General features: G+C 43.7%; 1 protein-coding gene across 1 annotated transcript; it reads left to right on the plus strand.

Moving 5' to 3' along the window:
• Positions 1-26,042: 26,042 nt before the first annotated feature.
• On the plus strand, positions 26,043-54,143 carry NLE1 (notchless homolog 1). Its single transcript, XM_077482143.1, has 13 exons — positions 26,043-26,164; positions 29,112-29,256; positions 32,551-32,768; positions 33,131-33,210; positions 35,847-35,923; positions 37,079-37,176; positions 39,401-39,593; positions 42,989-43,124; positions 46,732-46,778; positions 46,893-47,095; positions 47,248-47,407; positions 47,495-47,565; positions 51,741-54,143. Exons 2-13 carry the CDS (start codon positions 29,122-29,124, stop codon positions 51,751-51,753), a joined length of 1,431 nt encoding a protein of 476 aa, XP_077338269.1. The 5' UTR covers positions 26,043-26,164; positions 29,112-29,121; the 3' UTR covers positions 51,754-54,143.
• Positions 54,144-72,089: the final 17,946 nt, after the last annotated feature.

Below are 72,089 nucleotides of genomic sequence, written 5' to 3' on the forward strand. Positions count from 1 at the left end.
CGTCCATCCCTGTGTGTCCGTCCATCCCTGTGTGTCCGTCCATCCCTGTGTGTCCGTCCATCCATCCCTGTGTGTGTGTGTGTCCATCCATCCATCCATCCCTGTGTGTGTGTGTCTCCATCCATCCATCCATCCATCCCTGTGTGTGTGTGTCTCCATCCATCCATCCATCCATCCCTGTGTGTGTGTGTCTCCATCCATCCATCCATCCATCCCTGTGTGTGTCTCCATCCATGTGTGTGTGTGTGTGTGTGTGTGTGTGTGTGTGTGTGTGTGTGTGTGTGTGTGTGTGTGTGTGTGTGTCCAGCCTACCTTTGTCCCGAGCCTCCGTCCCGTGCCTTGCCTCCTTGCCTCCGTCCCGTGCCGTGCCTTGCCTCCTTGCATCCGTCCCGTGTCGTGCCTTGCCTTGCCCCCGTCCCGTCCCGTCCCGTGCCGTGCCGTCCCGTGCCCTCTTCGTCGGCGGCCATTGTAAAGTTCAAAAGCTGCGCCGCCGCCTTCGCCTGTGATAGGCGGAACACTGAATTTCCCAGCAGCCTGTGTTCCGCCTATCACAGACGTCGTATCATCCTCGTCCGTAGTACGAGGATGATACGATGTCCGTGATAGGCGGAACACAGGCTGCTGGGAAATTCAGTGTTCCGCCTATCACAGGCGAAGGCGGAGCCGGAGGCGCGGCTTTTGAATAGAATGGCCGCTGTCTGTCTGCTCGACACGCTGATCGAGCGGGCAGACAGCGATGACTCGAGTATAAGCCGAGGGGGGCACTTTCAGCCTCAAAAAAGAGGCTGAAAATCTCGGCTTATACTCGAGTATATACGGTACCTTAAAACTTTTGTTTAGATTACTCAATATTACACATTATTTTTGTAAATGTAAAAGGTGTGTTTTTAAAAACTAATGAAAATTAAGAGGGGTACTTAAAATATCAAAGTAAATTAATTAGCATTTACTTTTGTTGAAAAAGATAAAATCTTTATGTTAAAATTATAAGCCAACAGAATCCTTTTTATCAGTGAAGTATAGGCTGATACACACAGGCTTAATATTGGCTGGTTTTGGCTAGTTCAACAGAAACTGCCTGACATTTGGCCCATGTGTGCAGTCTCTCACACGGCTTATGTTGAACAAGCTTATTGGAAAACCAGTATCCAATCAGCACTTGCAGCCAATGGTTGCCAGCACTGATTAGTGTGTTCTGGTGGTGGGGCATAGGTGCTCGAAGTACCCGCGTGCAGCAAGCCTAATAAAATCAATGAATAGCTCTGTACTAGGGTTGCCACGTTTTCTTCAAGCCAAACCCAAACACTTTAGTGATGCTCTGAATTTTTTTTACTAAGTGCACTGCAGCGAACAGTGGGAGAGGCCAAATTGCCCCTGGGCAATACTTTCCCCCACATTATCCTTTCATCAAAAATCTCCACTCCCTCTCCTGCAAAAAAAAAAATCAGGACTAATCTTAATGCTCACCCTCTCCCCACCAGCAAAAATAATTTCTCCCCCTACCAGTGCAGCTCTCCCCTCAAAACAAATCTTCCCCCCCCCTTCCTCAGCACAAGACACCCTCCACCACCTCCAAAATCCCCAGTCCTAACACAATCCCCCCTTCCTCCCCATCAAAGCACTTATCCCCACCCCCTTTATTCCCCCTCCTATTACAAATTACCTTCCCCTACCAGCACAACCCCTCCTTCCACCCAATATCCCTCTCAAAATAAATTCTCTTCCACCTACCAAATCCTCCCTCCCAGCATAGCCCCCCATTCCAGTACAACCCCCCCCCAAATCTCTCTTGTAGTACAAATCTTAACCTGTACCCCTTCCCAGTCAATCTGTCCCCTCCCCTGTCCATCTACAGAGTATATTAAACTTTCTAAATATTCTACAGACCTCAGATCAGTGTGTGTCCCTCCTACCCCCTTCTCCTCCTGTTTGTGTGCATGTACACATAGCAGAGCAGGAGGCAGGTTTGGTCTGCTCTTCTGTGAGTGAGACAGGCTGCCGGCAGGGAGGGGAGATGCACATGATATGGCTGATTGGGACACTGTGAGATGCCGAGCAGACTTGTCACTGGTGCCAGAGTTAGCATGCATTTGTCGGAAGTCACTGCGCAGTCCATTCTGAATAACGTGTCCAGGTTTCAGGCAGACAGAAACCTGGACACATTATTATATTATTACAATAGTTTCTTTTTGGAGGTGTAAGCTTTTACATACTTTAATACACTTAAAGATGAACTACTGCACAGCATCTGAGCATCAAAACCAAAACCACTATTTAATTCATTTTTAACTACTCCCCACCCGCATGACGTCATATAACATTATGGACTCGAAGTGGCTGTATCTGGATGATGCCTGCCAATTCCCTCACATTTAAAAGCCATCCTAGTGGCTGATTAGCCATCGGATTGCTTTTACAGGGGCGTCTGCCCCCACCGCTGCGCATCGGTGCCTCTCTGGGCTCTCCGATCGGGAAGTTGGAGATCCAATCTGGAGATGACACCGGGTTACCACAGAGCTGGCTGAAGATCGGATGGTCCCCAGCCATCTCTACGACCCTGGGAGGCCGGACGTGACGTCATTTCCAGCTCTGGCAGATGTAAACACTGAAGCGGTTAAACATAATTTTTACAAAGCACGGATGAAAATTTAAGTAAATGAGCACATGGAATGCATAGGAATAATGGCATTGGAGATTAATAGCATATGTTTATGGCTTAAGATTGTGATAGATTGCATTTTATATTAATTGGCACTTTTTTGTCACGTTGCACTTTATACATTTAAAGAGCTAGGTTGGTATGTAATGCACAAACACCGTATTAGTAGTGTACTTGGTGTAACATCATCTTTTATATTTTACAAAAAAAATGGGTTATACATGTAGCACTGACCCCCGAAGGAGCTGCTGGTTTTGTTGGGCTTACCATTACCTTCTTGACCTCATCTGTGTCTAGGGGTTTCCTCTCTATCACTGTGCTGGTGTGCTGTCAGTGCTCTCTATCTCGGTGCTGGTGTCAGTGCTCTCTATCTCGGTGCTGGTGCCAGTGCTCTCTATCACGGTGCTGGTTTTCTTAATGGCGGGTAGAGGGTTATGAAGAAAGTTCAGGTACTCTTGGAACTGCAAAAATAGGAAGTCTCTCACAATAGAAATCTAGAGAATCCCTGTTTCACAACTATATTCTTACAACCTCCGGATAGACCTCCTCTCACTAGACCTAGCAGCCGGTAGGGTGTTAAGCAAAACAAAGTCTCTGCCACAGACTTGGATGTAGAACACTTGAAAAGCTAAAGTCTCTGCCACAGACTTGGATGTAACTGAGGGACATAGACCAATTTAGAGAACTATAATATGGTACCAGTATCTCTTAGCCGGTCCGGCGATACCGTAAGAGTGTATCCATATAGTGTCCTTCAACTGAGCCTCCAGGCTCCTTCTGAGAAGCCAGCCTTGCGCATGGCCTTCTCCTGAAGAGTCCTCCCCTGGATGCTTCTCCAGTTTCTGGGCCTCTCCTTAGATGAGATGGCTTCACCTCGGGCTATCCAGCCCCGAGACTCAGAATTGCATGGATCTGCTCCCCAGGCCAGGAGGGCCATGGGGGCTGGTCAGGAGGACCAGGACGAAACAGGCTGAAAACTCTTCTGGACCAGAACCCAGAAGCATGTGATGTCAGCACCTTAAATACCCTCTCCCAGAATGCACAGCAAGACGACGCTCCCACTGGGCAGGTTCCGAGAGAAAGAAGGGCATTCAATGCACCCAGCCAAACTGCGTTCTCATACCCACCGGCGGTGACAGCAACACCTACGGTCAAGGAGAACTCATTGCAATCCAGCTAGACTGGTACTGAAACCATAATTTGGCAAAATTAGCCCTAAAACCCAACTGTGGTTTTAGGAATATTAATTTTTAAAACAAATAGTGCGTGCTCTTCAGAAGCCGGCGCTACATACAGTATATTGTTTTGTTTTTTTTCATTAAAATTCATTAAAATTAATTTTTTCCCATCAAAAATTGCATTAAAAAAATCACTGTGAAAATATCATGTGACATAACAAATGGCAATGACCACCATTTTATTCTCTAGGGTCGCTGCTTACAAAAAAAAACAAGTATATTGTTTGGGGGTTCTGAATAATTTTCTAGCAAAATAAATTTGATTTTTACATGTAGGAGAGAAATGTCAGAATCGGCCTGAGTGGGAAGTAGTTAATAAAAAATATTTCAAGCAAACTCCCTCATCTATCCGTGTCTCCATGCTTTATTTTTCTGAGAAATCAGCCGCAGTAAGCTTACAGTCTGAAGCCGCCAAGCGGATATCTTTGCACAACCTTACGAAGTCTTGCATTTCACACTTATTTTTACCAGTAAACTGAGCTTATATCATGAAATACAGGATTTATAACTCTGAGACACAGTTTTAATGTTGAATTTTAAAAGCAGTGGCAAGCCTGTTGATCTCACAAGTTTGCTAATCTAATAGAACACAGCAGCTTTTAAAATTCAACATCAAAACAGTGTCACATACTTCTAAATCCTGTATTTCATGATATAAGCTCAGTTTAGTGGTAAAAATAAGTGTGAAATGGGAAAAACCGTGGGTGTAAAAAGATGTCCGCTTGGCGACTTCAGACTCTGCTTACTGTGGCTGAGTGTGGGGTGTACCAAGATGGCCATGACAGACCGTCACTTCTGTTACAAGTGTTGACAGGTCGCCTTATCTGACGGAACACAGGCAGGAGGGTGTGCTTAGCCGGCACTTCTCCCTCCTGAAGACTCCTGGGATGTAAGACATAATTTGCCTAGGACTGGAAACCAAAAAGTAATTGAAGAAATGTAGAAAAAAAAGTTTAAAACAAGTAAATATAATATACTTTCCTATCTATTTACTAATCGTTGTAGCATAAGGAGTAAAAATATGTTGATTGAGAAAGTGCTTGTTTTGAAAGTGCTGCTTTAATTATGCCCGTGTGAATGAGTGTCATAGGAAATTAGAAATCATTTACTTAAAATGTATGTAAGGCAACAAAAAAAATAAACAAAAAAAAATAAGATTTTTTTCTAGTTTGAGTATGGGGTTGATTTACTAAAGGCAAATCCACTTTGCCCTACAAGTGCACTGGAAGTGCAGTTGCTGTAGATCGCTGTAGATCTGAGGGGAAGCTATGAAATGAGGGGAAGCTCTGCTGATTTTATTATCCAATCATGTGCAAGCTAAAAGGCTGTTTTTTATTTCCCTTGCATGTCCCCCTCGGATCTACAGTGACTCTACTTCCAAGTGCACTTGTAGTGCAAAGTGGATTTGCCTTTAGTAAATAATCCCCATAGTGTCAACGTGTTAGAACCTCTGTAGGGTTTTTACTGATGCCTGGGGCTCTGTTGGAGAGATTTCCCCTCACTTCCTGTCCTGCTGGCAGATTTTACCAGACAGGAAGTGAACTTTTATTTCTGTCTGTTTGGCTGATAGAGAGTCCCTTTCACTTCCTGTCTCAAAATAAACAGCAGGATACGAAGTGATGGAAAATCTCTCTAGGGGGCAGTAAAAAGCCTGACAGGGGTTCTGACTCTTCCATGCTTTATTCAAATCTAGGAAAGAAATGTTTTTGATGGACATAAACCTTTACCTAAGCCAAGTGAAAAGTGAAAATAAATAAATAATTCATTAAAATGCAGGGTTAGAAGTGATTAAGTGACTTAAATCTTTTTATGAAGAATATAACTAAGCACACTATGCAAACAAGGGAGAGCCCTGTACTGTTAGCAGGCAAGTGCTGGATTTCTTTTTCCCCACAAAGCAGGGAATAAAATACGTGACTTCCCTTTGTAAAAGCACCACACACTGTGCACATAAACACAGTCTATGCACATATTTACCTCTTGATCGCCCTAGATGTTAACCTCTTCCCAGACAGTGTCATTAATACAGTGACAGTGCATATTTTTTAACCACTTCAGTCCCGGACCAATTAGCCTAAGGACCAGAGGTCTTTTTACAATTTCGCACTGCACTGCTTTAACTGGTAATTGCGCGGTCATGCAATGTTGTACCCAAACTAAATTTGCGTCCTTTTCTTCCCACAAATAGAGCTTTCTTTTGATGGTATTTGATTGCCTCTGCGATTTTTTTTTTTTGCGATATAAATGAAAAAAGAAAACTGAAAATTTTGAAAAAATATATATTTTCTTCTTTTTGGTATAAGAAAAATCAAATAAACTAAATTTTAGTCATACATTTAGGGCAAAATGTATTCAGCCACATGTCTTTAGTAAAAAAAATGTCAATAAGCGTATATTTATTGGTTTGCGCAAAAGTTATAGCGTCTACAAACTAGAGTACATTTTCTGGAATTTGCACAGCTTTTAATTTATGACTGCCTATCTCATTTCTTGAGGTGCTAAAATGGCAGGGCAGTACAAACCCCCCCCATGACCCCATTTTGGAAAGTAGACACCCCAAGGAAATTGCTGAGTGCTGAGGGGTATGTTGAGCCCATTGAATATTTATTTTTTTGTCCTAAGGGATTGAATAATGACCAAAAAAATATTTTTTACTAAAAGTTGTCACTAAATGATATATTACTCACACATGCCATGGTTATATGTGGAATTGCACCCCAAAATATATTCTGCTACTTCTCCCGAGTATGGGGATACCACATGTGTGGGACTTTTTGGGAGCCTAGTCGCGCACGGCACCCCAAAAACCAATAACCACCTTAAGGATTTCTAAAGCCCCATACACACTATCAGATTTTCTGCTGAGTTTTTCCTTCAGATTTACCAAAACCATATAATATGAGGTCAAACCTTAGGAGTTTTCACGTGTATGCAATCAGGCAGGCCCTTGCACTACATGGTTTTGGTAAACCCAAAGGAAAAAATCAACAGAAAATCTGATAGTGTGTATGGAGCTTAAGGGTGAAAATTTTTGATTTCACTCCTCACTACCTATCACAGTTTCGAAGGCCATAAAATGCTAAAATAGCAAAAAACAAAACAAAATGACCCAATTTTGGAAAGTAGACACCCCAAGCTATTTGCTGAGAGGCATGTTGAGTCCATGGAATATTTTATATTTTGCCACAAGTTGCGGGAATATTACAAACTTTTTTTTTTTGCTCAAAGTTGTCACTAAATGATATATTACTCACACATGCTATGAGCATATGTGAAATTACACCCCAAAATACATTCTGCTGCTTCTCCTGAGTACGGGGATACCACATGTGTGGGACTTTTTGGGAGTCTAGCCACATACGGGACCCCGAAATCCAAGCACCGCCTTCAGGATTTCTAAGGGCATTCATTTTTTATTTCACTCCTCACTACCTATCACTACCTATCACAGTTTTGAAGGCCATAAAATGCCAAGATGGCGCGAACCCCCCCCCCCAAATGACCCCATTTTGTAAAGTAGACACCCAAAGCTATTTGCTGAGGGGCATGTTGAGCCCATTGATTTTTTTTTTGTCGCAAGGGATTGAATAATGACAAAAAAAAAATTACAAAAAGTTGTCACTAAATTATATATTGCTCACACATGCCATGGTTATATGTGAAATTGCACCCCAAAATACATTTTGCTGCTTCTCCTGAGTACGGGGATACCACATGTGTGGGACTTTTTGGGAGCCTAGCTGCGTACGGGGCCCCGAAACCAATCACGGCCTTCAGGATTTCTAAGGGTGAACATTTTTGATTTCACTCCTCGCTACCTATCACAGTTTCGAAGGCCATAAAATGCCAAAATAGCACAAACCCCCCCCCCCCCCCAAATGACCCCATTTTGGAAAGTAGACACCCCAAGCTATTTACAGAGAGGCATGTTGAGTCCATGGAATATTTTATATTTTGACACAAGTTGCGGGAATATTACAAACTTTTTTTTTTGTTCAAAGTCGTCACTAAATGATAAATTGCTCACACATGCTATGGGCATATGTGAAATTACACCCCAAAATACATTCTGCTGCTTCTCCTGAGTACGGGGATACCACATGTGTGGGACTTTTTGGGAGCCTAGCCGCGTATGGGACCCCGAAATCCAAGCACCGCCTTCAGGATTTCTAAGGGCATTCATTTTTTTATTTTACTCCTCACTACCTATCACTACCTATCACAGTTTTGAAGGCCATAAAATGCCAAGATGGCACAAACCCCCCCCCCCAAATGACCCCATTTTGGAAAGTAGACACCCCAAGCTAATTGCTGAGGGGTATGTTGAGCCCATTGAATATTTTTTTTGTCCTAAGGGATTGAATAATGACAAAAAAATTTTTTTACAAAAAGTTGTCACTAAATTATATATTGCTCACACATGCCATGGTTATATGTAGAATTGCACCCCAAAATACATTTAGCTGCTTCTCCTGAGTACAGGGATACAAGACGTGTGGGACTTTTTGGGAGCCTAGCTGCGTACGGGGCCCCAAAAACCAATCGCCACCTTCTCTATTTCTAAGGGCGCAAATTTTTGATTTCACTCCTCACTACCTATTACAGTTTCGAAGGTCATAAAATGCCAAAATAGCACAAACCCCCCCAAATGACCCCATTTTGGAAAGTAGACACCCCAAGCTATTTGCTGAGAGTCATGTTGGCTGAACGAAAAAAAAAGAGATTGATCGGTGGGTATTCCCACCATTAGAATACCTCCCTTCATCCACCCACTTCCAATGATGGACATACATGTACCATTTATATATGCCGAAGCATGGGGGCATCCTCCCACAAAAAAGTTATGCCACATACACACGGTCGAACTTTTCCACGGGCAAGCCCTCCGTCGGAATTTTCGACTGTATGCAAAATCGCTCCTCTGCCCCTGCTGCCCCCATGCTTCGGGCATATATGCTCTTTTTTTTTAACTGTAGTGATGAAATCACCTCCTACAGCGCTGGAGTCGCGGCTTTATGTATCGTGGGAGCAAACGCTGTTGCTGTCAAGATAAATAAATCCACGCTGCAACTGAATGGCGTACCTGCTAAGCAAATTGTGGTTAACGTTAAAACAAAGTAACATTACAGTATAACAGTAAAACCTTACCATACCATACCTGCAAAGCAAATGCCAAAAAAAACTGTAAAAAATAAAACATTTTTTAACACAACCTGTGCCTAAAATATATATATGCCGAAGCATGGGGGCATTCTCCTGCAAAAAAAGTTATGCCGCATACACATGGTCGAACTTTTCCACGGGCAAGCCCTCCGTCGGAATTTTGACTGTATATATGCGGCATTAGGAGCAAAATCGCTCCTCCGCCCCTGCTGCCCCCATGCTTCGGCATATATGGTCTTTTTTTTAAACTGTAGCGGTGAAATCACCTCCTACAGCGTTGGAGTCACGGCTTTATGTATCGTGGAAGCAAACGCTGTTGCTGTCAAGATAAATAAATCCGCGCTGCAACTGAATGGCGTACCTGCTAAGCAAATTATGGTTAACATTAAAACAAAGTAACATTACAGTATAACAGTAAAACCTTACCATACCATACCTGCAAAGCAAATGGCAAAAAAAAACTGTAAAAAATAAAACATTTTTAACACAACCTGTGCCTAAAATATATATAAGCTGAAGCATGGGGGCATCCTCCCACAAAAAAAGTTATGCCACACACACATGGTCGAACTTTTCCACGGGCAAGCCCTCCGTCGGAATTTCGACTGTGTGTATGCAGCATTAGGAGCAAAATCACTCCTCCGCCCCTGCTGCCCCCATGCTTCAGGCATATATGCTCTTTTTTTTAACTGTAGTGATGAAATCACCTCCTACAGCGCTGGAGTCGCTGCTTTATGTATCGTGGGAGCAAACGCTGTTGCTGTCAAGATAAATAAATCCACGCTGCAACTGAATGGCGTACCTGCTAAGCAAATTATGGTTAACATTAAAGCAAAATAACATTACAGTATAACAGTAAAACCTTACCATACCATACCTGCAAAGCAAATGCCCCAAAAAAACTGTAAAAAATAAAACATTTTTTAACACAACCTGTGCCTAAAATATATATATGCCGAAGCATGGGGGCATCCTCCCGCAAAAAAGTTATGCCGCATACACACGGTCTAACTTTTCCATGGGCAAGCCCTCCGTCTGAATTTCGACCATATGTACGCGGCATTAGGAGCAAAATCGCTCCTCCTCCCCTGCTGCCCCCATGCTTCGGCATATATGCTCTTTTTTTTTTAACTGTAGTGTTGAAATCACCTCCTACAGCACTGGAGTCACGGCTTTATGTATCGTGGGAGCAAACGCTATTGCTGTCAAGATAAATAAATCCGCGCTGCAGCTGAATGACGTACCGGAAAACAAAAAAAATGGTTAACAATAAAACACAGTAAACAGTAAAGTATAAAAAAATTAGAGAGAGAGAGAACAATAAAACGACAACTATTTTTGGTTTTTATATTTTATATATATATTTTTTTTTTATTTTACTTTTTTTTTTTTTTAACTGTAAACTGTAACAACTGTAATGGTTCGGGTCTCTCAAAATGCGATGGCATCTTGGCAGACCCTGTGTTAGTGTGCCTAGCCTGTGAAATGCTGTACCCTACGCTAATACTTCACTAGTGAATGGTAGCGTTCAAAACACTCACCAAGGCAAAGACCAGGATTGCCAGGACAGCGTGGACAATAACAATGGGTGTCATGCCTATATCCGCGCTTGGTACAGACACGACATCTTCTTTGGGGGGCTCGTTGGGTAGGGGTACTCGGGAGGGCATAATTATAATGCCTCTCATGCAGCTGGCTTACTGCATTTGGTTGGGAATGGTGAGGTGCAGAATCGTCTGGATACAGAAGCTCTGTGACAACCTTTCTCTGGAAGAAAAGAAAGGTTAAAGTCCCGCCTGAAGCTTTGTATAGCACAAAAGCATTCAGCAAAGCCAATTGAAATAAGTAAACATACACTTTTTTGCACCAGCGTCTGGCCTTACGGGCAACTAGATACGGCGCCAACAACTGGTCATTGAGGTCCACCCCTCCCATATTTTTGTTATATTCGTGGACACAGAGGGGTTTCTCCACAATACCATTCGCCGTATGAATTTGGACCGTCGTGTCTGCATGAAGGGAGGTAAGAACGAAAACATTCTTATTATCCCTCCACTTCATAGCGAGCAAATTATTACACCGATAGCAGGCTCTCTCCCCCAGCCTAAGACGGGAATCTACAAGCCACTGGGGAAAGCCCCGGCGATTAGGTCGCACGGTGCCACATGCTCCAATCTGATGATCAAACAAGTGACTAAACAGTGGCACGCTCATGTAATAATTGGCCACGTACAAGTGGTACCCCTTTCCGAATAAGGGTGACACCAAGCTCCACACTATCTTGCCAGCGCTTCCTATGTAGTCAGGGCAGTTCTCCGGCTCTACGTGACTATCTTTACCCTCATAAACCATAAAGCTCCATGTATAGCCTGTGGCCCTGTCACAGAACTTATAGAGCTTGACCCCGTATCTGGTACGCTTGTTGGGAATGTATTGTTTGAATGACAAGCAACCAGTAAACTTAATCAGGGACTCATCAACGCAGACAACTTTATGGGGAGTAAACAAGTCTGCAAAACGTTGGTTGAAGTGGTTTATGAGGGGCCGAATTTTGTAGAGCTGATTGTATTCAGGGTCTCCACGATGACGACAAAGTTCATTGTCATTGAAGTGCATGAACCGCCAGATCTGCTCGTATCGTTTCCTGGACATGGAGTTAGAGAATACGGGCATGTGGTCAGTCGGATGCGTGGACCAATAAGCCCGCAACATCATGAATTTATGTGTGCCCATGTTGAGGGAAAGGCCCAGAAAGGTCTTAAATTCGGAAACCGTAACTGGTTTCCAATCTCTGGCAAGGGAAGGCAACTGGGGATTAGCGGCGTGTTGACCAGCATATAAATTAGTTTGGTCCACAATAGATCTATAGAGATCTTCCGTGAAATACAGCGAATAAAAATCAAGTGGCGTAAAATCAGTTGTATCCACCTGAATACCGGGTTGGCCAGTGAATGGGGGAAGTACTGGTGCTGCAGAAGTGGTGGGCACCCAATCAGGATTGGCGAATTCTGCAGGAAGGGCACTATGGGAACGACGGGCCTGCCTTTGTCTTCCTCTTGGTGGCAGCAGGACATTACTTGTGCTTGCCACCTCGCCAGCTTGAACTGCACTTATGGGACTCGCCACGTTACCACGTGATACTGCAGTGCTGGATGTAAGTCCAGGGTGTAATAGGCCGCTGGTGCTTGCCAGTTCACCAGAAGGATGAGCGGCTCTAGTACTTCTCTGCTCCATATGAGGGACCTGCGATTCTTGCACCTCAACAACATCAGAAGATCGGGGTCGGGTACACCTGACGTTAGCAGAGACCTCATCTTCGTCGTCAGAGCTATCTGTCAAGGAGCCACTGTCCTCTACAGGTTCGTATTCTGAGCCTGAATCTGACAGATCAGTGTCTTCCTCTTCACTATCTGTCATGCTCAGAAACGTGTAGGCCTCTTCACTAGTGTACCTTCGCTTTGCCATTTTTGGGCTCTAAATTTAGCGGTACACTAGTGAGACTCAAAGGTAAAAAAGCACCTAGGCTGTCAGCGACTGTATAAAATGCTACCAAAAAAAAATGTTAGCGATCGCAGGGATCAGGCCTGACTCTGCGAACGCATATGTGTGTTGTGTTTTGTAAGTGACAGTGATCGATCGATACTGCACTTGGGTGGGCTGGGCTGGGCTTGGCGGAGGGGCAAAACGCAGGTGCTAGCAGGTATCTGGATTGATCCCGCTAACAATGCAATCAGATCAGATATTGATCTGTTCAGATTCTATACCACTAAGGGAGGTGTATGCTTTGCGCGTGGGTGTTAGCGGTACTGGCACTAACCTAGCACTGCCTGGGGCGACGCAGACCCTATCTGACCCTAAAACATAATTGATATCACCCGCCGGGTGATCAGGGGGTTAAACCTTTATTGGGTAATAAATGGCGGGTGCCCTGATGCTATAAAAAGCGAACTACCTAACCAGCGTCACCCGTAACACTTATACGGTGATCACTGGTGAAAGGGTTAACTAGTGGCAATCAGGGGGTTAAAACCTTTATTGGGTATTTATATAGGGGTACCTGACGCTATATAAAAACCTGACGGGGGACCTAAATAACTAAATAACTAACTGGCTAACCAGCGTCACCAGTGACACTTATACAGTGATCGCTGGTGAAAGGGTTAACTCTAGGGGCAATCAAGGGGTTAAAACCTTTATTAGGTTATATATGGGGGTACCTAACACTATAAAAACCTGGCGGTGAACCTTAAAAAAAAACTAGCTTCCTAGTGGCACCAGTGACACTAATGCAGCGATCAGAAAAACGATTGCTTAGTGACACTGGTAAAAGGGGGTGAAAGGGTTAACGGGGGGGGGCAATCGAGGGGTTAAATCTTTATTAGGGGGTAGAGGGCTACCCTGGCCGATCGGACCCCCCACCCGCTGGAAGGCGAGCACGTACATGTACGTGCTTGTACCTGTCGGTGCCATTGTGCCGACGTACATTGCCATGCGGCGGTCCTTAAGTGGTTAAGCAACGATCACTGTATTCGTTTCACTGGTTCCCAAAAAGTGTCAAAATTGTCAGTTAGTGTCATGCACACGACCGGACTTTCCGTCAGAATAAACTCTGGCGGTCTTTCCGACGGAAGTTCCGAACAAATGGACTTGCCCACACACGATCACACCAAAGTCTGTTAGTTTCGAACGCTATGACGTACAGCGGGACTAGAAAAGGAAGTTCAATAGCCAGTAGCTAATAATTTCCCTTGCGTCGTATTTGGCCCGTCGGACCAGCATACAGATGAACGGTTTTCCTGATAGGAATTGATTCCGTTGAAAGATTTAAAACATGTTCTATTTCTAGGTCCAAAAAATACACCATGTAAGAAACTCAATCAAAAGTCCTTATATGAAAAAAGTTATGACATAAGTCCCCAAATTATAGAGAACAGGGAAATCAGTCCTTCTCAAAAGTTTGATGAGACCTTCCTGGTTTTGCCAGTATCACTTCCAGACCAGAAAAAAGTTGGACTCTTACCGCAATGGATGGACTCCAGACCCACGGAGTCGTTAACGCTGGCAGACAAACCCTCTGCAGGGATCACAAATGCATACTCCGCTCTCACACGCCGCTGAAGGCGTGAGCACGTACGGATCTTTCGAAGGTTACCGACGCGGGCCGAAAGATTCCGGAACCAGCCGATCGTCCTGCTTTCCTCTCAGTCGATGCGGAGCAGATGGGCAGGGTGGCCGTCCAATCACTGTAAGCCCTTGTACACACGATCGGAGATTCCGACGACCAAATCCGAGTTATTCCGACGGATTCATTCCGCACACGGTCGGACCAAGTTGTCTGAATTTGCGGTTGCCAAGAACTCGGTGACGTAAGCCGTGTACGGCGGGCCTAGAAAAGGGAAGTTCAGCACCACGTCCGGCACCCTTGGGGCTCCTTCTGCTGATCTCGTGTTAGTAGAAGTTTGGTGAGAGACGATTCGCGCTTTCCAGATTAGTGATTCAGATCGCTACTGCTCTTTGGTTTGTGCTTGTGTGTGCGTATCTGATAATCAGTGCGTGCAGTCAGTAAGTATTTGTTTCTCATTGTGGACTATATCTTGGTATAGTACGCTTTGAAAGGCATTTCTTATTGTCTGCTTGCTTCTGCTATTCAGGTCGTTCTTTCAGGCCTTGCTGTTTATCGGTGCTTTCTGTTGTCCGTTCTGACGAGCCGACCGTTTTGAAACCATGTTTCGTCTATGTACTCATCGTAGAGTTTGTGCTGTGCAGGGGCTTCGTGTATGGGTTCTTACTTTGACACAAGCCCGGTCCATGAACAGGGACCAAGAATTGGTTGCGCCAGCATGACCAGTTCTCGCACATGCCTTTGCTCCGTGAGATCCTGGAGAATAATCCTGATGATTTCAGGAATTATCTCCAGATTACCGACCCCGTTTTTCACCTTCTGCTGGCTTTGCTGACTCCTTATATCACCAGGCAGGATACCTGCATGCGGCAAGCCATCACTCCGGAGCAGAGGCTCATCGCCACGTTGCGCTACTTGGCGACAGGGAGAAGCCTTCAGGACCTCAAGCTCTCTACAGGCATCTCCCCCCAGGCTCTGGGGATCGTTATTCCAGAGACCTGTTCTGCCATCATTCAGGTCCTGCAGAAGGACTATATGAAGGTAAGTTTTATCCTTTAACATCCCATTTATGTATTTCATGATTGCTAATGTCTTGCGTTTCTTTCCTCATTCCCTAATTACCATCATTGCAATATGTTCTAATTCATATGCTCTGCCCCTTTGTCCTCAGGCATATTTGCCTCACTAACTCACTAACCACCATGCTCTTCTTGGCCCATAAAACTATAGTCTAGTCACTTACCAATGTCTTTTGTCAGCTCCATAGTATTGTTTTCCCCAAAACACCCCCTATAATGTCTACAAATGTGATGTGTGTGCTTCAATTCATGCAGAGTCACTTTTTAAAAATTTTGGGGTTGTGCCAAACTCATTAGGAACCCCCCACCCCCCAACTGCTAGCTCAGCTGATAGCAATCCTCTCTCTGATGACTTTACCAAACCCAATACACACTATATCTACCTTTTTGATGATCACATTTATGGATGAATTCACCTTAGCATGTAGTCCAAGGGCCTGCCTCAATACTTTCAAATGCTATTTTTATTTCGTTTTTTTCACCTATTAATTATCTTGATATGTAATAGCAGAATGTCAAAATGTGCTTCCATTTTGTTTTCTTTTTGGTATTATGACACTTCTTACCTGTCCGGTGGGCTGCCAATAGTGTAACTAAGGAGGGGCTTTCCAAAGTATCACACATTATTTAGGCATTTAGCTCTCAATCAAGTGGAGAGGGTTACCTGTCCAAAACATCCCCCGCCCTCATTTTTTAGCAAGGGCCCATCAGATGGGGGGGGGGGGGGGGGGGTGGTGATGACTCTCATAAGGGGACCTTATAGTTTAGGCTTTTAAATACTCAGTTCCCAAAATGTTATACTAATTTTGACCAAAAATGTTGGTGTCTAATCTGCTTGCAATGTTGATTTGTCAAATTACTAATTTTGGTTCTTGTTTCACTCCACAGTGTCCTTCAACGCCACAGGAATGGCAGACTGTGGCCTCCCACTTTGCCAGTCATTGGGACTTTCCCAATTGTGGAGGAGCAATAGATGGGAAGCATGTCCGCATCGTCCCACCACCCAACTCGGGGTCGTACTATTTTAACTACAAGGGGTTTAATAGTATCGTGATGTTGGCGGTGGTGTCTGCGACATATGAGTTTTTGTATGTGGACGTGGGGAAAAATGGACGGATGTCGGATGGTGGAGTCTTCGCACGGACGGAGTTTCTACTGGCGTCTCCAGAGTGGCAGTCTGGGCTTGCCACCCCCAGAGGAGAATCAGGAAGGACTCCCGTTCGTCTTCGTCGCGGATGAGGCGTTTGCCCTGGCGAACCATCTGATGCGGCCTTTCCCGATGAGGACCCTCACCCCAGACCAGAGGATTTTTAATTTCCGCCTGTCCAGAGCCCAAAGAGTGGTGGAGAACACTTTTGGTATACTGGCCAGCCGTTTCCGCCTTTTTCTTACGCCTATTCACATGGCGGAATACAAACTCAATCACATAGTGCTGGCGTGCTGTGTTCTGCACAATTTTCTTAAAAAACTTTCTGCGAACTATGCGGTCTCAGTTGGCCAACAAAAAGCAGACTTGCTGGAAAATGAAGATAACCTCAAGGGCCTTGAACCTGCTCATCCTGGCTTGCCCCCCCCCAAAGCGCCCGTGAGGTTAGATCACAATACATGGACTACTTTGTGGGTAGGGGGCCATTGATATGCCAGACAATGTCTGAGAGGCATTTTCAAAATGCATTTTTCTTTGAAACTCCTTCATTTACTGCTTGGCTTGGTTTTAGGTGTCTCCTAGGTATATTTATGTTTTTTCAAGTTGTGCCTTTTTCAACAACAGTGCAAACCCAAGTTCTGAGCGAGATGAGGGGACAGTCTCTTCTTCAGATAAGCTTATTATGTTGTGGGTCTGCTACACACACACCTTGTTTTTGGTAACTAATGTATGTAGTGCATTACTGACCACAATCGTGCTCATTTTCAGCACCATGGCAGGAAAATGGCATGATTGTACAAATTTACACATCACTGTGGGTGTTTTTTACTAAAGGCACATTCACTATGCACTACAAGTGCACTGAAAAAGTACACCTGAAACTGCACTTGGAGTGCAAAGTGGAGTTGCCTTTAGTAAATAACACCCATTCTCACCGCAAACTAAAATTTTACTCCAAATACATGTTTGGCGCAATGAAAAAGGAAGCCACACATTGTTGATAATTAAACTTTTTAATCCAAGCACATTCACATGTGCATTTAGAAATGGTTTTTACAACAAAACAAGAAATTGTGTGTATCAAAAACAGACTTTCAGCTAATTTTTGTTTACTTGGTGTTTTTGTGTAAACAGGCATGTATCAAAGCGTAAAATACAGAACACAGGAACTTACAAAGTTCAACTTTGAAAAGTGAAGACAATATCAGACATGAGTATGTACAAACTGGGCTGATATTGCCTTCATCACATGGGGTGTCACCCCTGGAAAATCCAAATTTGCAAGATGCACACAGTGTGTCAACATGTGCTATCTCCCATCATGGGGGATCAATGTACATGCTTTGGGGCTGCAACCCCTTCATCTCAGCCACTTTACACAAAACACGTACATTGATCCCCCATGATGGGAGATAGTACATGTTAACACACTCTGTGCATCTTCCAAATTTGTAATTTTGATAAATACAAAAGTTGTGTTTTAAAATAGCAAAACTAAAACCCTATCTAGTTTTTTCTGTTTCACACTCTCCCCAAAACATCAATGATGTTCTTCATTTTATTTTTAACATCCTTGATGTTTTGCTGTATATTTTCCAAATCCCGATTGCACCCCATTATCTCCCCAATCAGGATCTGGGCACTTTCACTGGTAAAACGGGAATCTTCTTCCACATCACCTACAAAACAAAGCAAAACTCACCTGTTGTGGTGACAATTTGCCCAACCTCAACGATCTCTTCTTCCTCCTCCTCCTCCTCCTGCTCCTCTGTTTCTGGTTTTCGAAGTTGCCCTTCTTTGGGAGGGCTGTGGTCCCTGGTGTCCTTCTCTCCCCTATGAGAATGTAAAAATAAAAAAATTAGCATACAGAGGGCAGAAATAGGAATATGAAACATTGCTTGGAAGTGTTGTACAATTGTGTTTTTTGGCCGAGTTCCAAGGTGAGAACATTATTGGGGACACTTTGTTAAGCTGGAATACTTCCCTGCAGAATGATGTTTCTTACGAACGAATTAAACCATGAACTTGAAAGTGGCCATTTTAAAATGCACAACATGAAATCAAAGCACATGGAGCAGTATGCAAGCAAGAATAATCATATGAACACACTTGATCCTTCTGTACTGCTCGTGCTCCCTCAGTTTCAGGTCTGACCAGCGTTTTCTCAGTTGATCCTTGGATCGTCGTACCCCAAAATTCTTCTGAAGACTCTTCACAACTTTAGTCATGATCTTGGCCTTTCTGATATGTGGGTTTGGGTAAGGTACATACTTCCCATCATAGTCGGTCCTGTTCAATATGTCCACCATCTCCAACATCTCTCCAAAAGACATATTTGAGGCCTTAAATCTTCTCTTCCTGGATCGGGACGTTTCAGGCTCCGGGCTTTACTCACCCTCCTCCTCGTTAGTGGAACTTTGATTGCGCACCTGCGTTCTCTCTGCCATGTGCTCTCCCCACTGCGCCGAAAGAGAAGGGCCAGGGAATAGTCTAGAAAGAACGTCTGGGGCGGGCGGAGTTTCACGCATGCACACTGTATATAAAACGCAACACGCGTGTATCGTCCGTACGATCTGGGAAGAGAGTGAGGCGTGGACGCGATGATCGTGCAAACGAAGGTAAAAATTTTAACTTGGTGCATCACTAGACTAGACTGCTTCTATCTAGGCCTATGTTGGGACAAGATTAGGAGGGTTTTTAATGGCATTATTTGTATTTGAGGGTTTGTCTTGTGTTGTGTCTTGCAGACAGGATGGATCCATTCCAAAACCCCAATTTTATGGGGCTATTCCTCCAAATGTACAGGGAGATGCCCTGCCTGTGGCAGATCCACAACGAATTTTATTATGACATAAGAAAGAGGAACGCAGCGCTGGAGAAACTTCTTTCTTTGGTGCGGATCATGGTCCCCACGGCAGACATGGCCTATATGAATAGGAAAATTGGGGACATGAAGATTACATATCTCAGGGAAAGAAAGAAGCACCTGGAGTCCTTGAGAGCAGGAGATCCAGATGCCGTTTATTGCCCCAGGATGGTTTACTTCGACAGGCTGCATTTTCTGGTAGACCAGGGGGTACCCAGGCCACCACTCTCCAGTCTTCTTTCAAGGCATCCTTCACTCCCAGCTGAGGCTTCCAACGTCCAACCTGGGCCTTCCAGGCAGCAACATGTGGTGGGGACCAGCTTGAGACAGGTATTTCATTGTTGAACATATTTCTTGTGTTCCATTTAATGATGTTAACTAGATGTTCTTATTGATCAGTAAGTTGTGATTTAACAAAGTGGTTTACATATCAAGAGACAGTAGTGACCAAAAATGATTGGGACGGGAAAGAAAAATGCTGGGCTCAGAATGATAGTCTGTTCTATTTGGTAACATTCAATTTGCAAAAGCCAGGAGCACAAAATGGTGTGATTGACGAGCAAAAAACTAAAACTATGTCCCATTTTCATACACAGGAAGACCTCAGTCGGGGGGAGGCTGTGGCAAGTGGCAGCCAGGAGGTCGACCAACGCCCTCCTTCTCCTCCTCCTGACCCAACTACAGGAGCACAGCCACAGCCTCGAAGGATGCCTGGAGGGAAGTGCCTAAGGAAGACGAGAGAGTGATGGCCTGGGTTCAGTCTGGTCTGCCAGAAGATGCAGCCTCTTGAAGAACCACATCCTGGGGACATAAATGGCATCTGAATTTCCTGTTCTCTATGACTTCGGGACCTGACTTCTCTCCCTGATATATGTACTCCTCAGGCCACCAATTTTTCTTATTCGAATTAGTTCATGTCTGCCCTGGGGGCCAAAGGCTGCGCCAAAGTAATACGTTTCTCCAGCGCTGTGTTCCTCTTTTTATTTTATAAAAGGTTTTTTTTGTTTGATGAAATACTTGTGTATGTGTTTTCCTTCCAAAAGGCCAGTTTATTTGTGAGAAGGCAGGTACATTTCAAAAATACAAAGTGAAATGAATAACAAGGGGTACCAACACTGAACAACCTCCTGTAGATTAAAAACGAAAAACCTAAGATAAAAAATACAATAATGTTGTTGTGGTAAGTTTACACACAAAAAACACCCAAAAAAAGGAGACATGAGCAAACTGTCTTTAAAGGAGATTTTTAGGAAATATTAAAAAAAAGCATCCAAAAAAGAATAAACAAAATCTAAAATTGTGTAGATGTGACGAAAACAAAAATTGTATTGCCGAAATGGATAAAAAAGAGTCATGAAATATGTTCGGGAGAAGTGTGTGTGACTATGAGCATCAAAAGAAGTTCCTTCTTGCAGCATTGTAAAGAACAAGAGAATGCGCTTCATGAAAGAATTTTTAACATTACAGCGTGACGAATGTTCTATATCGATTATGAGCAGTAGTTTTACCTGAACGCGCGCTTCCATTTCAGAATTTTAATGTGAGAATGCGTGGCACCTTGTCCGTCGGAGTAGGCTACACATGATCGGAGTATGTCTGATCGGAGCAGTTTGTCAGAAAATATTTCCAGCAAGTTGGAAAATTTGGTCCGACGGATATTCCGACGGAAACAGTCCGATGCATACCACACACAGTCGGAATATCCGACAAACCGCTCCGATCAGACACATTCCGACGGAATCTCTGACCGTGTGTACAAGGGCTTAGTTTCCGGAGTTTTGCAGTGCTCTCCGATAGGCTATCATATACGAAGGTTCTTCAATGAACAAACCTGTAGTAAGACATAAGATGCTCGGGCCGCCCGGCCACGAGCGAAGGGAAGGGCAAACAAAAGTGGACTCCAATCGTGAACGTACCGTTAACCACTTGAGATCCGCTCTATAGCCAAATGACGGCTACAACGCGGACCTCCTTTGCCGGGACGACGTCTATTGACGTCGTCCCATGCACGAGCGGCCTGCGCGCCCCCTGAGGGGCGCGCGTGGCGCGCTCTGAGATCGGCGAGTCTACGAGACTCGCCTGATCACGGATCCGAGCAAGGGGCCGATCCCAACCCCTTACCACGTGATCAGCTGTCAGCCAATGACAGCTGATCATGTGACACATCGGAGCCGGTAAAAGGCTATTATTCCTCCTCGGCGGCCAGCTTACTAGTGCCCACCTGCCCCCCTCAGGAATAAATAAGTTCCCCCCAGTAAGTGCCACCCAGCAGTGCCCACAGTGCCACCCAGCAGTGCCCACAGTGTCACACATCAGTGCCCACAGTGCCACACATCAGTGCCCACAGTGCCACCCACAATCTGCCTCAACAACGGTGCTGCACCCCTGTGCCACATATCCGTGCCCATCAGTGTCATCTACCAGTGCCCATCAGTGCCGCCCATCAGTGCCCAGCAGTCCCACCTATCAGAGCCACCTATCAGTGCCACCTATCAGTGCCCATCAGTCCCATCTATCAGTGGTACCTAACAGTACCCATTAGTGCCACCCATCCGTGCCACCCATCCGTGCCATCTTATCTGTGCCCATCTTTGCCCATCAGTGCCGCCTTATCTGTGCCCATCAGTACTGCCTTATCTCTGCCTATCGGTGCCACCTTATCTGTGCCTATTAGTGCCGCCTTAACTATGCCTATCAGTGCCCACCAGTGCAGCCTATCAGTGCCCACCAGTGCAGCCTATCAGTGCCCACCAGTGCAGCCTATCAGTGCGCCTCATCTGCGCACTTCAATGAAGGAGAAAAATGACCTGTTTGCAAAATTTTATAACAAACTATTAAAGAGGAAGTAAACCCCTTCAAACCACTTTGACCTACAGGTAAGCCTAGATTAAGGCTTACCTGTAGGTCCAAGCAATATCTCCTAAACCTATATGGTTTAGGAGATATTTGCCCGAAAATGGGCACCGCTGTCTACGGCGCATGCGCCGTAGACAGCGGCGCGCAGGCGCACTAAATGCGGCAAGTCCAAGAATGGATTTGCCTAATTTGTCGACTCCCGTGCGCATGCGCGGGAGTGACGTCATCGCGGCTTCGCCGCTGTCATTGGTCGGAGCTGCGAGATGCCACCAGCAAGATGGACGCGGCGGACTACAGGGATCAGCGGCGACTTCGCTGGCTCCTGTGTCAGGTAAGTGACACATAATGACCTACTATGCGATGCATATTAGTCCATTATGCTTTACCTTTGCAGGGAAAAAAAGAGGAAGTAAACCCATCAGGGTTTACTTCCTCTTTAAACATGATTTTTTTATTTTTTTTATTTTGCATCTTTTTTTGTTTGTTTAGCAAAAAATAAAACTCCCAGCTGTAATTAAATGCCACCAAAAGAAAGCTCTATTTGTGGGAAAAAAATGATAAAAATTTCATTTGGGTACGGTGTTGTATGACCGCGCAATTGTCATTCAAAGTGCATCAGCGCTGAAAGCTGAAAATTGGTCTGGGCAGGAGGGGGGTTTAAGTGCCCAGTAAGCAAGTGGTTAAACAATCGACAAATTTATTAGATTACAAAATATATACAGCAGACCAGAGGTATGACCCAAAATGGCCAGGTTATGACAAATAAAAAAGAAATGAATAGAAACCGGTTAAATTAAGAACAAATATACACCCGTGCTGGGGGATATTCTAAACGTGGTGGTATCAGCATAAACAGCCCGACATGTTTCGTAATACCTTACGTCCTCCTGGGGCACAACTGGGGCACTCCTGGCCATTTTGGGTCATACCTCTGGTCTGCTGAATAAAATTTTTAAAACTAATACATTTGTAGATTGTTTAACGGTACGTTCACGATCGGAGTCCACTTTTGTTTCCCCTTCCCTTCGCTCATGGCAGGGCGGCCTGAGCGTCTTATGTCTTACTACAGGTTTGTTAATTGAAGAACCTTCGTATATGATAGCCTATCGGAGAGCTCTGCAAAACTCCGGAAACTAACAGTGATTGGACGGCCACCCTGCCCATCTGCTCCGTGTCGACTGAGAGGAAAGCAGGACGATCGGCTGGTTCCAGAATCATTCGGCCCGCGTCGGTAACCTTCGGAAGATCCGTACGTACTCACGCCCTCAGCGGTGTGTGAGAGCGGAGTATGCATTTGTGATCCCTGCAGAGGGTTTGTCTACCAGCGCTAACGACTCTGTTGGTCTGGAGTCCATCCATTGCGGTAAGAGTCCAACTTTTTTCCAGTCTGGAAGTGATACTGGCAAAACCAGGAAGGTCTCATCAAACTTTTGAGAAGGACTGATTTCCCTGTTCTCTATAATTTGGGACTTATGTCATAACTAGGATTTTTTTTCATATAAGGACTTTTGATTGAATTTCTTACATGGTGTATTTTTTTTGACTCATGTTTTATATATGATCTATATTGGATTTCATTACTTTTTACACTATAGATTTCACGTATATTCAGCGCAACTTTACACATAATTTTTTTGATTTGATCCATAGTTGATATTTGATGGTTTTTAGTTGCAGCTTTTAGGTTTTGCCCCAAGCGCGATATTTTTGTTTGTTTTTTGTTTATGCTATTTCTAGGTCCGTCAGAATTTTTGAGGAAAAAAGTCCACTGAAGTCCACACACGATTGGAATATCCGATGAAATGATTCTGTCCTTTTCAGCCGGAAAGTCCGGTCGGGTGTACGCGGCATTAGAATGTCCGCCACAATATCGGCGTCATACTATAAGTCACTGATCACCGCCACTACTAGTATAAAAAAAAACAGAATAAATAAAAATTCCAGTATCCCTACCATAGTTTGTAGACGTTATAATGTTTGCACAAGCCAATCAATATACACTTATTGGTATATATATATTTTTTTTTAACAAAAACATGTAGCAAAATACATATTGGTCTAAATATATGAAGAAATTAGATTTTTTACATTTTTTATTGGATACGTTTTATAGCAGAAAGTAAAAAAATATATTGTTTTGTTTTTTTATATTGTCAGTCTTTTTTTTGCGCAAAAAATAAAGTCGTGGTGAACAAAAAGCTCTAATTGTGGGAAAAAAGAACATAAATTTAATTGATGTGCATGACGGTGCAATGGCCAGTTAAAGTAATGCAGTGCCGTATAGAAAAAAATGACCTGGTCATGAAGGGGTAAATCTTCTGGAGGTGAAGTGGTAAAATCCAGTAATACACTGTCTCACTCTGCTCTGCACATGCTCAGTTGCTCTCCTTTTTTGGGCACTGCAAAATTTTTAGAGGCCGATCTACTGACAGCCTTAAAGAGGAAGTAAACCCTGATGAGTTTACTTCTTCTTTCATTCCCTGCAAAGGCAAAGCATAATGGACTACTATGCATCGCATAGTAGTCCATTATGTGTCACTTACCTGACACAGGAGCCAGCGAAGTCGCCGCTGTCCCCTGTAGTCCGCCGCATCCATCTTCTTGGTGGGGTCTCGCAGGTCCGCCGCTGACATTCGGCGAAGCTGCGATGACGTCACTCCCGCGCATATGCATGGGAGCCGACACGCGCGGCGGCTCCGTCGTTGAGAATGTCACGCTCAGTGCGCCTGCGCGCCGCTGTCTACGGCGCATGCGCCATAGACAGCAGTGCCTGTTTTCGGGCAAATATCTCCTAAACCATATAGGTTTGGGAGATATTTCTTGGACCTACAGGTAAGCCTTAATCTAGGCTTACCTGTGGGTCAAAGTGGTTTGTAAAGGTTTATAACCACTTTGAAGCGGAACTAAACCTTCCTATCCTTTATAGCTAAGAGAGTTGTTTCTGTTTGATCTGCAACGGCCATAGTGCAGCACATGTGATCAGTTATGACATCAGCCATTTGATGGTTTTACAGTTGGTTGAGGACACAAGCAATGTGACCGTTAGTAATCCCTGCATTCCAGGAATATAACTGTTTTTTAAAACCATTAAGTTGACGGGTTTAGACCCCTTTCACACTGCACCGCGGCTGCATTAGCGCTAAAGCGTTGCTCGTATTAGTGGCCTTTTGCCGCTGTTTAAGCAGCGCTTTTCGGCTGCTAGCAGGGCAATTTTAACCCCCGCTAGCTGCCAAAGAAGAGGTTAAAAGTGCCCATGTTGCGGCGCTTCCAAAGCACTTTTCAGGTCAATTCATTTCAATGGGCAGGGCGTTTTGCGAGCGGTGTATACAACCAAACCGCCCCAAAGATGCTGCTTAAAGGAATTTTCCTAGGGTCCCGCAAGCGCACCGCCCCAGTGTGAAAGCACTTGGGCTCTCACATTCGGGCGGCATGGGAGGCATTTTTCAGGCCCTTTGCAGGCACTATTTCTAACGATAAAATGCCTGAAAACTGCCTCAGTGTGAAAGGGGTCCGAGTTCCGCTTTATGATTTATTGCTGCTCAGGGGCACTGGGCTTCAGCAAAATGGCAGACTCTGGCAAGAAGAAGCAGGAGCAATGCTGGAGGTAATTTACAGCACACATAATTACAGCACAATGGCATAATTTCTAATGAGAATTGTATGTTCCTTGCTAAAGAATAATATTTTAAATGAAGTTGTTATGGGTAAAGTTTCATTTAAACCTGAAATTCTTCAGAAAACTGAGGGTTTTTGTTTTTTTGCTGCTTCCACAGAGCTAATATCAGACAGTGGAAATCCTGAGTTCACCTAACTGGCTGTGTGCACAAAATCTATGCAGGTACTTGTCCAGTGGGTGGCGTTGTTCTTACCTCTAGCGACGATCGGCTTGAAGAATCTCTATGGTGGGATTTGTCACGCTGATGGATGACGTCGTCGGCTGCATGTTTCCGGTCTACACGTGTGTGCTGCTTCCATAGAAGTTTGCGGGGAGGATTTTTGAGCGATCGCTAATCAAAGCTATCCACTCTGTTCAGGTATTCATATCACTTGTAGTCCAGCTATGTACTTGTAGTTACCAAGGCTGTGACAGTGTCATGAAGGGTGAACCTTGCTTAGCAATGACAGCTCGTTCTCTACTGTTATACAAAGCGCAGATCTGATCCACTATCATTTTAGTTTATTAGTAACCACCCCACTATGGCATCACTTTTCAGCTTGAACCTCTTCTTGCAATGTTCTGCTGCACACCTGCAATGATTCTGCACTTGGTCACTATAGTGTTACTATATGTATAGCCATGGGCCTGCCAGTGATCGGGCATGCTGATTTGCTCACTGCAGGGAAAACAATATTTTGTTCTGTTTTTTTGCGATTTGGTACTGTGCCGCTTTAACTGACGATTGTGTGGTCGTGCAATGTACCCAAAAAAATTTCCCCACCAATAGAGCTTTCTTTTGGTGGTATTTGAGCACCTATTCGGTTTTTATTTTTTGCGCCAGAAACAAAAAAAGAGCGACAATTAAAAAAAAAACTAAATTTTCTGCTATAAAACATTGCCAAAATTTTTTTAAAAACAAATGTATTCATCAGTTTAGGCCGAAGTGTATTCTGCTACATGTTTTTGGTTATAAAAAAAATCATGAAAAGTGTATATTGATTGGTTTGAGTAAAAGATATAGCGTCTACAAAATAGGGGATAGATTTATGGCATTTTTATTTTTTTACTAGCAATCTGTGATATTGCGGCGGACAGATCGGACACTTAACTGACATTTTTAACACTTTTTTTTTTTTGGAGGGAGGGGAACCAGTGACATTATTGCAGTAATCGGCTATAAAAATATGCACTGTTATTGTACTAATGATACTGGCAGGGAAGGGGTTAAATGTGTTCCCTGCAGGTGTTTTCTAACTGTATGGGGGACTGGGGAAACACAGATCCATCTTCCTGCTTAGCAGAAAGACAGGATCTGTATGATCTGCCCTGTCAGAACGGAGATTTGCCTTGTTTATGCAGGCAGATCCCTGTTCTGTCACTGCGGGGAAACAATCGCGGGTGGACAGCGGACATCAAGTCCGCTGGACCCACTAATTGGCTCCCTTACTGGCCAGGGGGAGCGTGCGCCCACAATATTGAATTCACGAGTCGACGTACACCTACGGCGATTCCCAGGAAGCCAGCCAAACTACTGCAGTATGACAGCAGCTGGTTGACAAGCGGTAAACATGCAGTTCAAGGCTTTGGTCACATGGCTACTACACTTGTAGTCCTAAATGGGCTGCCAGGTGCTGCATGCAGACAGACTATTCATGTCTATGAGGACACAGCAATGCCAAAGACACAAACTCTCATCCTAATTTGAGTGGCAGTGTGGGTTAGGGTTGCCACCTCATCCTTTTAAACTCAAATATCTATGGATTACACACGTTCTGATGCTAATTTAATGCAGATAAGGCACCAAGTGAGTTTAATTACCACCTTACCTGCACGGTTGTCAAATTGGGAAGAGCCCGTCCATGAACTGCAGGTGTAAGTGCCAGTGTGAATGAGGCTCAGTTATCTGGTTAGACAGAACCAGATAATCCAAAGGTTGCAACTGAAGACATGTATTGTGATAATATTGGTGTGATTCTAAAACCGAGATCAGACCTTTTTATTTATTTTTTTTCTTCCCTGCAAAGTAAAGGCATAATGTGCTAGTATGCATCACAAACTAGCACATTATTTGACACTTGCCTGCAAACGAAGCACGCAATATCCCCGCTGAAGGCCACATCTATATTCGTCCATCTTCCTTCTGGGACTGCAGACTCCGGCTCTGTGACTGGGCATGGCACAAGCGGCTGTTCCTTCAAAGCACATGTGCCGGTGATATCATTGGCGTAGTATACAGTAAATATCCCCTTAACGGCACCCGTTTAGGAGATATTTACACTCTATAGGTAAGCCTAGAATAAGGCTTACCTATAGGTACGAAATATATGGGGAGGTTTTCTTCCTCTTTAAGCTGAAGTTTAGTTAAAGTTAAAATAAAAAAATAAGCACAAGGGAGGGTACTAACTTTCAATGAGAAGCGTCCCTTGTGCTGGCTGTCCTGGTTGAAATCTGAATTTCTCCCCACCACACCGCCTTACCAATGTGGTAGTACGGTTGGATGGATGAAAGGTCTGCATTCTCCATTCATAGATTATTTTTCATATATAAAAAACTATAGTACATCTTTCATGAATATTGGTGGACAGAATAGGAAAACATAGTGGTTATTCTTGACAAGTGCATATGACAGGTCCAGCAGCTCTATTAGCCTCCACAGCACAGAAGATTACTGGTGTGGGGAGGCAGAGATAGAAAATTGCAACCATTACAGCCAGCAGCAGCACAAGGGACATTTCTCATTAAATGTAAGTACCATCCCTTATGCTGATGTAAAAAAAAAACATATATAACTTTGTCTTTAACTGCTTCCTGTCAGCCATATGTACATATACATCCTGGGTGGAAAAAGCAGTGATACCAGGAGCTGCAGCCATTATCCTGATATTGTTTAGTGATGCTGTTTTAAAAAAAATGTTTGTAAAAGTGATCCGAACAGCTATACAGCCACCTAATCACTATTTCAGGGGCGCAGGGAGACCCTTATCCTGGGCTCCTTCATTCCACAGGGGAGCCTAGGACCGCCATGGGCGGTCAGGCTTGCTTACCATTGAAAAGGGGGAAGAACATCCATTCTCCAGTCATCTCTTTGGTGTACAAAACTGGAAGCAATGAAGATCTTGTTACTTTTTGTTGCAGTTTGTTAGTCTACTAGCCTTACCAGCTAGTAAAACAGCTGTTCGAACCGATTTTTGGTTTGGTCGGCTGCTTTGGAGGGCAGATGAGATATCTAGGGTCTGTTAGACCCCAGATCTTTCCATAAAGATGACTTGTCACGTCCAATGCTATCACATGGAATGTTGTTCATTGTTTTTTTCCCCCATTAGTTTTGCAGCTATGAATGAAGACGTGGGAAGAATTTTAATTCAGTTTAAAAATGAAAGTGGAGAAGTGCTCGGATCTTCCTTTGATGTACCCGTGGATATAACACCTGACAAACTGCAGCTGGTCTGCAATGCTCTTATACAGGAGGTACGGTCACCTATTTGCCAGTTATTAAATATACATCTATAAAGTTCTAATTATATTCTGTGTGTTTTGTCTTTTGTGTTATTGCTGAATTAAGCAGTTGCATTATTTTGTTTGATTGTTTGAAGGTTCAACAAATATTGGTTTTAAAAGTTGTAGGAGCTGGGCAGATTGAACAATGCAAATGTGTGATGAAAGAACTATAACACAAGTTAACTCCGTTATGCTAGTCGAAACCAGCGCTTTAAATTAGTTCTGAAACCCCGAGGCCAGTAAAAGGGGCTCCTAATCTTTCTGTTTTGTGATTGGCTGCACAGTGCTGATATCCTACCAACTCCTGATTATCAGTATATGACAGTAAGCTGTCAATGACAGATTGGTCACTGTTCTAGGGGGTCCAATGGAATACACCCTAGAACTACACATCAAGGCATATACAGTATGTGACAGCTGACTGTTAGACCCATCCTGTTAGGCCCATGTGCATGATGTGAGATGAAGGGCAGCCTCAGCGTGTACTCCAGCCAGGCCACACCCCCTGGCTAGAGTCTGGGCTGAGGCTCCCATTTATCTCACTTCATGCACATGGGTCTGCTTTATGATGAGCAGCTTATGGATCTTTTCCATTGACATTGCTGCAGTTTGGAGCTATGACAAGCTCCTTGTCCCTGCCTGCCACTCACAGTAGTCTAGTTGGACTTTACACATGGCCAGATTGGCGCTTAGAAGCTTTTGGGATATTTAATAAAAGATTCATGAGTGGCTTATAAAAAGTCCATACACATTCACCTTGAAGGCAGCCCAGTGGTAAGCAAGAAGCCGCTCTGGAACAACTGTTTTTTTTTTTTTTTTTTTTTTTTTTTCCCTTCAGTCTAGTTGGACTTTACCTCTCTACCTGAGCGGCACCTAAATGTGGTCTTTTTGGGTAGCAGGAGGTGTGTTACAAGACATGGAGCCCAAAATGATACAAACTCTCAGTTGTATTCATCTTCATGGTATAATTACTGAAAATGCCTGCATTGGTCGTCCACCTAAATTTCTCCTTTTTGGCCTTTGTCCTATAGGGTAGGCAGTCCCACTGAAAACCTAACTTCAGCTTTTACTGTAGATATAACATTTGAACATATTTCCTCACCTCTCTTTTTCTCGCTGAAAGTCACTTAGGCTTGGTGCACACTGCCGCGAACTGCGGTGATACTTCCTGGTGACTTGAGTACTACTTTGAGGCGCCAGTCGGATAGAAGTTACCTTTTAGTACTGGAACCTTTTCTAAAGTCAGAGCGACTTCAGTAGTGCTAATTAAGGCGACTCTCATTGACTAACCTGGGATTTCACACGTCTGGACTTGCGGGTCCCGCAAGTTGGACCCCCGAATCGTGGCAGTGTAAACTGAGCCTTAAACAGAAATGAGACGAAATGTCCCTTGCATATTCTCTCAAACTTATAGCAAAAAATTAAGTTAGCAGCTACAAATACTGTAGCTGCTGACTTTTAATATAAGGACACTTACCTGTCTTGGGATCCTGCGATGTCAACACCCCAGCCGATTTTTCTATCGGCTCTAGGGTGCAGCTGCCACCGCCATTCCTTGTTAGGGAAACCAGCAGTAAAGCCTTGCGGCTTCACAGTTTCCTACTATGCATGCGTGAAGCGTGCTGTGATTTGTAAATGGCCCGGTAGTGGGGAAAGGAGGAGGGGGGTCCTGAACTTCTGGGGGACTTTACTGTGGCAAGTGGGAGCGGGTATCTGTCAAAAACGAGTTGAGATTCCCCTTTTGGGTGGCGCTTCGCTTTAACAAAAATTTTTGCCTGGAGTTGGGCTGAACACATACAGTTGTGCTCATAATTTTACATACCCTGGCAGAATTTATGATTTTTTTTGGCCATTTTTCAGAGATTGTGAATGATAAAACAAAAACTTTTCTTTCACTCATGGTTAATGTTTTGCTGAAGCCATTTATTATCAGTCAACTGTGTTTACACTTTTTAAATCATAACAATAAACTACCCAAATGACCCTGATCAAAAGTTTACATACCCCAGTTCTTAATACCGTGTATTGCCCCCTTTAATATCAATGACAGCTTGAAGTCTTTTGTGGTATTTGTGGATGAGGCTCTTTCTCTTCTCGGATGATAAAGCTGCCAATTCCTCTTGGCAAAAAGCCTGCACGTTTTGATATCTGTATATATACAGTATATCTCTTCTGTCTGTTATTCTCAGTGGATTAGATATTTTGCTCCCTATCCATATAGTTGGTTATTTATATTTACTACTGCATAGAGATGTTTAAGAATAAATTGCTTCTTTTTTTTTTTTTAAACTTTACATATTAACTAAATTATACACTGCACTTTTTTTTTTTTTAAAGGTTATTAACCGATTAATCACGTGATCGAAAAAATAATCGGCCAACAAATCGATTATGAAAATAATCATTAGTTGTAGCCCTATTTCAGTCTCATTACTCCAAATGACTTTGTGGCAGAAGGTTTGAGGCTTGTCTCTGTGCTGTTTGGCATATTGTAAGCGGGATACTTTGTGCCATTTACGTAGTAATGGCTTTCTTCTGGCGACTCGAGCATGCAGCATCTTTCTTCAAGTGCCTCCTTATTGTGCATCTTGAAACAGCCACACCGCATGTTTTCAGAGAGTCCTGTATTTCCCCCGAAGTAATTTGTGGGTTTTTCTTTGCATCCGAAACAATTTTCCTGGCAGTTGATCCTGAAATTTTAGTTGGTCTACCTGACCATGGTGTGGTTTCAACAGAACCCTTCATTTTCCACTTCTTGATTAGAGTTTGAACACTGCTGATTGGCATTCTCAATTCCTTGGATAGTAAAAAGAGAAAACGTTGAATTATAATAAATGGCTTCAGCCAAACACTAACCATGAGTGAAATATGTTTGTGTTATTCATATTCTCTGAAAAATGGGCAAGAAATCCATAAATTCTGCTAGGGTATGTAAACTTATGAGCACAACTGTATTTCCTTCCAACTGAATGTCCTGTTATTCTCTAAAACTGGAAAAATGTAAAGTAGCAGTGTTGTCCATTAGATTTTACCAGATTTCCAACTTGTTCTTTTATGGTAAGAAAATGAAAGCTACAACACTGATTGCTTTCCACAGCTACCCTCCCTTTGTTCTGGTTTTACGGTTCCCCCACTGGCGAAGTACTGCTATGTGTCTCCTATGCCGAGACTGGTGTTGGTACACTTTTTTTTTTTCTTTTTTTCCATTTTGTATTTGTTATATTCAGCTATGAAATATTGTTTTCTAATTGCGTTGTGTTTCAGGAGGAAACTGTGCCACTTGCCTTTTTTGTCCATGATGTGGAGATTGTGACATCTTTGGAAAAAACCTTGGAGAAGCAGACTGTGGAAACTGAAAAGGTTTTGGATATAATTTATCAGCCACAAGCTGTGTTCAAGGTCCGTGCAGTAACACGTTGCACTAGTTCTTTGGAGGGGCATTCTGAAGCTGTGATCTCAGTCGCATTCAGCCCAACTGGAAAGTAAGCACGTTTGCACAGCTAACAGCTAAGATGTCATAGAAAAATTTGTTTTGGTTAAAGGGTTTTCAAAGCATCAAGTGTTCAAACTTTTACATGCCACCATATTGTACAGGTGGACAAACCAATGACTTTCCGCCTTTGCTGACAATGTCTGGCTGAACTATATGAAAGTCAAATGGTCTCATAGTGAGGCTTTCAAAGGGCTAACAGGTTTGGCAGAGAGATTGGAGGTCTCTTGACTCCTACAAGAGGGCTTGGTATACAAGCATGGCTCCACCTGAAAACTACCCTTAACACCCTTTATTCAATGAAAAATGGTGACGTTTAAAGTGGAGCTGACATTTTATTATGTTTTTATGCAGGTACTTGGCCAGTGGATCAGGAGATACCACAGTACGCTTCTGGGACCTCAGCACAGAGACACCACACTTTACTTCCAAAGGTTAGTAGACAGACTGTTTCTGTTTTTCCATCTTTGTGGCTAAGATGTACTTGTACTATTTTAACACTTTTTTTAGTTTAAACAATTAATGTTCACTTTTAAAGGGCCAGTCTACCCAAAACTGATATATAGCTTTATGGTGGATGCTGGAGAGTTAAAGTAGAGCTCCAGGAATTTTAGGCAGAAAGAAAGATACAGCTCTCCAAAAAAATATTAAACACTGTTGGTACCATGCTTCTACTTTGTTCTGTCCCTGCTATTTTATGAATGGAATTAGGTTCTGCAAATGGTCTGTAGTCTTGTCTGTGTTCCTGCATCAGCCTGAGATTGTGCAGACCAATCCTTGGCACATCTACAGAGCATGCTCCAGTATCCGTTCATTTCCTCCTTTTGTCTTATCTGTGCAGCCCACCTATGTCTATATAGTCACATGTGTGGGCATATACACAGTGGTAAATGAAAGTCCCCTCTCTCATTCACATCCTTGTATTGTACAACAAATGATACCAGTGCTCAATAGGTGAAAATGAAGGAACTAGCAGTTATGCAATAATATGAATGGTTTATTCGATAAGGATCATGTGGGAACAGTAATCCAAATGTCAAAGCACTTATAATATTGAGAAGGATGGGAGATCAAGGCTTATGGTGACGCTGGAAGGTCCCCAGAGCAAGGAGGAGCTGACGGCATCCACGGATGGAAAGAACCCAGCAGTGGGGGTGGCTCCACGTGTCAGAGTACCGGGCCAGTCGGCTGTGGGGGAATGGAGCGGAGCCGCAGTCCATGAATGGATGTTGCGATGCTCTCTCCATCTGAGCCCAAGCAGGCGTGTGGCTGCTCCTAGATGTAGGTGGGGATGCCCTGGTCCAAGTGTGATGGCTGGGAAGAGGGGACCGGAGCAGGGTCAGCGGGCGTAGATATCGTGCAACGCTGGTGGAGGCTGTGGTGGATAGTCAGGCTCGGGGACCAGCATGACCCGTAAGCTATAGGGTCATGACTGGCCCGGTACTCTGACACGTGGAGCCACCCCCACTGCCGGGTTCTTTCCATCCGTGGATGCCGTCAGCTCCTCCTTGCTCTGGGGACCTTCCAGCTTCCCCATAAGCCTTGATCTCCCATCCTTCTCAATATTATGACTATGCATTTTGTGCGCATGTGCTTTTACCTTTTAGAAAAAAGTCCATGCATCCAAAAAGCGTAGTCATAGCAACCCTGTAGCATGCTGGTCCCCGAGCCTGACTAGTTAAAAAAAAAAAATTTTTTTGCTATAATAAATATCCCAATTTATTTTTTAACAATTTTTTTCCCTCAGTTGAGGCTGATATGTATTCTTCTACATATCTTTGGTTAAAAAAAACAAAAAAAAAAAAAAACATTGACGCCATTTTGGGACCATTCACATTTATACAGCGATCAGTGCTATACAGATGCATTGATTACTGTATAAATGTCACTGGCAGGGAAGGGGTTAAGACTAGGGAGTGATCAAGGAGTTAATTGTGTTACCTAGGGAGTGATTTTTAACTGTAGGGGGAGAGGACTCACAAAGGGAGGAGACCGATCAGTGTTTCTCTATATTGGGAACACATGATCGGTCTCCTCTCACCTGACAGGACGTGGATCTGTGTGCTTACACGGTCCTGCTCAGTTAACGGGCAATCACAGGTGCCTGTCGGACATCGAGGCCGCCGGGAACAGGCATCGGCTCCCGAGTGATGCGGTGCATGCCCCCCAGACAAGGGGGAACGCCAGGAAGTCATATGATGCCCGCCCAGGATGGGAGATCCCTCCTGTGGACGTCATATAATGGGCGGGGTGGGAAGTGGTTAAAGTACAACTCTGGCTGGGCTATAGATATTAAAATGTTTACTTATTCTTAACAAGCAGTATGCTTTAAAATAGGGTTTTGATGACCTGCAATTACAGCCGCTGTGACGCGGTTCTTCAAAGTTCACAGTAGAAGCAGTGAAGTCCCTTTTAAATCAGGTCTCAGCACTTTGCTGTCCTTGCTTCTTGTACTCCTGATCTGTGTTTTACAATGGTGATTAAAAGGCTGACAGAGGGAAGCTGGAGAACCGGCAGTTACTGAGGTCAGTCAGGATTTTTTTTAAGCTGCATTTACTTAAGAATACTTTCTATTATTTGTACTACAGCTCTACTAAAAGAGGAACTTCACCCCATATTTATTTTATTTTTAAAATTTCTGCTTGTCTGATGCCAGGTTATCATTAATTCAGACACTTACCCACCCGGCCATACAATGTCCTTCTTTCGCCGCTTGTGTCCTGTGCTACCATCTTCCTCCATTATGACATTGGGAGGTGGGTGTTTTTGCTGTGTTCAGGCAGTTGCCACTGTGTCGCCAGACCCATTCTTCCCCATCTTCTATAAACAGAAGCTTATACCGTCTGGGATTTGGGACATTCGTATATCCTGAGGCGCCAGGAATGTAAAACCTCATTCATGCGTAGGCAAGAATGAATGAAAGGGTGGGCTGGAAAATAGACATAAAAAGTGAGACATTTTCATTAAGCTGAGAGAGAAGTATTGTAGAGGAGAAAAGGGTTTGTTTTATTTTTTTTTACCTTTTACACATTGATGCATGTTTGTCATTTTGTATATTTCTGTACCCTAGGGCATACACATTGGGTGCTCAGTATTGCTTGGTCACCAGATGGAAAAAAACTTGCATCGGGCTGTAAGAATAGTCAGGTGAGTTATTCCTATTGAGTTTTGCCAGGTCCAGTTATCCCTTTTTTTTTTTTTTTTTTCCTTTTCTTTTCTTTTCTTTTTTTTCCCCTCCTACAGTGATATTGTCGGCTAAAGCTATGGGTGATTTTTATACAGATAGAGAGATCTATACGCTACTAACTTCCCTGATACTTGTGTCTGTCTTCCCAGTAAAATTGCTGGGCTTTATAGAGGCTTTCTATGTTTTAAATAATTACTTTTTCTACTCCTATTTGCAATGTAATTCAAGTGGTTGTAAACCTCAGACATGAAATATGAACAAAGCATATTCCTCTCTATAGTGTGTACTTGTCTCAGTTAAGAGCATTAGGTGTCATTTCTGTCCGCTGCTTTATTCCTCTTCTATCAGCAAGAATCATTTCTAACAAATTTTCCTGACGACAGGAGAAAAATGGTGACGGGGGAGGGAAATCCATTGACGGCCTCAGCTCTGTTTCCTGTGTGCTGTGTGAAGGAGCGTGTGTCCCTTCCCTTCAGTTGGCTCTCACTTAGATCTGCAGAGTAACTTCAGTTCCCTGCCCCCGCTTTATGAAAGCTCAAACAAGTCCAAATTATGGACTTTGAAGGCTGTAGATAAACTGGTATAACTTATGTAGGATGATTTGTTTTATATCTGTGTATCACTTAAAGCTAGTCACATCACTGGGTATTTGGAAGGCTTTACAGCCACTTTAACTTGCATATTATCAGCCAGCTTTTGTGACAGCATAAAGCTCATATTAACAATTTTATACCATTTATCAGATTTTTTTGTAACATAGTTAAATTTGTCAAAATTTAAGGCCAGGTTCACACTTTTATGCAAATTAGATGTGGGTTTCTCCGCATCTAATTCACATAACAGGAGACTGTAACCCACTCTCAATGGAGCCAGTTCACACATCTCCAGGGCAGCCGCAATTCGCACAGGAAAAGGGTTCTGTGCGTCTTTGGCTCTGTTTCAGGTCCAAATTCTGCCAAATTCGGTCTTGATTTACCCCGGAAACGGAGAACAGGGACGCACAGGACCCCCGGCTGTGAGCTGCAGCTAGTGTGAACCCGACCTAAATTGCCATCTTGAATTTGTATTCATTGCATCAACATTTGACTACTTAACTACCTATTGTACACTTTCAGATTTTTATATGGGACCCAAACACAGGAAAGCAGATTGGTAAAACACTGATCGGACACACAAAATGGATTACATGGCTGAGCTGGGAACCTCTTCACTTGTAAGCTATACACCCTCTAATTTTCATTTTGAAGAACTTTACTGAACTATGTAGTGATCTGCTATTTATAGTGTGTGGAAAAGATGACCATCCAGTCAATGATGGCAGGTTTTAATGGGGTCGTCAGCCAAACATAAGATTTGTATGGTTTTCCTTGAACCAAACAAAACTAAAAAAAAAAAAAAAAAAAATATTTTGTATGAGCTTACCCTGTACCTTTTTAGGCAACTTCTGGTGAATCTTTCAAACACTGCTACATTTAAAGGCTAAATTCACCTACTGAAGAAAATGCCACATGCAAGTACATGGGGCCCTAAGAGGTAATAAAATCAACCCCATCTCCTTGCAAAAGCCTAGGCAAAAAGCTTGTATAGCTATCTGTGCCCTGGCCTGCAGGAGGCTGTAGTTGTTGATTATCCCACTCTTCCTCATTTTATTGCCAGTGCAATGAGCAGTGTGCTGTCTCCTATCACAGGATCACTGTGTAGCACTGGTTCACACCCAGGGCTCAACAAATCCCAGTCACCAGGTCAGCAATGCGACTAGAAATTGTGCCCTGGCGTCTGGGCTTTAGTTAGTGACAACTGCCTCTGCTACAGGGTAGGGTGGAGGTGGCCCGGGACACAAGGCACCGACTGGTAATGTGATAGCGGGGATGGAGCAGGAAGAGTGCAGCGCAGCAGCCTCTGACACAGTAGGAGGAGCGAGCAGCCAGCAGAGTGAAATCAAGCTGCCTGTCCTCCCCACCAGTGCTGCCGCCCTCCCCCAGGGTAGTGCGGGAGGTGGTGGCGGCCTGGTTTAGGAACCTCCATGAACTGTTCCTGGCACCAGAGCACCCTGCTCTTCTATCTAGAGGAGAGGCTGAGCCAGGAGCCGTTCATAGAAATGCTGGTGTTCATCCTGGACACACACTACACAGCAAAGTGTTTGTTTTTGTTTTTTTATCAACTGGATGCAAAATTTATAAATCTGCGTTTTTTAGATTTTATTTTTTCCCTACTTCATCACATTCTATATTTTCCCATAACAGGCTTGCTGAGCCTAGTAGTCCTCCTGACTCTATTGCTTAATTAATTAGTAAATGTTTCCTTTTGAAGCAAGGAAGTGGATACAGTCAATTTAATGTTGGCCCCATCATGTGCAAAAAACACAACACAATATTGCTTAATTCACATGCAAATAAAAAAAACAATATACTGTATCATTCGCTAGTAAAATGCAATGTGCCTTGTGCATATATAAAAAAAAATCCTCTTAAAGGTTTTCCTCTTTTAGCACGTTTGCCCCATGAATGACGGGGGTGTACAGCCCTCTACGGGAATTGTCCGATACTTATTATGGGCAGGCGTGCCACCACCTGCCCATGTCCACCGTCCGCCTATATGTGCAGCCTTCTCCACAAGGACAGTATATGACTGCAGATGTTGAATCTGACTGTTTCCTCGAGTGGGCTCGTCAGAGTCCTACCAAAGAAAAAAACTGTCTCCTAACTTTTTCATTTGGCTCCAAGTTTCAAAGTAAATTTGTCAAGCCCTGTTCACACCTATGCAGTTTGCTTTTTATCAAATTTTGCTCTGCGTTTTGCACGTATTTTAATATTTTAGTTTTTTTGGCACTTTGTTGTAGAGCAGAGTAAAAAACATAAAATGTGTCATGCAATAATACATGCTTTTCTGCATCGTCTCCATTAAAGTCTATTGGACCAAAAATGCACTGTTCTGCATTTGAAGTCCTTGACCCTTTCCAAAAACGGCAGCTGAAAAAGCATAGATGTGAACGTGTCCCATAGGAAACCGTGTTAGATGGAATGTAGTATATTTCTGCAAAAAAACACATAGGTGTGAACCAGGCCGGAACTTTTGACAGTTTTTATTGTTGTAATAGTGTTAGCTACTAAAGGTATCAATTAGATGGTAAGTAGATAGGACTATTTTTTTGCTTTTTACTAAGTCTAAATTGCTTGTGATCTGTAAGATGCTGTAATAACAGTGACTTCTTATCAGAACAGACTTCCCAGTGTGCTGACTGCACACCTAGGTGAGGAGATGTATGATCCAGAGCAGTTTGCTGTGTCTTTCTAATAGTGCAGTAGTTAAAATGTCCTTTTTTGTTTTTCATTTAACTTCTAAAAAAAGTATATGTTCAATACTGTTGTTTTTTTTTTCTTTCTGTTATTAATAGCCACCACAGTAGTTTGTAATGTATTTGGTCCTATCCTTTGTAGGAACTCAGAGTGCAGATACCTTGCCAGTGCATCCAAAGATTGTAGCGTGCGCATCTGGGATACTGTCTTGGGTCAGTGCCAGAAGATACTTACCAGCCACACACAATCGGTGACTGCTGTGAAATGGGGAGGAGATGGCCTGCTTTATTCCTCTTCCCAGGACCGAACGATAAAAGTCTGGAGAGCAAGCGATGTATGTTTTTGGCAATACTACAAAGGCAGTTTGATATTCAATTAATAGATGTTTCAGCACAATTACAGATGAGTAGTTTATTTGGCATTAGAAGTACAAAGAGGGAAAACTGTTTGTATATTTATTTTTTAATATGAGCTATAATTCTGTAGTAAGGATTTATTTACTTATGCTTGAAGTCATATTCATTTTTGGGGGGGGGGGGGTAGAAAAAAATATATAGAGAATAGGGATGACTCAATCCCCATTTAAAGCAGCCACAAAATGGATACAGATGTTATAAAGAAATTTTAGAATGTATTTAGCTGAAGAACTTTCTAGTAGCTGTTTGTCAAATAAGGAGAAAATAAGTGTATAAGTGCTGTTTTAAAGTAGGTAGAGGTTATAATGGTCTAATAAAAGGGACCTGCTGCTTTAAATAAAGCCAACAGACAAACAATACAGCCAAATACATGTGGCTTGTGGTGGCTGCTGTTATCTATTAAAAGAACTCTAAAGCCAAAACTTTTAAGTTGTTTTTGATATATCATTTTTTTTTTCATTTTGGATAGGTTAAAGGGGTTGTAAAGACAGAAGATTTTTTATCTTAATGCATTCTATGCACCCATTCTATGCATTAAGATAAAAAGCCTATGTGCAGCAGCCCCCCTAATGCTTACCTGAGGTCCCTCTCTGTCCAGCGAAGTCCACGAGTGTCTCAGTTGACCGAGATTCTCCTTTCTGATTGGCTGTGACACAGCAGTGGCTCTAAATTGGCTAGCCAATCGGGGGAGGGGTGGGACCGGGCTCTGTGTCTGAATGGATACAGGGAGCTGTGACTCGGCTCGGATGCCCCCGTAGCAAGCTGCTTGCTGTGGGTGCACTCGACAGGAGGGAGGGGCCAGGATCACAGAAGAGGGACCCAAGAAGAGGAGGATCGGGGCTGCTCTGTGCTAATCTACTGCACAGGGCCCGTAAGTATAACATGTTTAACAAGTAAAACAGTGTAGAAAATACAAAATCTTACATGATGATGATGAAAAGGTACAGACAGGCTAAAGTGTCTCACATCAATCCTGATTAAGCATCTATATTGATGTGAAACCTGTCTACTTTTCATCATTGTGATGTAAGAGATTTGGGATTTTCTACACTGTTTTGCCACGAATAAAAGGTGTTATTTGGAGTGCGGCCATTCAGCTGTTTTCTTCTATTTTCTACATGATTGCAGGGCCTACACCTGAAGGTGTGTGTGTGTGTGTGTGTGTGTGTGTAGGGGGGAGGCACCAACACGCTTGGAGTGGCATTGCTATCATATTGGGTGTGGATGTAATCTGGATATTGGCGTTTAATGCCTGTAATATCAGCACATTACAATTTGTGATAACCTGTGACTATTTTTTTTCGCAGTCAGACAGCTTAATGCTATTTTTTTGCTTCATAATTTGATTGCAAGGAATGAGAATACAATTTTTTAAAACTGTTTTGGATTATGGACATAGATCACTGCTCTTTGATGTTCCGTTTTCCCGGTCCTGTACTGATCAGGTTGATGTTCCTTGAAATTGTTTGACTTCTGATAATGACTTTGCCCAGTCAGGCACTAATCAACCATACTTATCTTTTAGCTCTATTTTACTATTCATATAATAGGGCTGTCTTCTTCCTGCTACTCTTTTCTCTGTGTGTAGCTTGATATGCAGCTAGACCCACCCTGATTTTATTAATAAATTTGGCTCCATCTTGTGGTCAAATCTGACATTGCGGGCAAAACAACTTAAAGCTGTAGTAAACTCGCTGACTTTTTTTTTTTTTTTTTCAGACCTGCAAGGGAAAAGTCATAATGAGCTAGTATGCACCGCATACTAGCTCATTATGAAATACCATAGAACGAGGCCCCGACATCTCATCTGAACATGTCAGCTCCCTCGGCGTGTCTTCCAGGTATCGCGGCTCCGGCGCTGTGAGTGGCCGGAGCCGCAATATCGTCACTCCTGTGCTTGCGCGTGACAGATTTCTTTCGGGCAGGGTCCGGCGTCTGCCGGACTTTCAGCCGAGCATCCCCTGTCGATGCACCTCTGCAGTCCGTGGCACATTGCGAGGGGAATATCTCCTAAACCATACAGGTTTAGGAGTTTTTTTTTTTTTTTTTAACTACAGGTAAGCCTTATTATAGGCTTACCTGTAGGTAAAAGTTATAAAAAAGACTATGCAACCGCTTTAAAGTTGTTGTAAAGTTGAGGTTTTTTATCTTTTTCCATTCTATGCTTTTAGAATACTTACCTTAGCCCCATCTCTGTCCAGTGATGCCCAAGAGTGTCTCAGCCATCTGGGACTCTTCCTCCTGATTGGCTGAGATATAGCAGTGGCGCCATTGGCTCCAGCTGTTGTCAAAGTCAGCCAATGGAGAGAAGGGGTGGGGCTGAACCGCAGCTCTGTCTGAATGAACACGGAGTTGCAGCTCGACTTGGGTGCCTCCATAGCAAGCAACTTGCTGTTGGGACGCTCAATAGAAGGGAGGAACCCGAGAAGAGGAGGATCGGGGCTGCTCATTGCAAATCCACTACAGCGGAGCAGGTAAGTATGACATGTTTGTTATTTATATAGAAAAGAAATCGAGACTTTACAATCACTTTTATATCCTGCTGGAGGCAGAACAAGGGTCATCTGTTGTAACATGTTATAACGTATTCTTTGCAAGACAAAACTCAGAGCAAACCTTCCAGTGGAGAGCACTGAAGGAATTTCTTCTCAATTTGTCTACAGAACAGAAAGTAAAGAGAAATATTTTTATTGGTACACTGATGGCAATAAGACACTGAATGCGTCTTTGAAATCGTGTTACTTTACTTAAAATTGCATGATTTTAAAAGCTGCATGTCAGTGCGACTTCATGCACAGATGTCTATGCAAGTCGCACCTGAAATCACCAAAAGTATTACAGGAGCTACTTTTTCAAACTGATGCAGCACCACAAAGTCGGCGTTGCACCGATTTGAAAAGTTCCCTTGCCGACAGTAGGGTGCGACTTGTCATGCGATATGATTTGTCAAATTGCTTGACAAGTTGCATCGGTGTGAATGGGGGGCTGATTCCCAAATTACTTTTTTTTTTTTTATGTTTTTAGTTATACTTTATTAACCAGAGAACCCCTTTGTTCCAAAACCATGCTATGTATACATGCAAGAGCCTTTATTGGTAATTTGGATATTGCGCTTGGCTAATTGAATGATAGGGAGGAGGTTGAGCCTGGACTCAGAAGTTTTTCCAGGTACACCACAGGGATTAGGGGAAAGGTACTTACAAGTATGATACAGTGCTTGCCTTTTGAGTGTGTTGTTGTTTTGTTCCTTTTATTACCTGGAAATACCACTTTTTAAATAAATTTTTTTTTTACATTCTTAAATTTCTTGCAGGGAGTTCTTTGCCGCACTCTTCAAGGTCATGCTCACTGGGTTAATACTATGGCACTAAGTACAGACTATGTTCTTCGCACTGGGGCCTTTAATCCTGCTGAAGCCTCCATCAATCCCCAGGACATGCAAGGCTCCTGTAAGTGCTATAATGAAATCTCCATTGAATCTTTTAAGGAAATCTTTGCTAAGGACTTCCATAAGCTTCTGTTTCAATAATTATTCAGTTAAACAAGTAGCTAGCATGCTATCCTTCTGCCTACGTAGGGGTTAGCATTGACAGTGACGGACCTACAGAAGTGCCTGCAGGTGGTCAAGGCCGTACAGACCTCATTTCTCCCTCTGCTATAAGCTCAAGGTCACTTCAATGACCATAAACTTATAGCAGAATTGTTCAGCAGACTCTGCTGAACAATTCTGTGACTTTGATCAGCGGATTACAACCCGCTGATCAAAGATATTAACCCCTAATGTGACCAACCCACCCATCCATGCCGCCGCTTCCCCTGCCTCTCCAACCCCGCCTCTTAACTTCCACCTAAAAATGCCCATCCACCCCCACCCCCCCACTCGCCTCTCCTATCCCCTTCTCCTAACGCCCCCCCCCCCCCCCCCCAAAACCTGCTCCCCGCAGCTACCATTATAAGCCGGCATCCTTCCTCTTCCACTCCCGGCATCCGGTGCTGCTTGGGGGAGATCCAGATGTGTAATTCCTCCCTCCCCCCATAAGATTGCCCGACATAATGCCCTCACTACCTCAATCTATGACTGCTCCGAACAGCATCCTTCCTTCCCACCTGCATCTTCTGCCTGCACTGATCTCTGTGATCTGTCCAGCTGGGGAGAGCGTGGCGGGGGGTGAGGGGGGAAGTTGGGGGGCGCTTGGTAAACATCTATTTACCAAGCTCCCCCCCTGTAGTAGAGTGAATGTAGGCAACGTTTGCTCCTATATCCACTGACAGCTGATACATAGAAACTCTTGCGGTTACTATGCATCAGACTGTCTTTTTTTTTATTTTTAATGAATGGAATCATTATACAGATTCCTTATTTCATTCAAGTAAAATGCTACAGAGAAAAGGACTTTCTCTGTTTAAAAAAAGATATAGGGGTCTGATTAGACCTCTATCTCTCCAAAGACCCCCCTGCAAAAAGAGAACTGTAAAAAAAACTCAAAAAAGGGGAAAAACAAACATGAGACCCAGTGACTTTTTTTCTTTTTTATTCAACCTGCTGGTTAAATAAAAAAAAAATCTATGGGCTGCTTAAGGCTTTAAGGACTCTTCGTGTCAGAAGGGAAATATCTACTGGATTTCAAAGACCTTTAACTAAAAACCTTCCAACTAAAACGTGTCTTCACTTAGTGAGGAGATCCATTTTGGTTTGCAGGCTAAAATTGTTGGAAAATCTGACTGTGGGTTCAACCCTTTTGCTGACAATCATGTAAGGCTTCCATTGGTGGCAGAGGCAGCTCTTACACGCACTCCCGACCAGCTGCAATGGCTGGGAATGTGTGTGCACTTTACAAGCCAACTGCCATCTTTCTCCTGAAAGTGATTGACCGCTGTAAGGCTGGATTCACACCTATGCATGTTTAGTGCTTTTTGCCTTTTGCAAATTTGCACTGCAGTCCATTCAACATGTTTTCTTATGGAACATGTTCTGTAGTGCAAATCTGCTGAATGCAAAAAGCGCTAAAAATGCAAAGGTGTGAATCCAGCCTTAAGCCATCCAATCACTTCCACAGTCACTGGAACACACTCCCTATTTGCCTATGGATGATTTTGGGTATCAATTTGTTGCAATTTCATGGTCGCTCGCTATTTTAAGACTGGACATGTCGGGTATTGATTTACTCAATGCAACTTTATTTGTGTTTTACAAAAAAATTGCTAACCTATTGGATTTGTGCACACTAAAATTTACTTTAGTGTATTTTTACTGAAAATATTCATATGATAAACCGCTGTGCTAATATTGTGTGATGTTTTTCCAGGGCCTCTGCTTTCAGAAAATATGTAATGTTTAGGGGTTTTAACTAAGCGTCAGGTCTGTGCACATTAAACAGCTATAACTCCACGGTGCTTGATTCATATTAGCACATTGCTACCTGTCTAAACACTGTATAGTACTGCAAAGATTTTTGGTCACAGTTCATATTCACACTTAATGTAATGCAGTACTAAATAAACATTTAGCAGGTATGTTAGGTTGTTAGACCATTTTACCTCTTTGGTAAAAAAGATAAAAGTAAAAAAAAGTAAAAAATGTGTGTGTGTGTATTTAGTACTGCATTAAATTAAGTGCGATATAGATATCTATCTCTAGATCTCAATATCTATAAATTTTACATTTGAGACTAAGAATAGAGCACCTGAGACATGTTCCTAACATCCCCCAAATTTACTTTCCAATTTCAGAACTGAAATGGTGAATTTAGCCAAATATATAAAAACACACAATACTCAACAAATGTTTACCTCTATGCATGCTGCATCTTAGCATTGTTTTTGGCACCTCAAATCTTTAGCTCAATGGCAAATTTCACACCCTTGCAGTACAGTCAACAAAAGTAGAATGTGCTGCATCTTTTCTGTAAAGACTTGCACTGGAACGCGAAAAATGCATCAAAAACATACCGAAATGCGTTAGCCTAAAAAAAGAAAACCCAGGAAACTTTGCAGAAAAAAAACAAGAGGGGAAAAATGCACTGGAATGCATTAAAACACATCAAGAGCACTGGAATGCAGCAAAAAACACGCATGCAGAAGCAAATCCAGACTGCATTTCTGTAGTGTGAACCAGCCCTAATAAAAACTTTTAGTTTTGGCATTACTCTCCTTTGAAGGTACATAATATTAACGTCTGAATTTTAAAGCACTACTTAATTGCAATGTCTTCTGTACAATTACAAGACCATTCCATACTACAGTCTACTGTACAATTCCTGCCACTAATTGCTGTACTATACCCAAAACAAGACCAGCAGCATGCTATTTTGCTGGAAGGCAAAGATTTCACTAAGGCTCGGTCCCACAGGGGCGACTTGTCCAGGCGACTTCGCCGCCTGACAAGTCGTGCCCCATTCTGTACTACGGAACCGTTCTAATAGGAGCGACTCAAGTCGCTCCGACTTAGAAAAAAGGTTCCTGTACTACTTTTGCGGCGACTTCGGGCGACTTGCATTGACTTCTATACAGAAGTCGTTTTGCAAGTCGCCGCTGAGGTCGCAGCAGGTCGCGGCGCTGCAAGTCGTATTTTCTTTATTTAGGTTTTCCCTTTACAAGGCATTTTGTGTCTACCCAAGCATACTGATTTTTCACCTCTGCTCTTAAAAGGCATGTCATGTGCTGTAAACTTAGCTGGTCAATACAGCTGGGCTTTATACTGGAAACATAATGTATTATATTGTGTGCATTAGCGACTACATCAACAGTGATTCACATTGTACACAGGGAGAAGGTCAATGAGCAGGATGCCAAAATAAAGCAAAATTCAGTACCTATTTTTTTCTAAGTACCGTGAATCATTGTTATAGATTTGCACAGACACTTCTCTCAGAAATATACCTGAATAGGGAGAGTATACTGGTCAACTTGCTTTTGAAAGTGAACAAGTGATATATAATATTTCTCAATTATATAGAGCTGCATAAATTGATGGCTCTATATAAGTACCTATAATAAAAGTTGATGCCATTTAAAGCTTCCTTTTCAGTATAGCATGTTTTTCTTGTTACTTTTCAGTGGAGGTACTAAAGGAAAAAGCCTTGCAGCGATACAATGAAGTTCGGGTGCGTATACTTGTTTTTTTGTACTGTAATTGCACATTTTGAGCTAAACTTTTTGCAGTTTGTACTGTTATGGGAATGATTTCTTTATTGGCTGATGATTTTGCGCCAACACAGGGACAAGCTCCTGAGAGACTTGTGTCTGGCTCTGATGATTTCACACTCTTCCTCTGGGCTCCAGCTGAAGATAAGAAGCCATTGCAGAGAATGACTGGACACCAGGCTCTAATCAATGAGGTCCTCTTTTCACCTGACACTAGAATCATCGCCAGTGCTTCCTTTGATAAATCAGTCAAGCTGTGGGATGGAAAAACTGGCAAGTAAGTGTAGTCACAGCGTTTGGATCTGTAACTATTTAATGAGATAAACAGATCATTTTTAGACCTTGTTTTGTAGTCAATTATTTGCTGTTTCTTATAACTAGCTCTGATTTACATTGTAAAATGTGCATTTTTTCCTCATTCAATTGCAGATACTTGGCATCTTTGCGTGGCCATGTATCTGCTGTATATCAGATTGCTTGGTCGGCAGATAGTAGGCTGTTGGTCAGCGGCAGCAGTGACAGTACACTCAAAGTCTGGGATACTAAAACCAGGAAGCTGGCTGTGGATCTCCCAGGTCATGCAGATGAGGTACATACATTATTTTGTACAACGGTGACTAAGAACAGTCTGAGAAAATATCTGTGTAACCAGCATTTAAACTCTTTCTTGCTGTAGGTCTATGCTGTTGACTGGAGCCCTGATGGGCAGAGAGTAGCCAGTGGAGGAAAAGATAAATGTTTAAGGATGTAAGTACTATGAAATGTAAGCTGTATTATGGGGATTTGTTTCATTCAGCAAATAGATTTGGATATATAAGCATGCTAAGCCAATTCCAATGCTGTTAAAATTAGTGTAATGCTCTTCTATCACGTTGTGATCAGATGATTCAGATTTGGAGCAGTAGGAACCGTATTGAATTTTCATTGATGTGTCTTTTGGAGGAGATTGTGTTAAAACTATTAAAAAAAATCTAGAATTGATAGATTTAAAAAAAGGTAAAATAGGTATTAGTGTTTAAAGGGGTTGCAAGTCAGAAAGTTGTTATTATTTTTTTTAATCTTAATGAATTCTATTCATTAAGGTAAAAAGTTCTGTATGCAGCAGCCCCCCTCTGTCCAGCGATGTCCACGAGTGTCTCGGCCGCCCGGGACTCTCCATCCTCCATTGGCACGCGCTGCTGTCAGACAATCAGGAGAGAGGAGGTGGGGACAAACCGCAGCTCCATGTCTGAAGGGACACCCAGAGCTGCAACTCGGCTTGGGTGTAATTTGACAATTGGGGAGCAGCAGGACATGTGGTCCTTTTTTGATGATCTCCATGTTCCATTGTTACACTGGAAGCATTGTACAGTGCAGTAATGCCTGATTGGCTAGGGGAGCCTTCCTCTGTCTCAGTTCTGCAGGGGATTTTTCGATAGCTGATATAAAAACAGATTCCATTTACCTGTCTCACATAAAAAAAAAATCTATTTCATTTAATTTCTGAATTATTTTAAAAGTTTAGTTTGGAGTTCAGCTTTAATACATTATAATATATAATTAAGCTTGTTTCCACTTCTTTCAGAGTGAGAACACCTTCATAAGGATGTAGCTGCAGTCATTGATCTGTGATATTTCGATTTGTTTTGGCCTATTTAGATCAGCTCCAATGCCACTACCAAAGTCGCAGGTGCACCATCTTTTCAGTTTGATGCAGCTCTGGCTAAAAAAAAGCAAAACTGTTCCAAATTCTTAGGGCCCCGTTTACACCTAACCATATAGGAACCATGGCAGACAGTGCAAAGTGCTAGCAGTACTATTATTTCTTAAAGCCAGGAGTAAAGTCATAAAAAGAAAAAAAAGAAAATAATCTGGTGCCCCTGCAAGATACTGATATAATGTGCTAGTTTGCAAGGCACATTATGACAAACTTGCCTGAAAACAAAGCAGCGCACAGTCCCCGCTGACAGACCTTCCATCTTCACCCAGTCTTTCTTCCAGGTTCACTGGCTCCTGCCGTTCGACTAGGACCGTTGAGACGTTCTGCGCAGGCGTACATAAGTTACGTCCATGGCACAGAGCTCTGAAATGACAGCATATTTACTAGGGGTCCGCATCTTCACTGGTCTCATGATTCGATTACAATTATCCTGTCCACGATTTTATTCTGCGAAGCATCACAATTACAGTACATGGTTAAAAATGTTTTAGCCGAAAATCTAAGCGATCAGAAAAACTAAATTTTTCTCCAGTGGCAGAGGGATGTTAGGATCCGAGGCAGAGGGATGTTGGGATCCGAGAGATCAGAGGGATAGGTGGGATCTGAGGCAGAGGGCTAGTAGGATCGGAGGCAGACAGTGGGATCAGAGGCACTCGGGGTACAGGCATTCACATGCTGCCGGGAGGACAGAAGAGATGGAATATGCTGCTGACAGACAGATCTGTGAAGTTCACTGTATTCTCTCAGTGCTGAGAGTTCAGCTCTTCCCTGTTGCACATTCCAGCACACTAGGAGTTAACAGCTGAACTCTCCCACACAGGGCCAGTACAAGTTGTAAGCAGAGTACACTTATGTGTATTCTGCTTACTCCTGTTAAAGTGGAGGGCCACCCCAAAAAAAAAAGCATTAATATTCTTAAAGAAAAATCATTTGAAGAAAAACATTTTTTACCTGGCCAGAAATTCCTGTTGCTAGGCAGTCTTCCTAATCTGCCTTCTTCCTGCTCCTCGGTGATCTTTGTCTTCTCCCTTCCTCCGCGTTGTCTTCTGGGTAATTGGGCGTGCTGTGTTCTGGGAACTGTGTGTTCCCTAACACAGCACGTCCCATTCACAAAGCACAGCGCGACTCGCGCATGCGCAGTAGGAAACGGGCAGTGAAGCCGCAAGGCCTGTTTCCCTTAGTGAGGATGGCAGCGCTGGGACCCGAGAGCCGAGCGACATGTCAGCCTCGGCGGCCGACATCGCGGGCGCCCTGGAAAGGTAAGTCTCCTTATTAAAAGTCAGCAGCTACTTTTGTTTTCAGCTGCTGACTTTTAAATTTTTTTCTTTAGGGCTGAAACACCGCTTTAAACTAACTGTGCCTTATCAAATTCCCACTTATTGTACATTAAGTGCCCCTGTAAATGCTTTTTTTTTTTTAAATATGTAGCTATATACCGCATATTTGAGACTGTTCCCCAACTCACATGTAACTCAGACTCGGCTGACATCAGCGGAGGATTCTCAGCCCCGCCTGTGTAGCCGTTAGATGGGCAGTCACATGAGCGCAGAGGAACAGTATGAAATATGCTGTATATCGCTAAAAGGCATGTACACTTTAACAGTGGGGCACTTAATTATAAGAGGGGATTCGTTAAGACACAGTTATTTTAAAACTTGTAGAGTATGATGGGGGCACTCTCCCAGGAGGGGTTGGGACAAGTCGGGATGAGGTCGCCCACCAGTCGATTATGCAGGTCTTAGCATTGATGCCGCATCACGATCACCCGACTCGCGATGCATCGATGCTACGATTATAATCAACACCCCTAATATTTACTCTGCCCTCAATTCAGAGCGCAGTGCGCATGTGCTGTGGCGTCACTGCCTGCAAAACAGTTGAATATCTCCTAAACGGTACATGTTTAGGAGATATTCATTTTACCTACAGGTAGACATACCTGTAGGTAAAAGTCACAAAGCCGAGTTTACTACCACTTTAAAAGGCACCTGAAACGCCGTGCGATTTTTACTGTGTGTTGCTAAACACACCTGGCTCAGTGCCAAAATTTGGTACATGAGCTGTGTTCTAAAATGATCACCAAACTCTTTATCTTCATTAATTTGTAATTGAAATTCAGCGATAGACTTGTGCAACCAACCTTAAACCCCTTTCACACTGGGGTGTTTTTCATGCGCTTTTGGGCTAAAAATACCATCTTTAAAGCGCTTGAAAAACACCTCCCCTGCAGCCCCAGTGTGAGAGCTTGAGTGCTTTCACACTAGGGCGGTGCGCTTGCAGGACATTAGAAAAAGCCCTGCAAGCAGCATCTTTCGGGCAATGCAGGAGTGGTGTACAATGGAATCAATGGGCACTGCTGCCAAAGCACCTGCAAAGCACTTCAGCAGCGGCGTTTTTAACCCTGTATTCGGCCCCCCCGCCCTAGTTTTAAAAGTAGCTTTAGACTTCCATAACAAAGTTCCTATCATAACTTGACTCCCATGCCTGCTATTCAGCTTTAAACAATGCAGTTCCTTGTGTGCATTGTCTTCAAAAATCAAAATGGTTGCTGTGTATTTTTTTGGGTTCTGAGTTGTAGTAATGTTTACAGACTCTAAAGGTGTATACAGTTTGTTTAAAAAAAAAAAAAAATTCCCAGCTCATTTACAAGCCAACTGAATTGACCAAAAATCAGGAGTTTCGTTTGCACACATTTGCAAATACATGCGTAAGCTGCACCCCAGTGTTCTACAGTCCTAACTATAATTTTGAGTCTCAGGTTGCAGCACATATATAACGGATACCTTATGGGCAGGTATGCCTGGAGGGAGCCCACCCCTTCTTAAAGGTATAGGGATGCACTGGACACCCAGCAATGGCAGTGCATCGCCCCACTAATTCACCAACCGTACAAACAAATGACAACAACCCTAACTTGTAACTATCTCTTGCAACAAGGAGCACATGGAAGGGCAACGCATCTCAAAAAAACAAAGAAAAATTCCCAGCACACTTACCTGCCAGCCTGAAACAAACCAAATTTACCTTGTCTAGCAGTTCCTGTTTTTTGGAGTTTTAGCAGCCCACGGAAGTGATAAAGCTTGACAATTATCTCTTGTACAGCGGCTGCACTTGCACTGTTAGTGTTATTTTGCTGCATGGGCCCTGCTAACGTATATAAGGGTTATTAACTTTTTTTTTTTTTGTTTCACAATTTGAATTATGTAATGTCATTCACATACAGATGGAGAAGATGAGTCTACGGAAACAGAGATGTGGTTGGTGAAACATTGTGTATGTTCATTGAAAAGATGAAGATCATTTGGTCAGGTCTATACCAACTTGAACAAGATGCAAAATTCCTGATATAAAGAAGACTATTGGAAATTAAGCTGTATGAATACAGCTTTGCGCACTGTTGAGGTTCCATGTGGATTTTCTTACTTTAAGGAATCTGCATTTTTGAAGGGAGGCTACAATATACAAAATTTGAAATGGACAGAACAAATGTTTCTAAATGTCATCTACTCCATGTATATGTAGAAAAGCCACTCAGATAATTTTAAGACAGTTCTTTCTCCCAGCAGAACATGTTAGCAACCCAGCAGTGGGAGTTAGTTATTGTCCTTGGTTTGAAAACTTGATAATCATACCATGAAAGTGTTTTGTAGCAACTTTTTGCCTAAGGTTTAAAGTCTCAACAACCGCAACCGAGTCCTCCTCCTCCCCCAGGTAGAAAGTGCATGTGGCACTGGGTCCAGTTTGTCTATATGGTGTAGATGCTGTATGATCGACAGTGCGCCCCCACAGCTGACCAACCACACTGCTTACAAGGAAACACTATACGTTATATTGCTCAAGCCCATTTTCGAAAAATTAACTTTCGGCTGTGAGAGAAATCGATAGTGCCAACATGTAATGACTGATCAATCATTCAATGGACATCCCCCATGGCTCAAAAACGTCCCAACCGATTTGTGCCCATTAACTGCTGAAAAATTAACAAACTGTCCCATTTTTCGTATAGTGTATGGCCAGCATAATGGCTATTGAGTGCTCATTGACAGTGGCCAAAGCACAGGCACTTAGTGCTTCTCCTACATCTACCAGCTGAACTGGAAGGAGAAAAAAAACTTCCTGGCTGCTGATTCACAGTACTGTGCAAAAGTCTTAGGCAGGTGTGAAGAAAGGCTGTAAATTAAGAATGCTTTCAAAAATATATATATGTTTTAATTGTTTACAGTGCAAATTGAGTGAACTGAAGAAAATGTTTAATCAAATCAATTATTTATTTTTTTTAATTTGAAGCCCTGACTCCATTTTATGAAAGATATTGACATGTATTGAGGTACAGGGTTGTCACTTTTTTGATTTACACTAAAATGTAACGTCCTGTTTAAGGGTGCCATTACCTGCAATTCTGAGTGATTGGGTTTAGTTGATGTATGGAGTTTTTGGGTCCCCGTCCTAACAATACTGTAAAACATATACCAAAATGTCACCACTTATCCTAATAAAGGTTGGGTAATTTGCTTTTCCTTTGGGGTGTGTATGTATACGCACCCCCATTTTTTTGTTTAAATTCAAATTAATATTTGGTGTGATCGCTCTTTGGCTTTAAACCAACATCAATTCTTCTAGGTACACTTGCACACGGTTTTATTTTTATTTATTTTTTTAAGAAACTTGGCAGGTAGGTTGTTCCAAACATCTTGGAGAACTAACCACATAAGACTGCCTCAACTCATTCTGTCTCCATGTAATCCCAGGCAGACCTGGTGTTGAGGTCAGGGCTATGTGGGGGCCAAACCATTACTTCCAGGACTTCTTGTTCACGCCTTTACACTGAAAAAAGGGAATTAATGTACTCCTGCTGCAGAGTAAAATTTAGGTCAATTACATGCCTCCCTGATATTTCATGATGGATAAGTATCTGCCTGTGACATCAAATATTGATTTGGATATCTCTTCTGTTAAGTTTTTTTTTTTTTTTTTTTTTATCGATTAACAAAATGGAATGTAAACTTCTTTTTCTGAAAGTATTCTTAAATACAGCATTTTTCACACCTGCCTGAAACTTTTGCACAGCACTATACAATGTTCTCTACAGTGAAATTCTTTCACTGTACAAGCAGGGCTGCATATAGCAGAAAAAAAAAAAGCCTAAGCTTCACACAGTAGTCTGCGGTGGGCAGCTTCTGAGTATCTTCAGTGTGAATGGTTTCTGCCGGACAGGCAAGTTTACTGACCTAGAGTGCTATGGCATCTCAGCTCAATAATAGTAAGGCATACAAATCAAGTTTTTGCAGGGGAGCTCAAAGACCGGAATGGAAGAACTAAAGCATGGATTTTCTGTATAGTGTGTTTGCCTTTATTTGCTTCTCCAATGAAGTGCTTTTAAACTTTTATATACAGTACAGACATGGACTTAATATAAAAGGGAGAAACTTCCCATGAACCCTTTTGGGAGTACCTCCCCCTGGCTTGGAAATTGTGTGCTATAAAATATTTGCCCTCTGTTTGTGCTTTGTGGTAATACGTTGCATTGCTGGAACACAACATCCACTAGATATGTATATAAATTGAAGGGGCAAAGTAAAATGAGTTTCTTTCAAGGAACTGAAAATAAATATATATTTTCATTGTTTACTATGTTTTCTTTAAGAGCAATAATGGTTTCATTTATAAATAGTGTTATTGACAATGTTTAGATGGGAATCACATGATCTGCAGTAATATGCAGTATGCAAAACCTATCTAGGGAGCTAAAAAGTAACCATAGAGGTCAATTAGTATGTTATGCATGACCCCCCCAATAGACTCCTCAAAAACAAAATCAGTGAAAATGTTCCTCCAAATTCACTAAATGTTGCAAATCACTAGACTGTGTTCTCACATCAGGCAATGAATAAATATCTTAAAAAGTATAGTATTAATCATCAATACCTTTAAAAAAAAAAAGAGTGAGGATTGTTATAAATGTCTCAATATTGTGAGAAAAGAATATATATTTTTCTAGAAAAATACATATAAGCTCAATATTCAAATATAAAAAAAAAAAGCACAAATAAAGAGTCCAAATCTGTGTGGGTGAGGAGGTGCCACCACCACTGTGATGTTATAAATATACAATTTATAGATTCCAAACCAGTTCCATGATTATCAGTTCAAAAATCCACATCCACCAATCTGACCACTCTTCAGTGAATACCACCACCAGTCACTCTTCGCACTCACCTTATCATTTAGACCTAATATGGGTGGACCCAGACCGAACGGGGGTTTTACCTGGCAGAGAGTGAAGAGACAATAGCATAAAAACTGTGTTAATGTTGTGAAAAGAAAAAAATTGGATCCCCAGCACTGCGGAAAAAGTGTTTGACAGGGTAAACTGGGGATTCATGATGGATATGCTATAACACCTAGGATTGGAACTGAAAATTATGAGATGGATTAAAAACCTATATGATCGACCTATGGCAATGGTTAAGTCAATGTCAATGGAAAGCTGTCGTCGCCTTTTGAAATGTCTAACAGACTCTCGCCACTCCTATATGTATTATCGATAGAACCATTTCTTGCAACCCTACGGAATAACCGGGACATAGGAGGGGCGAAAGTGTGTGATGAGGAACATAAAATCGCAGCATACATAGATGACATCTTGATGTATGTAACCAATCCAAGAGTGACATTGCCAAACATAATTAAAAAAATATGTTGAACTCTCGAATTTTAAAATAAACCCCATTAAAGCAGAAATCTTAAATATAGAAGTAGAAAAAAAAAAAGAATAACTCGCTTTATAAAGGGAATTTCCATTTATGTGGGTGAAAAGAGAATTGCCATACTTGGGAATTGAAATTGACATCTACTGTTGAGAAGTTATATCTAGTATAAATTCCTGTATAAATTCCAAATGCTACCAATAGGTATACCACAGAGCTTTTTTAAAATAATAAAAGCAATGATGATAAAATATATTTGGCAAAATAAAAACCCAAGAGTAAAATTTGCACTAATCACTGGGAAAAAAAAAAAACATGGTGCCCTATCAGCTCCAGATATAAGTCCGTGATCATTTCAAGAATGGTTGTGTGGGTTAACGAAAAAAGTGGAAAAAAAAGTAGATTAGAATTGAAAATACTTTTAAGTAGAACTATATTTACATAAAAATATTTGGATACCACTTAAACGCAGAATATTAGATTTGGAGACATGACTTGACTATAAATGTGTTTAAAATATAGGATGCACTATATCGACAAAAAAATTGGGTATATAATTCACCACTGATTGCACTTACTGGAACAATTTTTTTTTGGCCCAAGGAAGGGGACACTTTTTGGGTATTGGAATGGGGAACACACAAATAAGGGACATCATCACACAACACGGGAAGATGAGAACTATTGGAATTAAAGGAAATAAATGGATGGAAGGTAAATGATTGGGAATATTTCCAATTAAAACACTCGGTAAATACACTACCTCAACTGATTAGGAATGGAGAGTATCTAAATCCACTGGAAAGACTCTGGTGTACACACTCCATTAAAGCACGGTATATCCAAAGTGTATGGAATATTGACAGCTTTGAAAGGACAATAGATACCTCCCTTTATGGAAAAATGGGAAAAAGAAACAGGTGTGAAATTAGAGGATCAACAAGTGGAGAAAATGATCGGAGCAATTAACTACAAGCTATTGGTTAAATGGTATCTGACACCGGATAAAATCAATAAATACCAACCAGACAAATCCCCACAGTGTTGGAGGGAATGCGAAAGAGGGCCACAGTGACACACATTTGGTAAGAATGCCCGAAAATGAAGGAATATTGGTAGGGAATTCTGGAATATATAGAAGAGATGATGAGAAAAGATAATCAATAGCCTGCAGACGTGTCTATTTCATGAATCAAAAGTTCCAAATAAACAATATGGAAGACATTTTAACATTTTAAAACTTTGGAGAAATATCTAGAAAAAATGAGGGAGGCAGGGCCTGAGTAGACTTGGAAATGAGAAAAAAATAGGATTTTTATAACAGCTTCCCTGTAAAATCCTTTTCTTGGGAGTACATCACGGGACACAGAGCACCACAGTAATAACTATGGGTTATACGCCACCTTCAGGTGATGGGCACTGCCATAATTACAGACAGGAAGTCCCCCTCCCTATATAACCCCTCCCACACAGGGAGAACCTCAGTTTTTGTAGCAAAGCAATATACACATCCCAAAAAAGAGGGGAGGGACCTCTGTGTCCCGTGATGTACTTCTAAGAAAAGGATTTTACAGGTAAGCTGTTATAAAAATCCTATTTTCTTTATCGTACATCACGGGACACAGAGCACCACAGTAATAACTGTATGGGATGTCCCAAAGCAATGCCATCTGAGGGGAAAAAATGAGAAAAAAATAGGATTTTTATAACAGCTTCCCTGTAAAATCAGACGTGAGGACCTTTATGCTGCCTGCAGAATTCTGCGCCCGAAGGCGGCATCCTTGTTGACCTACATCCACCTGGTAGAATTTCGTTAATGTATGTACTGATGACTGTGTTTTGGCCTTGCAAACCTGAGCCATGGAGGCTTGCTGATGAACTGCCCAAGAAGCACTAAGTGCCCTGGTAGAGTGTGCCCTAGAACAAAAAGGTGGAATTTTCTCTTAAAGCGGGGTTCCACCCTAAAGTGGAACTTCCGCTGATCGGAACCCTCCCCCCCTCCGGTGTCACAATTGGCACCTTTCAGGGGGGAGGGGGGTGGAAATACCTGTCAAAGACAGGTATTTACACCCACTTCCAGGCATAGACTCCCATGGGAGTCTATGCCTCTTCCTGTCCTGCCGCGCTGTCTGCTGGGACACACACGGGTCCCAGAGACAGCGCGGACAATTCTTATTGCGCTGCACGACTCGCGCATGCGCAGTAGGGAACCGGGAAGTGAAGCCGATTCGCTTCACTTCCTGATTCCCTCACCTAGAATGGTGGCAGCAGCCGAGAGCCGATCGATCGGCCTCGGCTGCCGGCATCGCTGGACCCCGGGACAGGTGAGTGTCCATTTATTAAAAGTCAGCAGCTGTAGTATTTATAGCTGCTGGCTTTTAATATTTTTTTCCCCAGTACAGTCCCGCTTTAAATCATAGGCCTGAAAATTACCCGAAGGAGCCACCTAAAAATAGTCGATTTTGACGCTGCTCGTCCTCTCCTGGGACCTTATGGTAGCACAAGCAAATTGTCAGTTTTTCATATCTGAGTCATTGCTTTCAGATAGAATTTAACCGCTCTTACTACATCAAGGGAGTGTAGTAAATTTTCCTCTGCAGAACAAACGAAGGTGTAGAGAGTCACGTTCACATGAAACTGGATACTACCTTAGGTAAAAAGGATTGACGAGGATGTAAGACCGCCTTATCTTTAGGAATGATCCAGTATGGCTCTTTACAAGAGAAGGCTGCTAACTCCGAAACTCTTCTTGCGGAGGTCATTGGAACAAAGAATACAAATTTCTTAGTCCCAAGGACCAATCGAGCATCACATATTGATTCATAAGGAGACTCCTGGTGGACCGACAAGCCAAGGTTCAAATCCCATGGACACAGAGGTGAAATGACCAGAGGATTTATACACAATACTCCCTGTATAGAGGCCAGAACTGAGAAGCAAGTGGTTTTTGGAAAAAAACTGACAAAGCTGAGACTTGACCCTTGATAGTACTCCCGGCTAGTTTCATCTCTACTCCTGATTGTAGGAAGGAGAGAATTGTATTTCTGACATACTTGCAAGGATGCCAACCCCTATTCTCACACCAGGAGATGTAGGCTTTACAGACCCTATAGTAGATAGCTCTAGAGGCTAGTTTTCTTACATTAATCAGGGTAGTTATTACAGGGCCTGAAAGCCCCCAACGCTCTAGAATGAGGGTTTCAACAGCCAAACTGTCAAATTTAGCGTTTGTAAGACAAGATGGAACACTGGCCCTTGCAAAAGCAAATCTGGGAGGGACAGAAGAGTCCAAGGATCCCCTACTGCCATTCTCACGATCTCCACATACCAGGATCTTCTGGGTCAAGCCAGAGCCACTAGGATTACTAGCTTCCGTTCCCCCTTTAAAGTGGTTGTAAACCCTTACAGACCACTTTGACCTACAGGTAAGCCTAGATTAAGGCTTACCTGTAGCTCCAAGAAATATCTCCTAAACCTACATGGTTTAGGAGATATTTGAAAATGACAGGCACCACTGTCTACGGCACACAAAACTGTCCAACTTTTTGTTGAACCTGAATGCCAACAGGTCTATGTCCGGGATGCCCCACTTTTGGCATATTGCCGACAGATATTGGGGTGCAGAAACCATTCTCCTGGGAGCAACTGCTGGCGACTCAAGAAGTCTGCCTGCCGATTTTCCACTCCTGGGATAAATTCTGCAGAATGTGGTTTACCTCTCTCTGGGCGGCACGACTCTTGCTGCCGCCTTGATGACTGATATAGGCTACTACTGTGGCATTGTCGGACTGAATCCGGACAGGACAGTTCCGTAGTCTGTCCAGGCCCTCAAGGCCAGACGTGCCGCCCAAATTTCTAGAATGTTGGGTAGGAACCTTTCCGAATCCAACCATTTCCCCTGGACAGTGTCTTTTTCCAAGACTGCTCCCCCGCCTCAAAGGCTGGCATCAGTCGTCACTATGTGACGGGTATGAAGGTTTTCCCTTTCTGCAAATTTTTGTCTGACAACCACCAATTGAGACTCTGGCGAACACTTGGAGTCAAACCCATTGGACAATCCAAATCCTGGCTTTTCCTGCTCCAGGCAGCCAGGATACTGTTTTGCAGAAACCTTGAATGGAATTGGGCTTAGGGAACCGCCTCAAATGAGGCTACCATATTCCCTAACAACCTCATGCAAAGGCAGACTGAAGGACTCCCTTTTGTCCTTACCATGAGCACCAGTTCTCTTATGGCACAAACTTTTGCCTGGGGTAAAAACACTTTCTTATGGGTAGTATCTATGACTAAACCCAAGTACTCCAGTCTTTTTACTGGTCGTAAGGATGATTTTTCTAGGTTGACCTAAATGTTCCAGATATCTGGTTGTGCTTATCACATTCTGATCTAGCCCTGCTATGGACTGATCTATCAGGAGCAGCTTGTCCAGGTATGCCACTACTGTTATACCCTGGGCTCCTAATCTCACCAAATGCAGAGCCAGGACCTTTGTAAACACCCAAGGTGCGGTGGCCAACCTGAAGGGCAAAGCCACAAACTGAAAATGCTGCTGTTCTACTGCGAATCACAGGAATCTCTGATGAGAAGTTTTCCTCCCCAAAGGGTGGATACTGCTGAGCGAATTGTTTCCATGCTAAACAAGGGAATGTTTAGGAATTGCTTCAGACCCTTGAGATCTAAAATGGGTCTGCCACTTCCATTTGGTTTTGGCCCTGTAAAGAAGTTTGAATAAAACCTCAAGCCCTGTTCTCTTAAGGGAGTCTCTATGATCACCCCCTGAGATAGCAGCCGGTCTAGTGCCTGAATTAAGGACTTTTTTGGGTCCTTGGGAATGCTCAATCTTAGAAAGCGAGATGGTAGAAATTCCCGAAACTCTAGTTTGTATTCCAGGGACAGTGTGCAGATGACCCATCTGTCCTGTATTTTTTTCTGCCAGACTCCCTAAAACTGATGGAGCCTCTCCCCCACTCGATCGAGCCATGGGCTCCCCTTCGTAAGGTGGCCTTGCAGACTTCTGCCCCCAGGGCTTTTTCTGGCCCTACGTTTGATTCCGAGGCCTTCCTCTTGGAGTTGACAGCGGAGGCCGTCGTAACTGTCTGGAGGCTGTTACCCCTGGCGATGGAGAGGCAGAACGTTTGAAAGAGAAATGCTTACTCTTTCTTTTTACTGGAAGAAGGGTACTTTTTACACAAGAGATCTTCTAGATATGTTTATCCAGGTCATCCCCAAATTGTTCCCCATGAAAGGGAAAACCAGTCTGTAGCTTCTTACAAGGCAACTCTGCTGACCAATGCTTAAGCCACAAAACCCTGCGTAGATGAACCAACTGAAGGGCAAGGCGAGACATCTGATGAATAGAATCTTTAATAGCGTCAACTGCAAAACAAAGGGTTCTGGGCAATTCTGCCAAATCTGGGACCTCTTCCCCTTTGAGGACTTGTTTTACTTGGTCATTAAGAGATTGACAGACGCCGATTGCCACCACTGCAGGCTGTGCAACTGCACCAGCCATGGAAAATGAGGCTTTAAGCAATGTCTCCAGTCTCTTATCTGCTGGATCCTTAACCCTTTCGCATCCAGGCCAATTCTGATACTTCGCTCCTACATGTAAAAATCATATTTTTTTTGCTCTAAAATTACATAGAATCCCCAAACATTATATATGTTTTTTTGAACGCAGAGGCCGGGTGTGACGTCATAACATCGCACCCGGCCTCCAACGATCATAGAGACTCTGGCGACCATCTGGTTCGCTGGAAATCTCTATGATCAACATCCGGGGCCAGCGGATCCTCTGTCCGACTCACCGATTGCTGCGGTGAGTTGGTAGAAGCACCGGAGGGGGGGACGTCCTGTTTTGCCGCCCATAAGAACGATCAAGCGGTGGAACAGTCGCTATGATCATTCTTATAGTGTAGAGAATCGCCGGCTGAAAATGCCAATATCTGAATGATGTCTGTAGCCTCAGGCATTATTCAGATATAACCCCACAAAACTAACGATGTCATATAACGGCATTGCATGCCAAGTGCTTAACCAGTTCCCAACCGGCGCACGGCGATGTACGTTGGCAGAATGGCACGGGCAGGCATATTGGTGTACAGGTACGTCCATTTTTATATGCCGTCCTGCCATCGTGTGCGCGCCGGTCAGGACCCCCGTGAGTCCGGTCGTGGGTCCCATGGACTCGATCCGCGGGGATCGTCTCACAGGGCGGCTGAACAGGGAGATGCCGTTGTAAACCGCATCTCCCCATTCTGCCTAGCAACAAGTGATGCTGATCTCTGCTCCATGTGATTGGAGCAGAGATCAGTGTTCACTAACACAAAGCCCAGTCCACCATAGTTAGTAACATTCCCCTAGGAACACTTAACCCCTACACTGCCAGCCCCTGGTTAACCCCTTCACTGCCAGTGTCATTTACACAGGAATCAATGCATTTGTATAGCACTGATTGCTGTATAAATGACAATGGTCCCAAAAATGTGTCGAAATGTCCGATGTGTCTGCCATAATATTGCAGTCACAATAAAAATCGCTGATCGCCGCCATTACTAGTAAAAAAAATGAATAAAAATGCCATAAAACTATGCCCTATTTTGTAAACGCTGTAACTTTTGCGCAAACCAATCAATAAACGCTTATTGCGTTTTTTTTACCAAAAATGTGTAGAAGAATACGTATCGGCCTAAATAGAGGGGGAAACATTTTTTTTATATATTTTTGAGGGATATTTATTATAACAAAAAGTAAAAAATAATATTGTTGCTCTATTTTTGTTTATAGCGCAAAAAATAAAAACTGCAGGGGTGATCAAATACCACCAAAAGAAAGCTCTATTTGTGGGAAAAAAGGACGTCAATTTTGTTTAGGAGCCACGTCACACGCCGCGCAATTATCAGTTAAAGCGACGCAGTGCAGAATCACAAAAAGTGGTCTGGTCTTAAGCCAGCAAAATGGTGCGGTCTGAAAGTGATTAAACACCTGAACATTGTCTACTGGACAAGCAAGACTCTTATTCAGAGAAGAAACAGCCGCATCTACTGCTGGCACACTCCATTTCTTAGTAAATTTCTCTTCCATGGGTTTGCTCTGAGAGAATCTTTTATGAGGGATAAAATGTCTATCTGGATGATCCTAGTCAGCATAAATAAGCTGTTCCAGCAAAGGGTGCATAGGAAAAACATGTGAATCATGAGGAGGCTTCATTGAACCCAAGGAGAAGAAAGGTGCTTCAGCAGTCTCTGCTAAGGGTAATTTATAACCAAAACGCACTTCCAGTGAGTGATTGAACTAGTAACCTTTGCGGCTGTGAAGCTGAAACCGAATCCTCTGGGATAGAGTCCTCAAATGAGGAACCATCCTCTGGCTACTGAAGTGGGCCCCCCAGGGGCATATCTGAATCCTCTACCCACTCCTGATCTGCAGATGCCAGGTCTAGGGCAGGGGAAGGGGATCTTTTGTGCTTCCTCCCAGCCTAGGTGGAGACTGCGAGAAAACTAGCTATCTTTCCCTCCAAACCAGCTAGGGCTGTAGCCAAATCGTCTTTATTGACATATGCAGAGGCTGGAGTGTTGGAGGTAGCTACAATGCCTGACAGTTCCAATGGCTCAGCCTGGTCAGCCGCTTCAGGACTTTGAGGAAAGGATGATACTGTGGAGGCATGACTAAGGTGCTCAGACCCTGCCGCTACACTTTTGTGCCCCTTCTCCCTGCTTTTGTCCCTCTCTTTTGGGAATACATGGTCCTAAGCATACAGCAGAGGTACTATTACCATGCATCTATTGCTGAGTTCAGTCTTAACAATGGTTAATATGCCGCTATCAAATGCCAGCAAGATGCTGAGGAGATATGTCTGAATTGCCTGTAGCCAATCACCCAGCGATTACATGCCCTTGGACTGTGTCTGTGTCCATCCTTCAGCCAGCCCTCTGTACACGGTAATGGCTTATACGAAGCTGCTGGTCCGTGCTTGCAGCGTGAGAAAGTGCACACCGATCCACATGCATGCCGGCAGCGTCAAGTACTGCCCCCTTGTGAAAACCTCTCAATCCAAAAAACTGTGAAGGAGGAGAGCGCTCACAGCAGTACACATCGGCATTCCGGGGGGTGAGTATACTGATACCTGAATTCTCCCCCCTTCTTCCCCCTACGAGTGGCTGCTGACAGTAGCCTAGGAAAGCAGACCCCTCCACAGGTACTGCTGACACAACTGTCCAAAGAGGATAGCATGAGATGTTTAACACTACATGTCAACAACACCCTCTAGTGGTTGGAAATATATATACAGGCAGGACAACATCTACTCAAAAGAAGTCCATAGGAATGTCCCAGGATCTTCCTTAACTTACTATTCCTGCCGCAGGGTACAAACTGGAATATTCACAGTGACCCAATCTTCACCCATCATGGCGGGTTGGAGTCATGCCACATCTTCAAGGACGGGGTCCCCTTTTAAAGTAGGGTCCACTGCCTTGGACCTGTATAGAGCCCTGCCAGAACAAACCTGTAGTATGAGAATGGGACCAAGGCGTGTTAAAATCCCTTTTGTGAAAAAGTTTTATCCCTATTGTGGGGTCACCAGTATGGTATTTGTATATTGAAATCATATCCCCTCTCAAGCGTCTCTTCTCCAGAGAGAATAAGTTCAGGGGTCGCAACCTTTCCTCATAACTAATATCCTCCAGATCCTTTATTAGCTTTGTTGCCCTTCTTTGTACTTGCTTCATTTCATTACATCCTTCCTGAGGACTGGTGCCCAGAACTGGACAGCATACTCCAGGTGCGGCCAAACCAGAGTCTTGTAGAGCGGAAGAATTATCGTTTTATCTCTGGAGTTGATCCCCTTTTTAATGCATGCCAATATTCTGTTTTCTTTGTTAGCAGCAGTTTGGCATTGCATGCCATTACTGAGCCTATCATCTAGTAGGACCCCTGTTCCATCCTTTTCCATCCTAGACTTCCTGTCTGTATTTATACCAGTGTCCATCACCTGAAGGTGACATATAACCTACAGACCAATTGGGAAAACGTTTTTTTCAGGCGTGGGTTGGACAGACGATGAGGGGAGGTTGGAGGCCGGTATTTTCTTTTTCAGGCGTGTGCTGGACCAACTTTGAGGGGAGGTTGGAGGCCGGTATATTTTTTCAGACAATTGTTCGACCGGCTGAGGTGAGGTTGGAGGCCGGTATTTTTTTCCCCAGGTGCGCGTTGAACCAGCTATGAGGGGAGGTTGGAGGCGGTATATTTTTTAGGCAAATGTTGGACTGGCTTTGAGGTGAGGTTGGAGGCCGGTATTTTTTTCAGCCTTGCGTTGGACCAGCTATGAGAGGAGGTTGGAAGCCGGTATTTTTTTCAGGCGTGCGTTGGACCGGCTTGGAGGGGAGGTTGGAGGCCGGTATTTTTTTCAGACAATTGTTGGACCGACTGAGGTGAGGTTGGAGGTGGTATTTTTTTCAGGCATGCATTGGACTATCTATAACTGTAGGTTGGAGGCAGTATTTATTTTCAGGCATGCATTGGACCGGCTATAAGGGGAGGTTAGAGGCCGGTATTTTTTTTTCAGGCGTGTATTGGACCAGCTATGAGGGAAGGATTGAGGGTGGTATTTTTTTCAGGCATGCGTTGGGCCGGCTATAAGGGGAGGTTGGAGGCTGGTATTTTTATTTTTTCAGGCGTGTGTTTGACCGACTTTGAGGGGAGGTTGGAGGCCGGTATTTTTTTCTGACAATTGTTGGACCTGCTGGGGTGAGGTTGGAGGCCGGTATTTTTTTTCACGCACGCGTTGGACACGCTATGAGGGGAGATTGGAGGCTGGTATTTTTTTCAGGCATGCGTTGGACCGGCTATGAGGGGAGGTTGGAGGTCAGTATTTATTTTTCAGGCGCGCATTGGACCGGCTATGAGGGGAGGATTGAGGCCGGTATTTTTTTCAGGCATGTGTTGGACCGGCTATAAGGGGAGGTTGGAGGCTGGTATTTTTATTTTTTTAGGAATGCGTTGGACCGGCTATGGGAGGAGGTTGGAGGCCGGTATTTTCTTTTTCAGGCGTGTGTTGGACCAACTTTGAGAGGAGGTTGGAGGCTGGCATTTTTTTTTCAATTGTTGGAACAGCTGAGGTGAGGTTAGAGGCCGATATTTTTTTTTCAGGTGCGCGTTGAGCCAGCTATGAGGGGAGGTTGGAGGCGGTATTTTTTTAGGCAAATGTTGGAATGGCTATGAGGTGAGGTTGGAGGCTGGTATTTTTTTCAGGTGTGCGTTGGACCAGCTATGAGGGGAGGTTGGAGACTGGTATTTTCTTTTTCAGGCGTGTGTTGGACTGGCTTTGAGGGGAGGTTGGAGGCCGGTATTTTTGTCAGACAATTGTTGGACCGGCTGAGGTGAGGTTGGAGGCGGTATTTATTTTCAGGCGTGCATTGAACCAGCTATAAGGGGAGGTTGGAGGCCGGTATTTTTTTCAGGTGTGCATTGGACTGGCTATGAGGTGAGGATTGAGGGCAGTATTTTTTTCAGGATGCGTTGGACCGGCTATAAGGGGAGGTTGGAGGCTGGTATTTTTATTTTTTCAGGCATGGTTTGGACAGGCCATGAGGGGAGGTTGGAGGCCGGTATTTTCTTTTTCAGGCGTGTTGGACTGACTTTGAGGGGAAGTTGGAGGCCGGTATTTTTTTCCAGACAATTGTTGGATCGGCTGAGATGAGGTTGGAGGCTGGTATTTTTTTTTCAGGTGCGCGTTGGACCCGTTATGAGGGGAGGTTGGAGGCGGTATTTTTTTTCAGACATGCGTTGGACTGGCTATAAGGGGAGGTTGGAGGCCTTTTTTTTTCAGGCATGCGTTGGACCGGCTATAAGGGGAGGCTGGAGGTCTGTATTTTTATTCTTTTCTAGGCATGTGTTGGACCGGCTATGAGGGGAGGTTGGAGGCCGGTATTTTTTTTTGAGGCATGCATTGGACCGGCTATGAGAGGAGGTTTGAGGCCGGTATTTTCTTTTTCAGGCGTGTGTTGGACCCATTTTGAGAGGAGTTTGGAGGCCGGTATTTTTTTCCAGACAATTGTTGGACCAGCTGAGGTGAGGTTGAAGGCCGGTATTTTTTTCAGGTGTGCGTTGGACCGGCTATGAGGGGAGGTTGGAAGCCGGTATTTTTTCATGTGTGTGTGTTGGACCAGCTATGAGGGGAGGTTAGAAGCTAGTATTTTTTTCAAGCGTGCGTTGGACCGGCTATGAGGTTAGGTTGGAGACCGGTATTTTCTTTTTCAGGCGTGTGTTGGACTGGCTTTGAGGGGAGGTTGGAGGCTGGTATTTTTTTCAGACATTTGTTGGACCGGCTATAAGGGGAGGTTGAAGGCCAGTATTTTTTTTCAGGTGTGCATTGGACTATTTATAACTGTAGGTTGGAGGCGGTATTTATTTTCAGGCATGCATTGGACTGGCTATAAGGGGAGGTTGGAGGCCAGTATTTTTGTCAGGTGTGCATTGGACTGGCTATGAGGGGAGGATTGAGGGCAGTATATTTTTTTCAGGATGCGTTGGACCGGCTATAAGGGGAGGTTGGAGGCTGGTATTTTTATTTTTTCAGGCATGGTTTGGACAGGCCATGGGGGGAGGTTGGAGGCCGATATTTTCTTTTTCAGGCGTGTGTTGGACTGACTTTGAGGGGAAGTTGGAGGCCGGTATTTTTTCCAGACAATTGTTGGACCGACAGATGAGGTTGGAGGCCGGTATTTTTTTTCAGGTGCGCGTTGGACCCGTTATGAGGGGAGGTTGGAGGCGGTATTTTTTTCAGACGTGCGTTGGACTGGCTATAAGGGGAGGCTGGAGGTCGGTATTTTTATTTTTTCAGGCATGCATTGGACCGGCTATGAGGGGAGGATTGAGGCCGGTATTTTTTTTTCAGGCATGCGTTGGACCGGCTATGAGAGGAGGTTGGAGGCCGGTATTTTCTTTTTCAGGCGTGTGTTGGACCCATTTTGAGGGGAGGTTGGAGGACGGTATTTTTTTTCCAGACAATTGTTGGACCCATTTTGAGGGGAGGTTGGAGGCCGGTATTTTTTTTCCAGACAATTGTTGGACCAGCTGAGGTGAGGTTGGAAGCCGGTATTTTTTCAGGTGTGTGTTGGACCAGCTATGAGGGGAGGTTAGAAGCTAGTATTTTTTCAAGCGTGCGTTGGACCGGCTATGAGGCTAGGTTGGAGACCAGTATTTTCTTTTTCAGGCGTGTACTGGACTGGCTTTGAGGGGAGGTTGAAGGCCAGTATTTTTTTCAGACAATTGTTGGACCGGCTGAGGTGAGGTTGGAGGCCGTATTTATTTTCAGGCATGCATTGAACCGGCTATAAGGGAAGGTTGGAGGCCGGTATTTTTTTCCAGGTGTGCATTGGACTATTTATAACTGTAGGTTGGAGGCAGTATTTATTTTCAGGCATGCATTGGACTGGCTATAAGTGGAGGTTGGAGGCCGGTATTTTTTTCAGGCATGCATTGGACCAGCTATGAGGGGAGGATTGAGGGTGGTATTTTTTTTTCAGGCAAGGCGTTGGACAGCTATAAGGGGAGGTTGGAGGCTGGTATTTTTATTTTTTTAGGCATGGGTTGGACAGGCTATGAGGGGAGGTTGGAGGCCGCTATTTTCTTTTTCAGGCATGTGTTGAACCGACTTAGAGGGGAGGTTGGAGGCCGGTATTTTTTTCAGACAATTGTTGGACCGGCTGAGGTGATGTTTTGGAATTACATTTCCCATGATGCACTCTGCAGTGTAGTTGAGCATCATAGAAAATTTACTTCCAGGACATCTGGGGTGCCAAGGTTCGCCATCAGTGGCCTATGCTATAAAAAGATTGGCAAGTCCCTGAAACTGAACTACAACAGGGTGGCCAAGACCATACAGTGGTTTAACAGGACAGGTTCCACTCAGAACAGGCGTGAGTTGGACCGGCTTTGAGGGGAGGTTGGAGGGCAGTATTTCTGTTTTCAGGCGTGCGTTGGACCGGCTATGAGGGGAGGTTGGAGGCTGGTATTTTTTTAAAGCGTGCATTGGACCGGCTATGAGGGGAGGATGGAGGCCGGTATTTTTTTATTAAGGCATGCATTGGACCGGCTATAAGGGTAGGTTGGAGGTGGTATTTCTTTTCAGGCGTGCATTGAACGGGCTATAAGGGGAGGTTGAAGGCCGGTATTTGTTTTTCAGGCGTGCATTGCACTGGCTATGAGGGGAAGATTGTGGCCGGTATTTTTTTCAGACAATTGTTGGACCGGCTGAGGTGCGGTTGGAGGCCAGTATTTTTTTCAGGTGCGCGTTGAACCAGCTATGAGGGGAGGTTGGAGGCGGTATTTTTTTTAGGCAAATGTTGGACTGGCTATGAGGTGAGGTTGGAGGCCGGTATTTTTTTTCAGGCGTGCGTTGGACCAGCTATGATGGGAGGTTGGAAGCCGGTATTCTTTTCAGGCGTGCGTTGGACTGACTATGAGGCTAAGTTGGAGACCGATATTTTCTTTTTCAGGCATGTTTGACCGACTTTGAGGGGAGGTTGGAGGCCGGTATTTTTAAATTTTGAGGCGTGGGTTAGACAGGCTATGAGGGGAGGTTGGAGGCCGGTATTGTTTTCAGCCGTGCATTGGACTATCTATAACTGTAGGTTGGAGGCGGTATTTTTTTTCAGGCATGCTGTGGACCGGCTATAAGGGGAGGTTGGAGGCAGTATTTTTTTTAGGCGTGCATTGGACCAGCTATAAGGGGAGGTTGGAGGCAGGTATTTTTTTCAGGCATGCGTTGGATCGGCTATAAGGGGAGGTTGGAGACTGCTATTTTTATTTTTTCAGGCATGGGTTGGACAGGCTATGAGGGGAGGTTGGAGGCCGGTATTTTCTTTTTCAGGCGTGTGTTGGACCGACTTTGAGGGGGAGGTTGGAGACCGGTATTTTTTTCAGACGTGCGTTGGACTGGCTATAAGGGGCCGTTGGAGGCCTGTTTTTTTTTCAGGCATGCATTGGACCGGCTATGAGGGGAGGTTGGAGGCCGTATTTTTTTAGGCAAATGTTGGACCGGCTAAGAGGCTAGGTTGGAGACCGGTATTTTCTTTTTCAGGCGTGTGTTGGACTGGCTTTGAGGGGAGGTTGGAGGCCAGTTTTTTTTCAGACAATTGTTGGACCGGCTGAGGTGATTTTTTGGAATTACATTTCCCATGATGCACATGCACTCTGCAGTGTAGTTGAGCATCATGGAAAATTTACTTCCAGGACATCTGGGGTGCCAAGGTTCGCCATCAGTGGTTTATGCTATAAAAAGATTGGCAAGTCCCTGAAACTGAACTGCAACAGGGTGGCCAAGACCATACAGTGGTTTAACAGGACAGGTTCCACTCAGAACAGGCGTGAGTTGGACCGGCTTTGAGGGGAGGTTGGAGGGCAGTATTTCTGTTTTCAGGGGTGCGTTGGACCAGCTATGAGGGGAGGTTGGAGGCTGGTATTTTTTTAAAGCGTGCATTGGACCGGTTATGAGGGGAGGATGGAGGCCGGTATTTTTTTATTAAGGCATGCGTTGGACCGGCTATAAGGATAGGTTGGAGGTGGTATTTCTTTTCAGGCGTGCATTGAACGGGCTATAAGGGGAGGTTGAAGGCCAGTATTTATTTTCAGGCATGCATTGGACGAGGTATAAGGGTAGGTTGTAGGTGGTATTTATTTTCAGGCATGCATTGGACCGGCTATAAGGGGAGGTTGGAGGCCGGTATTTGTTTTTCAGGCGTGCATTGCACTGGCTATGAGGGGAGGATTGAGGCTGGTATTTTTTCAGGCATGCGTTGGACCGGCTATAAGGGGAGGTTGGAGGCTGGTATTTTTATTTTTTGAGGCATGGGTTAGACAGGCTATGAGGGGAGGTTGGAGGCCGTTATTTTCTTTTTCAGGCGTGCGTTGGACTGGCTATGAGCGGAGGTTGGAGGCTGGTATTTTTTTTCAGGCATGCATTGGACTGGCTAAGAAGGGAGGATGAAGGCTGGTATTTTTTTATTCAGGTGTGCATTGAACTGGCTATGATGGTAGGTTGGAGGCGGTATTTTTTTCAGGCATGCATTGAACTGGCTATAAAGGGAAGTTGAAGGCCGGTATTTTTTTTCAGGCATGCAGTGGATCGGCTATAAGGGGAGGTTGGAGGCCAGTATTTTTTATTCAGGCGTGCATTGGACCAGCTATAAGGGGAGGTTGGAGGCTGGTATTTTTATTTTTTCAGGCGTGGGTTGGACAGGCTATGAGGGGAGGTTGGAGGCCGGTATTTTCTTTCAGACAATTGTTGGACCGGCTGAGGTGAGGTTGGAGGCTGGTATTTTTTTTCAGGTGCGCGTTGAACCAGCTATGAGGGGAGATTGGAGGCTGTATTTTTTTTAGGCAAATGTTGGACTGGCTATGAGGTGAGTTTGGAGGCCGGTATTTTTTTTTCAGGCATGCGTTGGACCAGCTATGAGGGGAGGTTGGAAGCCGGTATTTTTTTCAGGCGTGCGTTGGACCGGCTATGAGCCTAGGTTGGAGACCAATATTTTCTTTTTCAGGCGTGTTTGACTGGCTTTGAGAGGAGGTTGGAGGCTGGTATTTTCTTTCAGACAATTGTTGGACCGGCTGAGGTGAGGTTGGAGGCTGGTATTTTTTTTCAGGTGCGCGTTGAACCAGCTATGAGGGGAGATTGGAGGCTGTATTTTTTTTAGGCAAATGTTGGACTGGCTATGAGGTGAGTTTGGAGGCCGGTATTTTTTTTTCAGGCATGCATTGGACCAGCTATGAGGGGAGGTTGGAAGCCGGTATTTTTTTCAGGCGTGCGTTGGACCGGCTATGAGCCTAGGTTGGAGACCAATATTTTCTTTTTCAGGCGTGTTTGACTGGCTATGAGGGCAGGTTGGAGGCCGGTATTTTTTTCAGGCGTGCATTGGACTATCTATAACTGTAGGTTGGAGGCGGTATTTATTTTCAGGCATGTGTTGGACCAGCTATAAGGGGAGGTTGGAGGCAGGTATTTTTTTCAGGCATGCGTTGGACCGGCTATAAGGGGAGGTTGGAGGCTGGTATTTTATTTTTTCGTGCGTGGGTTGGACAGGCTATGAGGGGAGGTTGGAGGCCGGTATTTTATTTCAGACAATTGTTGGACCAGGTGAGGTGAGGTTGGAGGCCGGTATTTTTTTCAGGCGTGCATTGGACTATCTATAACTGTAGGTTGGAGGTGGTTTTTATTTCCAGGCATGCATTGGTCTGGCTATAAGGGGAGGCTGGAGGTCGGTATTTTTATTTTTTTCAGGCACGCATTGGACGGCTATGAAAGGAGGAATGAGGGCGGTATTTTTTTTTCAGGCATGGGTTGGACCAGCTATAAGGGGAGGTTGGAGGCCGGTATTTTTATTTTTTGAGGCGAGGGTTAGACAGGCTATGAGGGGAAGTTGGAGGCCGTTATTTTCTTTTTCAGGCTTGCGTTGGACCGGCTATGAGGGGAGGTTGGAGGCTGGTATTTTTTTTTCAGGCATGCATTGGACCGGCTATAAAGGGAGGATGAAGGGCGGTATTTTTTTTATTCAGGCGTGCGTTGGACCGGCTATGAGGGTAGATTGGAGGCGGTATTTTCAGGCGTGCATTGAACCGGCTATAAGGGGAAGTTGAAGGCCGGTATTTTTTTCAGGCATGCAGTGGACCGGCTATAAGGGGAGGTTGGAGGCCGGTATTTTTATTTCAGGCGTACATTGGACCAGCTATAAGGGGAGGTTGGAGGCAGGTATTTTTTTCAGGCATGCGTTGGACCGGCTATAAGGGGATGTTGGAGACTGGTATTATTATTTTTTCAGGCGTGGGTTGGACAGGCTATGAGGGGAGGTTGGATGCCAGTATTTCTT

Source organism: Lithobates pipiens, unplaced genomic scaffold, assembly GCF_037356315.1.
Source record: "Lithobates pipiens isolate NorthernLeopardFrog02 unplaced genomic scaffold, aLitPip1_a1.2 Scaffold_16, whole genome shotgun sequence".
Lineage (NCBI taxonomy): Eukaryota > Metazoa > Chordata > Amphibia > Anura > Ranidae > Lithobates > Lithobates pipiens.

Excerpts from the sequence above, each read along its gene's own strand:
- NLE1 (XM_077482143.1), top strand. The coding sequence starts at position 29,122 with ATGAATGAAGACGTGGGAAGAATTTTAATTCAGTTTAAAAATGAAAGT. Across the intron at positions 33,211-35,846 it reads ACCACACTTTACTTCCAAAG|GGCATACACATTGGGTGCTC; the intron begins GTTAGTAGACAG and ends TCTGTACCCTAG. Across the intron at positions 47,096-47,247 it reads TGGGATGGAAAAACTGGCAA|ATACTTGGCATCTTTGCGTG; the intron begins GTAAGTGTAGTC and ends ATTCAATTGCAG.